This window comes from Camellia sinensis, chromosome 1, assembly GCF_055761805.1.
Source record: "Camellia sinensis isolate YWXY chromosome 1, ASM5576180v1, whole genome shotgun sequence".
In the NCBI taxonomy this organism is placed as follows: domain Eukaryota; kingdom Viridiplantae; phylum Streptophyta; class Magnoliopsida; order Ericales; family Theaceae; genus Camellia; species Camellia sinensis.
In genome coordinates, this window is record NC_138961.1 from 239,968,558 (window position 1) to 240,040,646 (window position 72,089).

The window sequence follows — 72,089 nt, forward strand, 5'->3', positions numbered from 1 at the left end:
AAATGGCTAGAGGCTGAACCCCTTGCAAAGATTCGGGACATTGATGTAAAGAACTTCATATGGAAAAACATCATCACTAGGTTCGGGATCCCAAGGGCAATAATAGCAGATAATGGTATGTAGTTTGATAGTAAGCTAGTCAAAAGCTTCTGTGCAAAGTACAAGATCAAGAACTACTGCTCCACTCCAAGCTTCCCTCAAAGCAATGGTCAAGCAGAAGCATCCAACAAAACTATCTTGCATGGAATTAAGAAGAGGCTGGAAGCAGCAAAAGGGAAGTGGGTGGAAGAGTTGCCAAATGTACTTTAGGCATATCGGACTACACTAAGAAGATCAACTGGGGAATCCCCATTGGCCATGGCTTATGGCACAGAGGCGGTAATCCCATTAAAAGTCGGCATCCCAGGGGCCAAAACCCAGGGAGTGGAGAATGGGACTAATGATGCATTTTTAGCCCGAGATCTAGACCTGTTGGAAGAAAGAATGGAAAAAGCAGGAATCTAGCTGGGGCATACCAGTAGCAACTTGCTAGGGCTTACAATAAGAAGGTCAACCCGTGAGAGTGTCAAGTCGGGGACCTCGTCCTGAGAAAGGTCGTCGGCAACAAGAAAGATCCCAAAGAAGGCAAGCTTGGCCCAAACTGGGAGGGACCATATAGAATCATCTCGGTTCTGGGCTATGGGGCATATCGGCTTGAAGACAGTGAAGGCAAAAAGTTTCCAAGACCATGGAACACTTGCAACCTGAAGTTTTTCTATCATTAGATTTTGCATTTTTTTAAAGTTTTTTGTTATTAGCCAAAATAAATAATAAAATTTTAGCTCGATTTTTAATTTCACACCTGTGTAAAACGATTGTCTAGTCCCTTGGCGATGTTTCTAACTGAAACATGATGAGTAACTTAGACTCATTATATGGCAGAGTTGAATTATACTTGCATATAATAGAGTTGAACTAAGTTAGCGATGTTTCTGATTGAAACATGACAAATAACTTAGACTTATTATATGGCAGAGTTGAATTATACTTGCATATAATAGAGTTGAACTACGTTGGCGATATTTCTGATTGAAACATAATGAATAACTTAGACTTATTATATGGCAGGGTTGAATTATACTTGCATATAATAGAGTTTAACTAAGTTGGCGATGTTTCTAAATGAAACATGATGAGTAACTTAGACTCATTATATGGCAGAGTTGAATTATACTTGTATATAATGGAGTTGAACTAAGTTGAATTAACCTGGACTTGCTATATCGGCAGAGTCAAACACAGATTGAAACAAAGTACACTTGAGTAAGATTAACAAAAGGAACCAAGGTTAAGAACCTCAGCTACTCTCTGTTTGAACATAACTTCGGCAATGAGGTCATAGCCACATGCTTAATGAGAACCTAAGTGAAACTTAAGTTCACATTAGGGGGCAGATAGCTGGGGAATGATGCTTGGGACAACACTTGCGCTTGGGACAACACTTGTTAAAATTTTCAGGAAAATTTACAAGTTGAAGTCAAGCCGAGGTGATGTTGAAAGAAGTATCTACATACTTGCTGAGATTATTAGGTTGCCAAAACTTGGAAAATATGGAAGACTAAAGTCTTGACAGAAGACAATAAGTAAAGTGTCAAGCTTTAGATAAACACTTTTGAAAATATTTTTACAATGTTTGTAAGTGCTAAAGGCAAGGCCGAGATAAACAAGTTGGAAGATACGTCCAAGGTATTTTAAACCGAGGAGGCTGTACAGCTAAAAGAATAAAACTGAAGGCATGCAAAAGATTCTAAGTATGGAATGGCATACAAGACAGTACAAAAAAGACAAGCATTCAACACATAGATAAAAAGAGGGCATACATTCAAGGACTTAGAAGAAATAGTTATACTTGCATTCAAAAGAAGAAAAAGGGCACTTCGGCCTACAGAGGGATAACTAGTTTAGATTACAAAAGTGGCACGTCAGCCAAATATGACAACTAAAAACATTGTTCAGAAAAGTACAAAGTAAAGAAGTAGCAGCTTGTAATCAGACTACTCGGCACCGGTGGCTAGCTGTGTCTCGGCCCCAGAAGACAGCTGGGGAATCTTCTCGGCAGCCTTCTTAGTCTTAAGCTGGGCGTCAATTTCTTGCAGAGTCTGATCGATGCGCTTCTTGGCGATTGGAACCTCGGATGTTGTCTTCATGGGAGAGGCGCCTTTTGAAACCTCGTCATCCTCATCCTGAGTCAAGTCCAAGACTTGCTCATTCAGAGTTGGGGACTTGGCCCCATCAGGAACTTTAGTATCAGCCACCTCGGCATCTTCCTCTTCGATTTCCTCTCCTTCTTCTTCTTCTTCCTCCTCCTTCCCGGCCTTAGCTTCGGATTGGCTTGAAGCAGGAGGGAATGACAGCACGAGTCGGCCTGTATCTCTGATAGAAGAGTCCTCGGGGACAGCCAACTCCTTCAGAGCAGCCATTCAACCAATGGTGTAACCCTTGTTGCATGCTTCTTTGACTTGTTTTTGTAGTCCTTGCAGACGTTGGCTGCCCCCTCAGCATAGGCCTTCTCGTCCGCCGCTTTGATCTCGGCATCCTTTGTGGCCAAGGCAGCGCAGAGCTCGACTTGGGTTTCGGCAGTTTTTTCCTTGGCCTCTTTCTTCTCAGCCTTGAGGACCTCAGCGACAGCCTCTGCAGCCGCCCACCCTTTTTTCGGCCTCATCTTGAGCTTGCTTGGCTGTTTTGGCCGGATCTATTAATGTTTTCATCTTGGCCTCAACTTTATTTATGGACTTGAGCAAACCAGCAGTCTCTTTGGTCTTGTGGACCAGTTCGTTCTTCATTTCCTCTGCTTGCATCGCAAAGGAGTGGGCATGCTAGATCGCCTAGAAGAAATGCGAAGAACAAAGTTAGTATTTTTATTAAGTATGAAAACAGAGAATATAGAGAAACCAAGTGTTAAGGATTTACCAGTACAGAGTGCTACAGCATTAAAGCAAAATTCTCGTATTTGCTGACCTCGGCGTTATGGTTGAGGTCGTTGGGAAGGAGCAAGGCAGTAGAGAGGGCAACGCCGACCTTGATGTTAGTAGTGTTGTCATCGGCTCTAATTGGCTTGTCCTCGATTGTGATGGAGGGGGCCTAGGGGTCATCAGCTCTTTGCGGACCCGAGGTGGTTGCTGAATCAGATCTCACCTTCTTTGACCTAGTACTTCCTGAAGGTTCGGCCTCGGTGGGCCTCTTTTCGGCGACAGAGGAATTTTTTCTGCCTCAGCCATTTTTGAGATCGGCAAGGTATCCTCAGAGTCAATCTGAATCACTGTTGCCTTGACTTGGGCATTCTTCAGCCTCTTTGGCTTCGGTTTGGGTTAAGACTGGGAAGGTGAAGATTGGACTGTGACAACATTGGGAATGTCGGCTAGAAGGTCGTCTGCAACAGCCTTTTTCGACCCATCTCGTCGGCAGCAACGGTGACAGTGACCCTAGTGCCGAAGTGGATCACTAGAAGTGTAGTCGATGGGTTGGCTGGATCGTAAGTCAACGCTTCACTACTTCGGCGTCTTTGGCTACGAGTTCTGCCTACGGGGGCGAGCAGTGGGGCTCGACGTCGCCGTTGGCGCTGAGAGGGTGGAATTAGTTATGGAGCAGAAGTTGATGGTTGCTCTGCTGGGTCAGATGTAGAGGCTTGATTTAGCCAGGGTGACGAGGTTATAGGAGGAGTTGTAGTAGAAGGAGGGGATTTGCTCTTCTTCGGGGCGTCGGGCAAAATGGATTTATAAGTTGGGATATAGTTCAGCAGTAGGGGAGCCTTGCGTTGATTGACTGGCAAGTCCAGCAGCTTCTTGAAGTCCTTACTGGGGAAGAATGTCTTGTGAAAGTCCTTGGGAGGATGGGGAAGGACTGCAAAGTAAAACAAACACATGTTAGAACATACAAAATTAATAAAAGACTTGAAAGCAAGTAAAGTGACACTTGGCTCTTACCATTCCCCTCTCTGAACACTATTCGGCTTAAGGGGTAGAGGTAAAGGTCATTATCTGGAGGGAACTCCCAGTTGCCTGAGACGATGAAATAATCATCTCTAGCACCCTTGTTGGAGTCTGGGAGGTCGGCGATGAGTTTGCATTCTGTGGATCTCAGCTTAAGGTAATAGATGTAGCCCTTTTCTAACTTCAGGCCACACATTGTATAACAGTATTGGATATCGTCTAGGGTTGTCCTAGCGTTTTCTTAGCTAGCTAAGGCAATAATACCGTTGATGACTCTATAAGAATTAATGGCTAATTGTATCAGGTTAAGCTTATAGTAGTGAAGGACTTGGCAGAAGAGGATATCAAGGGAGAACCTAAGCCCACACTCAATGAAGGCTACTACTAGGAAGGTCATGGAGTTGTCTTTGGGCATGATGGAGTCCCCCTCCCCAGCCAACCTAAGATGATCGTCGGCAGGGATGGAGAACTCTTGCCTAAAGTATTCAAGCTTCTCTAGGGTGTCTACCCTCCACCTAAACATTCCCATGATATCGGTAAGGGGGACAAGGTGTTGGATTTCAAAAGGAAGTGTTTTGTCTATGTTTGAGTGGACCATGGCTTAACTCAAAATAGAAACTGTGGCAAGGGTTTTCAAGATCTATGAGGAATTCATTTCAATTTTTCCTAAGGATGGGAGTTCTAAAACAAATCCCAAAACCTAAGACTATGAAAACAAGAATTGAAGGCAGGAATCTGCAAAAACACAACAAGAAAACAGAGAAGAACAGTAATTCAGACTCAAGAAAACCAGAAGGGGTTCAAGAACATTGCATAAAATGTAAACGTGCACAAATTGAAGACAGTGGCAATTTACAAAGAACATCAAGTGTATGAACAGTATGTGAGTGTGTGTGTATACCCAGAAACAAATTCGACAGAAGCAAAATTACGAGCAAAATAAAATTTACAACGCAGATGAAGATTCAAGAACATGAATAAATTCACAATAATAGTGTGCAAAACTAACAAAATTCGAAGTAAGACAAAGAACTGAAAGGAAGGGAACAGCAACTTACTGAGGAAAATGAGGTTGATATGAAGTATGCCGAAGTCAGACAGTGGCAGTAAACGGAGAGGGGCAGCAAATGCTTTGCTGGAGGAGGTGTATGGAGTGGTTGTAGGAAGCTCGAAGAAGGCAACAATGGAGGATTTAGGAGATGGGTGTTAGAGAGAGAAAGCTTGGAAGAAGACGAAGATGTGAAAGTGAAAAGATGAAGAAAGAGGAGTATTTTTGTTCAAACACGAACAGACGACAACGTGGTATTGAATGTGCCTAAGACGACGCGCCTGTCAGGCGGCACACGCAAAAGTGATGCGACTTGATGGCGCGTGTCAGGTACGGTTCAATAGGAAAGAGGCGCGTGGCGAAAACTGTTGAGTTAATGTGCGTGATAGCTCATACGTGTGTAGAAACTCTTGGAGTTCTCGATTTAATGAAGCAAAGACCTCGGCTAGGGCGGTGATCTCGGCTAAAGAACCTAAAAAAAAAACTTGGTTTTTGGTTCTAAGGCATTGATAAAAACAGACTACAGGCCTTGGCAGTATAGAGCCGACGTATGATGACCTTGGTAATAATGGACGGAGCATGTTAGCCGACGTACTATATAGTCAAATAATATAGGTTCCATCACCTCAGGATATTGAGGTAATAGAACCTAGGGGCAGTTGTGGGGACATATTTTGTGAATAGCAAGCACGTGGCCAAGTTGGCACTGAAGTGCCAGCTGAGCTGCCACATGTCTTGGTCATGATGCTGAGATGATCTCATATAGGCCGAGGCTATCTGCGGAGATATCGGAATCCGGGATAAATGGATAAGCTATAAGAGTCCTAGTATGGGGGAAGACCTCAGCCTGGATAAGGATAAAGCTCTTAGGGAGTTTATCTTTATCTATTAGAGAGTCCAGGATGAGCATTGGGCTAGAGTCTAAGAGAAGCTAGGCTTCTGCATGGATCAAGTTAGTGGTGATTATAAAAGTAAGGCACCCTCATGAGTGTAAGGTACGCTTTTTGTATCCTGGCTAGTGAGTTAAAGCACTATTTGTGATCTTTGAGAGATAATTGAGTACTGACTTGATTGTCGAAGTGCCCTCGGGTGGATGAACCACTGCCGGAGTCTTATCTTTCTGTGACAGGTTGTTCGGGCGCCATTTATTCTGCCGGTGTTCTCCAGTTAAGTACCTGTTTGGCAGTGTGGTCGGAAATCAACACACACACAATGATATGTCACATTTACACTCATTCATTGGAAATCAAAAAAATACCATTGTAGTTTATAATTCCAAATATTGTCACTACACATTATGCTATATAAATTTTATGTATAAAAAAAGATCTGTATGGAAAACATGGTCATGCAATACACAGTAAGTGGTTCAAGCTTACTCATTAATCATGTATTAAAATAAACATAAGAAAAGAAAATCCATGATCAAACTCAGCTAATTTTGTCCATGGCATTATTATATATCCCCTAATTCATCAACAGGCTTTGGTAGGGCAGTCTGCGAACAAGAAACACTTGAGACACTTGCAGCATTGTTGGCCACGATCACAGATTGGGACTTAAGCATTTCATTGCCATTGTTGCTAAGAGAACCAAATTTTGAGCAATCAGTTGATTGGTTGAAAAAGACTTGGATAAAAGCAAACCCGGGATCTAATAGGTCCTTCAGCAGACTTATTCGAGCAGATGATGATGACACTAAAGAAAGGACTTCGTTTGGACACCTTCCGATTATTGTTGCTATAACCACCACCCCAAATATATAAACATCACACTTCTTGGTCACCATAGCAATAACTGGCGACGAAGCTTCCACTGACCTTCGATTCTGTGTTATCACCCGCATGTGTGTAAATTAAATGTATAAATTAAAATAAACAATAAAATAAAATAATTTAGAAAATAATTATATAAATTATTTCCCGAATTAAATGCTTATAGAAAATAATGTCGAGGCTTGTGTTAGACACAATCTCGTTAAAGTAGATTTCACCCTCGCTCTAGTGCTTCGAGATATAACCGGCGTCTACTTCCCAGGATGTAATGACTAACACTTGATTTAACAGCACTATAAAATGAAGTCTGGCGAACCAAACAATGATGTAACTCTTTCTCTTTGTTTCCCTAAAAATAAATGCAGAAACAGATGCAGGAGCAACAGAGGACGAACAGAAAAAGAAAATGAAGAAGTCTGAAAATTTTCGGATTGAAAATGAATTGCTGGAGCAGACTTTATATAGGCAGATTAGTGGTTGTTCGAACAGGTAAAAAACCTATTTGGATAGATTGAACAGGCACCAACAAATATGAATATGTTTGGAACATATTTAATCTTGAATTCAACAGATTTGAACATGTATTGAACCCTTTGAACTATTCGGGTGGGTTAAACCTATTAGGGGCCTGTTTGGGTGAAGAAAAAATTCTGGACCAATTTATTTTGAATTTTAAAACCAAAATAAAAAAATACAAAAGTTTTTGGCCCAAAAAGATAAGTATTGGACCAAACAAGCCCAACCCAACCTTACACCACGCACCCACGCCCAAGCCCACCCCGACTGACCGGACGGCGGCAGCGCATGTGTGGTTTTAATTTTGGATCCAATGGGTCTAGCCTACTTCATCCAACCCCACCTCACACCTCACACCACGCACCTGCACCCAATCCCAGCCCGACCGACCGGAAGGACAGCAGCGACCCCTGTGTGGTTTTAATTTTGGATCCAATAATGGGTTTAACCCACTTCACCCACAAACTCACCCTTCCACAAACTTGGGTACCCCTTGGGGCCCATCCCAAGTATCCCAAGCTATATAAACTCATTCAAAACCTCAATCCTTTCCAATGTGGGATAAGCATATTTCACAAATGTGTAGGAAACCTACCAAAAACTAGTTCCATGAACTCAAAAACGCACGTTGAATTCTCATTCATCCGAAAATGGTTTTGAGCAACCAAATACATAAATTTATTCACTGCGCGGCATTAAATATGAATCCAATTAGAAACGTTAAAAATAACGCTTGGGTCCTACCTTAATTAATGCTCAAAGTTAGCAAAAAATAAGGAATTTCTAAAGCCATTTTCCAACAGTCTGACCAATGACTACTTCTTCATCATCATCTTCTCTCTCGACTCTCGAGTGGGGCATGTCTTGTTCTTCGGTTTCGTTTTGGGTTTTTTTATGCTTCGTTTCCATCTCCCTCACTTATCACGTAACACCATGCACGCACCTTATTTTTTATGTTATAATTATAAAATAAAATAAAATAAAAAAATCATAATCAGATAACACATCAGGCAAAACTAAAAATATGATGAGTCATAATTAAAAAAATTGATTATAATTAAAGAAAAAATGACATAAATTAAGGGTGTATAGTAGGAGATGTGTATAATAGAATTTCCCATTTTATTTTGCTTTATATTTTGTAAATATTTTTTATTTTACATTTTTTCCCTCACTTGAAAGTTTTCAATTTTTTGTCTTGGTATGAAAAGAGTTAATTTAGTTTGACCTTTTGATTTTTTAACATAAATTAGTGTCGCTTGGGAGAGAAAAAAAAAAACCTGTTAACCTTTTTTTTTTTTTGTTTGGATGTGATAGTTGTGAGAGAAAAAGTGAAAAAATTATGATTTTAATGTGATATTTTTCTCCCGTTTGGTAGAGCTGTGAAAAAGTGATTATAGATTATAGCTTAATAGATTATGGCTTATAGCTGTGAACATAAGTTGTTAACCTGTTTGGTGCAGCTGTAAGATTATGGATTTAAGCAGCAGAGTAGTGTTTGGTTAATAAGCTGTAAAATAGTTTTTACTATATAATTGTCCTTTCTGCCTTTATATGATATAAAAATGATTATTTTGTCATTTTTTTCAGTTTTAATTTTAAAAAAATTATTTCATTAATAAAAGTTAATATAATTAGTATTAATTAGTATCAATTAATATGAAAATTGATACATTTGATAAAAATGTAATGAAAGTATTATTGTTACAATTTTTTTCCATTATAAATTAATTAGTATCAATTAATTGCTTAATTAGTATCAATTAATACTAAAATTATTAATTAGTATCAATTAATGGCTTAATTAGTCTCAATTAATACTAAAATTGTTAATTAGTATGAATTAATATTAATAATTAATTTTTATTAGTATCAATTAATATTAACAATCAACAATTGTTATTAATTAGCATCCATTAATAATTAATTCATTACAAAAGTATACAATATTAATTTATTAATAATTAATACCAATTAATATTGATTTTTTTCTTTTTCTTCAGAAATATACAATTTTTTATTTTTTAATTAATATAAAAATATACAATATGAATTTATTAATAATTAATACCAATTAATATTTATTTTTTAATTAATATTGATTTTTTTCTTTTTCTTCATAAATATACAATTTTTTATTTTTAATTAATATAAAAATATACAATATGAATTTATTAATAATTAATACCAATTAATATTTATTTTTTAATTAATATTCATTTTTTTCTTTTTTAATTAATATTAGTATTTGGGTATTGACGAGGGCATTTAAGTAATTTTAGCCCCCCACACCAACTGCGTGCTTCAGTCGAAAATTTAAGCACCCCCTGAACAGCTTTTGAGATAAGCCGAGAAATAGCTTAATTTAAGCTATAACACTACAAGAAAAAGCACCTTTGGCGACCAAATTTTAAGTCGCCAAAAGTCTATTTTTAGTCGCCAAAAGTCGACTTTTTAGTTTCCCCGACTAAATTTTTTAGTCGCCGGTTTTGTCGCGAAAACACGGTCGGGGAAGGTATTGGCGACTAAAAAAGTTTTAGTCGGCAAAAAACAGGTCTTTAGCGACCAAAATTTTGGTCGCCAATAGTCAATTACACTTTTTAAAATTATACATTTACTAACTAATCTTTTAGTCGCCAATAGTCAAGGAATCGTCGACCAAACCTTTTAGTCGCCAAAAGCAACACTTTTGGCGACCAATAATTTTAGTCGCCAAAAGTCGTTCCGTGAAAAAAAAAATACGAACTTTTCTTCCGCTAAAATTCAAACCACCAACCTTCCACATTCTAAACCTTAAGCAACACACTATCTCCATTGTGCCTCCACAACACCACATGATTATATATGTAATATATATTATTTATATATTATATTGACCCGTATTATCTATCTATCTATCTATCTATTTATCTATCTATACTATTATTAAAAGCCAACAGGAGCTTTGGTGTCCTGAAGCCTCTCTAGAAATTTTTTTCTATTTTTCCTAAAATGACCCTAACTTCTTAAATACTTATATTATTTTTACACTAATATCAATTTGTAACTAAGGGTAACATGATAAATTCAAACCAACCAATTCTACACCCCACGTTTCCAAACTGCACAGCAGTTTTAAATCAGTTTCAACATCTCTGAATTTTGTTTTGAAACCTGGGGAGAGAGAGAGAGAGAGAGAGAGAGATCAGATTTGATGAAGTAGAGATTGGAGAATGAAAGACTTCATCAACAATGGAACATTCATCAACATTCCTACAGATCTGAGGTCTCATTTTGATATCACTCGCTTTCTTTTACTTGGGCAAGCACTGGTCCAATGTTTCTCACCAACTCATCTTCTTCAACTCTCGCAAAACCCCTCTCCTCTTCCAAACCCCTTCCCCTATCTCTCTCTTCTCCAATTTGAACAAAACCTTCGATCTTAACTCCCTCATCAACAACACTACCCAAACCCAACCCCTCTCTGATCCAACCCTACCTTCAATTCCACCCACATCCCATCCAAAACCACTTCCTCCGTCGCCGCAAGAGAGGTTCGAGATCGTGGATGAGAACGGAACGATGCCAGATGATTTTGGGGTTGGAGACTTTGATCCGGGTGTTGTAGATAATTGGGGCAGTGATTTCCCCCCCTCCCCTTCTTCTTCTTCTTCAGGCATTTGAACACACTTGATGACCCTTTAGTTTGTGCGAAATGGATGAATACAAAGAAAGCTATTACAGAAGAAGCAGAGGTTGTGAAGCAGTTGGATGCAGACTTCAGCTTTTAAAAAGTTGGTTTGCTTATTTGTTTAATTTTGTCAGTGTATTTTTTTTTTTTTTTAAAAAAAATTAGTGTTCTTAATTGGTTTGTTTGGTTGATTAATTTTGTACGGGTGTATTTAATTTTTTTTTTTTTTTGGGTATGTTTTCAATAAAATTTCTTTGTGAGTATATTTTTATTTTATTTGAGATAATACAGAAGTATATGAGAATGTGTGTATATATATTATATTAAATTTAGAAAAAAAAATTATGCAATTTAATATATAAATTAAAAAAAAACAAATTGAACGAGGATGTATTAAAATTTTTATCAATTGAGTTTCCAAATGAGTTTGCACACGCATCGCGTGTGCCCGACGGCTAGTACTATTATAAAGTGAACACGCTTTATGGTGTCTTGAAGCCTTTGTTTCTTATGCTGCCACGTGTCTATTTTTTTATTTAAAAAAAAAATAGATAGATGAGAGAGGAGATTTGAACCTTAGACTTATTCCAAATGAATAAAACTTTTACCATTTAACTAGCACACAATATATGACAAATATTTTATTTTATTTATATTTATTAGAATTTTTGTCTTGTTGATTAAATTAACTTACTTTATGTTTTTTGTATTTATTTAGTCACTTTAACTCTTGCCAAACAAGCTCTACTGTCATTTTAAAAAAGAATAAACATGATATTTTAATAATTATTATTTTTTTTATCTATTACTTGACGTAAATTTTGAACAATTACTTCTAAAAATTGTTCCATATAATTCAAAAATTTGGGGGCTAACCCCTATACTTTAATAAATTAATTACTAATATAATAGCGTTTTTTAAGAAAATAACAAAAGGTTGAATTTATTAAAATAGTTTTTTTTCGATAGTGCTACATACATCAATTCTCCTCGTATAATCCTGTTGACCAAGTCCACGTTCCTCCGTATGACGTCGCTTTGTCACCTGAAAACACAAACGTGAGCTAGTCGGCGAGTGTGTGCCGGAAACCTCTCCGATGCCTAAGTCAGAAAGCTTGACAAATAGACAAAGATTTATGTTCTCAAAAAGTATTGTGTTCAATTACCTCCTCCAAGGTGATGCTTGTGAGCTTTTATAAGTTTCCCGTGGCACAATCCTAGTAGGACTTGTACTTCTCCATGCAGAGTCCTCCTAGGATTCATTCTCCTAAGGATAATGCTTATCCTTTTACACCCTCCCCCACTGCTTAAACCAAGTGGGATGGTTTTCTTTATGGCCGAACTTCCACTTGACCGAAGTAAAATTGGCTATACCGAGCCACAGAGGGCCGAACTATCCTTAGCTCGGTCTTCTCCTCTAACTCCTTACTTCGGCTGCCCAGTTCAACCTTGGTGTGCTTAGATCAAACTTCCAAGTAACAAGTTCTGACCGATCTAACCATTGTAAGTCACGACCGGACTAATTCCGAAACCGGCCTTCACAGAACATACAGCGACCGGACTAACTCTGGGACCGGCCTAACTCCGAGTTGCCTCCGGACCGGAGTAGCTTTACTCTTCCTTGGGCCGACGCAACTATCTCTGCTTGAGCCGGAGCAATCACACCTCCTTGGCCGGAGTAACGTTGCCGGAGTAACCTTGCTCTCCTGGGCCGGAGTATCCTTTACGGCCTTTTTTACTCAGTCCTTCGCGTTTTGGGCCTCAAAGCCCAACTCGCAGCTCGGCCCAATTTTTCCCAAAAATTACCCTCTCAGCTACATACATCAATTTGTATACAAATTACTGTACTAACTAGTGTTATGATATTATTATTGACCACATTTATTATACAAGTTATAAATATCCAAAACCATACAAACGATGTCACATCTATTAGTACATTAGTGTGTATATTAATTAGTACATATAGTATTATTTTTATTTTTTTTACTCCTTTTCCTCTTTACTCGTTCTCTTTTATCCTTTTGCTGTCATTGAAAACCACATCTTTTTCATTCTTCTATGCAAAAATACTTAAAAATTTCACCGAAAACCCACACAAAATTGACCGGGTAATCAACCGGGGAATACTTCGAGTTGATCGTTGTTTTAAAAAAAAAAAATCATGATTCATAAGGTTATTTATCATAACGTTATTTATTTTGTTGAAAGTCTTTTTTTTAAGTTTAAATTATGTAATTTTTTTGAGATTTGAAGAAAATATAATATTTTTTATAATTTTTGCATAATTACACTAACTGCTTTCTAGTAAGATTTACAGGCCAAAATTAATACAAATAGTATAAAAATATAAAGATACACAAGATAAAATGTATATTTCAATCTAAATAAATGATAATATTATTTTTTTTATACGACTAACGGATTTATGATAAAAAAAAATTAATAAACGTTATATGAATTAAAATTTTAAAAAAAATTCAATGTCAAATTTGTGAAATTTATTATATTTTTTAAAAAAATTTAAGAAAAGTGTAATTTACCCTCTTTTTTTTTTAATTATTTGTAATCTTCTGCCCTTTTTTTAACGCGAATCCACGGCTAGTTGCGTAGCTTAAGGTCAAAACTCGTCTTCGATGATAGGTTAGGGGATTTTGAAGGTAAGGTAAGTGCAATGATTTATTTTTATTTTCGTAAACTCTTCACTTAATTGAATTTCTTTTGCTGGTAATTTTATTTTAATGTGTTGAATGTATATATACATACATATATATGCAATTTTACTTCGAATTTGGGGTGAAATCGGTTCGATTCAATCGGTTTTTTCACTAGTTTTGCACCGAACCGATCATTTCGGTTTTTCATATTTGTGAACCGAACCGCCCAGAAAAATGACATAAACGAGTGCGGTTCGGTTTATTACGGTGCGGTGCGATTTTTTTGGTTTTTTGGCCTTTTTTTTTCCTAGTTGGGCCTCACATTTTGGGCCTATATTTCTATCCATTTTGCATAAAATTTGGGCTTAGGCCATGTAATTCCTACATAGGTTTGGGGCCTCACATTTTGGGCCTATTAATATTATATAAGTCGGTTCGGTTTGGTTCGGTTCGGTTCGGTTCGGTTCGGTTCGGTGCGGTGCGGTGCGGTTTGATTCAAAAAACCAAAAATCGTAAACCGAACCGAATGTACAGAAAAACATAAACTGAACCGAACCGAACGATTGAAAACTTAAAACATCGACCGAAAACCGTTCGGTTCGGTCAGTTTGGTTGGTCCTTCCGGTTATTCTTTCACCCCTACTTCGAATGTAGACCTTAACGATAAATTAACGATTCCGAGTGTTGTAACGATCCGTGAGCTGTGAAAATATCTTTTTGCCATTCCAAAAACTAACAAATTGGTCCAAATTTTCTGTATATCCGGAGGTAAGTGATTGGAGAAATCAATTCAAAAATCGACACTTTGTTTGGTTTTATTTTTCAAAAAATTCTACTTTTGTGTTTTTTGTATTTTAATTTTTTTAATGAATTTTTTTTAATATTTTAAGCAATTTTTTAAAAAATTTTAGACACACCTAACATAAATACACTTAAAAAATATAATATTTGTGAAAAAAATCTTTAAAAAATACACTAAATACTAAAAAATACAAAAAAAAAAAAGAAAAGAAAAGGAAAGTTCAGTACATTTTTCATATTTTTTGTGTATTTATTAAATTTTTAAAATATTTTTTCACAAATATTTTACTATTTAGATACATCTAAGTAATGTCCATCTAAAAAAATAAAAAATTGCTTAAAATTAAAAAAATATTCACTGAAAATAAAAAAAAATATGAAAATTAAAAATCTTAATTTTCAGAAAATTGAAGGGAGATTGACCAATAAGTTCCATATTTTGGATTTGTAATTCATATAGTCCCATATTTTTTTTTTTGTGATCCATTTAGTCCTTTTAAATGTGTAATGACTTATTTACCCATCACATTGGAGTGCCATATTTGAAAAAAGTACACTAAAGAGTTTTTTAGTGTCACATTATACATGCCACGTTAGAGTGTCACATTTAAAAAAATACACTCAAGAGTTTTTAATTTTTTTAAAGTGTCACATTATACTCGTCTTGTTGGAGTGTCACATATCATATAGCGATCCCGGGTTTACCCTTGTTGTACAGTGATCCGGACTTGTGTCCGTGGATGTTGGTAGTTGTTTAATCTCTTGTTTGCATCCTCTTTACTTTGTATATTGAGTTATAGGATGTGTTGGGCAGGTTTGTTTCAGGTTGGTTGTGTTTGGGAGCCTAGTGTTGCTGCCTAGATTTTTGGACCTTCGCTCGAGCGAGGAGTTGGTCGCTCGAGCGAGAGTTGAGTTCGTGTCTGGTGGGTCGAGCCAGAGTGGCTTCGCTCGAGCGAGCGCTTGTACCTGGTTCTGGACCTGAGAGTTGCATTTCTTGGCTCAAGCGAGCTTTTCTTGGCTCGAGCGGTCTGGTTTGTTCTTCGCTCGAGCGAGGAGTTGGTCGCTTGAGCGTGCTTCTGGTTGCAGACCTGAAGGTTTGAGTTGTTGGCTCGAGCGAGCATTCTTTCGCTCGAGCGCACTTTTGAGTTTTTGGCTCGAGCGAGAGCTTCTTGGCTCGAGCGAGAGTTTTCTGTGTCTGGTCGCTCGAGCGACCAAGGCTTCGCTCGAGCGAGCGTGTTTTATATCAGCGGACAGTAGCGTTTTGAACATCACTTTTTCACTTTCTTTTTTTGATCAAACCCTAGATCCGAGACCCTCTCTCTCTACACTGATATTCTCTCTAAGAATTGATCTCCCTAGAGTGTGAATCTAGCCTAGGGTCTTTGTTAAAAAGATAGAGGGCGTTGAGGGCTTTGATTTAATCTGAAAAAGTTGGGATTTGGAGCACGTTGATCTTCGAGTCTTCATCTCCTTTTTGGCTCAAACTTCGAGGTAGGGATATCCTACTCCTCTCTATGGATTTTGTCTTTAAATTTTGGCATTTTGAGATGTTGGGGTTGGTTTGGTAATTTTGTGAAAGTTTGGGGGCTTTTGTGTAATTTTACAAAAGTTGGGGTTTTATTCATAATAAGCCTGAATGCATGTTTGGCATAGAGAATGGAATAAATGTTAAGTCATTGATGAAAATGGGACCTAAGGGTTGAAATGTTAATTATGGGAATTGACCTAATTACATTGTTTAATTAATTGGGATAATTAATTGTGAGAAATGAGGAAATGAAATGTTGATTGAATATCCATTGTGCATTTATTTTCTGTTTAGAAATAACTGCTTTGGGCTATCGATGGAGGATAGTCGTGATTGTTGTAGACAATGCGTGATGATTAGGCAAACGGAAACTAATCAATGGAATGTGTCATAGACTTTGACGGTTGATAGAATACATTAATTGTGTGTATTGTGTGAATGTATATAGAACCAATGTGTTTGTATACGTTATGTGTAGAGGAGGAGATGGGGGATGTACTCCGCGGTTTAGGGGAAGATGGGGGATGTACCTCTAAACCGGATAGTGTTGGGAGAAGATAGGGGATGAACTCCGTAGATACAGCTCATATGCTTGTCTAGAGAAGTGAAGATAGAGCTAATATGCTTATCTTTGTGAAGTGTGGATATAGCTTATATGCTTATCTGTGGATATTGTGGTTATACATATCTGTTGTAGAATGTGGATATAGCTTATTTGCTTATCTGAGAATGTGGATATTGTTGTCATACATATCTGTCGAGACTGTGGGTAGTGCTTATATGCCTATCCGTTGAAAAAGGGAAAATGAAAAGTAACTTGGACTCATAAGTCGTATGACATAAATATGTGATTTATGTGAATGTATCAATGTTGACCATCTATCAATTGCTAATCTTTTAGTCATTGTTCATGGTTGGCTTAGTATATTTTTACTGGGCTGTGGCTCACCCTATATGGGAATATCATTTTCAGGTACAGGAAGCATGCCACCTCCAAGGACATAGCTTCGGAGGCATGAGGCGGACAACTTTTGTCGTTTTACTTTTTGATGTATTACATGTAAATTCAAGCCAAGGGCTTAAGGTGTATGAGTTAGTACTCTTTTGTTGTAACCAAGTGTTAACTTGGAAAGCTGTAAGCCCGTAGGGCATTTTGCTTTTGTTGTTAACATGTAATACTTATGTAATGAAACTCTCATGAATGAATGAATGTGGAACTTTTGTATATCAATGCATGTCTTATTTAATGGGTTTAATGTTACTATTTTAGGGCGTTACATATCACGTTTGGGAAAAGTATACTACAGAATTTTTAATTTTTTTTAGAGTATCACATCAAACTTGTCACATTGTCACGTTTGAGAAAAGTACACTAATGAGTTTTTTTTTTTTTGAGTTGTCACATCATACCTGCTACGTTGTCACGTTTGAAAAAAGTATACTAAAGAGTTTTTATTTTTTTTAAAGTGTCACATCATACTTGTCACGTTGTCATGTTTGAAAAAAGTACACTAAGCAGTTATTATTTTTTTTGAAGTAAAAGTTTTGGAGTGTCACACCATATACGCCACGTTGTCACATTTAGAAAAAATACACTAAGGAGTTTTTTTTTAGAGTGTCACATCGTTGGAGTGTCATATTAATACCTGCCACATTGAAGTATTACATCATACCTGTCACATAAATAAAAGCGTATAACTGTCTACCAAAACACTACCCAAATCAAAAATAGGACCACACGAAAACAAACTCTCCACTAATAGGATTTAACAGAAAAATAGAAAAAACTTAAGACTAATTGGAGTACTTTTTTGTGAGATGAGATTTATTGGTAAATATTCCAAAACGGAAATCAAACATAGATATATACATATATATATATATATATTTTTTTGAACCGTTGCTGTGTTTGGTTGGGTTGGAGGATTTGAGAATGGATTTGGAAAGAGAAATGAAAAAAGTAGGTAAAATGTGAATAAAATATACTTACATTTTACACACTTTTTCCCTCTCCCTTTCTAAATCCATTCCTAAATCCCTAACGAAACACGGCGTAAAAGATGTTAAACCATATATGTTGTTTGACGATACATGTGCTTATATATGAAGTGTTTATGAAAAATGTTGCAGATTGTGATGAGTGATGCAATTTGAGGAATTGGGTTGGTTTAGTAAAATCTGAGAATGGTGTTAGTGTTGGCAATTGGGGATCTTCACATCCCACACAGGGCACCAAATTTGCCTCCTAAGTCCAAATCCATGCTTGCTCCTGGCAAGATTCAGCATATCATTTGCACTGGCAATCTTTGTATCAAAGTAATTCTGTTTTCTTATATTTTTCTTTTCTTTTCTTTTCTGGGTTACTAACTGATTTCCTTTATGTTAATTTTATTAATTTAATCTGCTTGGAGTAATGGTGCTTCCTTGTCATATACATAATGACGTTGGAAATTGGTCAACAAATTATATGCGCAACACCTGATGCTTTTGATCAGTCTTGTTTTGATTTCAATATAATCTCTAGGCCTGTATATGAAGTAAAATTTAAGAGATGGAAATGTTTTTGGTTTACTGAAGGGCTGTTTGGTCATTTTCTATATAAATTTATTTTGGACAATATATTTAATTTCTTTTCGAATGAATTTAAATGGTTACAAGTATGTTTTTTGTGAAATTTTGCCTTTGGGATATCATCTACTTTGTTGTCTTGGAATTTTAAGTTAATGGTAATCTAGTCATAGTCGAACAATGCATAGGCTTCCGGTAATATTACATCATAAAGGTTAAATCGCATTATTCACACACCCTAATCTAGTGATTGTAAAATTACTTTTTAAAAAAAATAATAAAATAAAATTGAAGGTTTTTTTTTTTTTTTTTTTGTCAATTTAGACGTAATATTACATATTGGTTATGTTGTTGATCTGATTGGGCACACAATACTACAATATTTCTTCCTGTCTTTCTAAAGAGAAATGTTAGAGATCATGAAAATTTTTTCATGAAAATGATCATGAAAAATTTGTGACTTTTAGATTATCTTGATTACTGTGTAGTGTTTTATTGTAAGTGTAATCCAAAGGTCACAAATCTTTCATGATCATTTTCATGAAAGACTTTTCATAATACCTAGCATTGCTTCTTTCTAAAACCATATGCACCATTCTCTAATCAAATATTGTTATATTTTCATAAGCAGGAAGTTCATGATTACTTGAAGAGCCTTTGCCCTAGCTTGCATGTTATTTGCGGTGAATATGATGAAGATACCCGTTATCCAGAAACCAAAACACTTACAATTAGACAATTCAAGCTTGGGCTGTGCCATGGTCATCAGGTTTACTTTTCTTTCTATCTTTATTTTAAGAGGTTTAGGATGGTGACCAGTTTTGATTCTTTTGATCTAACTGCATGAATGTAATTATTCTTAATTGAACCTTAAAAGTATATTTTTTGAACAGTAAAGAAAAAGGGAAACTTTATTAATGAGATGATCAAAAAACAAGCAACAAAATACAACAATAAAGGAGGGAAGTGCAAAAAATATCATAGCTAACACTCCACAATCCCCACTAGGTTGGCACCAAGGAGGAAGCAAAATCATCTACTAGCACTAAACCCACAGATTAGCAAGAAACCAATCCAAAATAAAGAAACAAAAGGAAACACAGAAAAACCAGCAAACTGCTCCAACAACTTATAACCAATACACCAGCAAAACACCTGCAAACACACACCAGATAAACTGCCCCCTGCTGCCCTAGGCCCTCTAATAGATAAGCAACACAAAAAATACCCCATGCCCTTTCAGCCAAGACACCAGCTCTATTGTAAGTTGGACAAGGAGTAACAAAACCCATTAATAAAGACCTGATCTATTATAGGTTGGACAAAGAAACCTGCACCCTTACAAACAGCAACAAACACTAGCAAACCTCAATCAACAACACTGCAGTCTATATTGACCCAAGATAAACCAAGGGAAGCTTCTGATAGGAACAATGCAGTCTATCTGAAAATCTAAGTGATTCGTGATTAGATCAAGATTAAAATATTCCAAATCCCAAAAATCCAAAACACACAATCTAAATCAACAAGCACTTACGAAAGTGATTTAGATTGTTTGTTTTGTCAGATTAAATAATAAATCGACACAAAAGATTTTTACATGGAAAAAACCACAATTGGACACCTCCAACTGTGATTAAAAAACCACGGGCGAAACGCCATAAATCAATCCACTACTGAAGTAAAAAGATTACAAAGATAGCTTACAAATTACCCAACTTAGTCAATCTGTCTCCGAATCTTCTGTAACTCTTTTTCACGACTTCATCTCGGAACTGATCAATCTTGAAGTTGATTCCACAACCTCACCCACATATAGAATCAAACACCTTTCGAAACTATATGCTAGAATCTTCGGAATCCACCGAAGAGAACTCTCTCTTGAATATAAAGAAACCAACTCCTTGATGTATGTATTTTAGATCCTGAGTGAAGAACTCTTCTCAAGACATCAAGAAAATACTCTCAAAAATCTCCCAAGAAGACTTTAAACTCAACCCTAGTTTGTTTTGATCAGATCTAGGAAAAACGTGTCCAACAAAACAACGTTAGCAGCTTTAAATAAGAATCTGAAACCGCGATCTCCGCTCGAGCTCAACATAGCCCGCTCGAGCGGACTGAACAAAAACTGCATACGAAGAAACAGAGCTGCGCTCGAGCGTAGGAGTTTCCGCTCGAGCGGAAAATCACACCCACCAGTATCTGTGCTTGTCCTGTCAAACTACTGTGACCTGCTATTCTACGCTCGAGCTCAGGAGTCTCCGCTCGAGCGGACAGTACAAAAACAGAAAAACAGAAAAACATAGTTTTTTAAATTAACACAAGATTTTGTCTCCGGATTTGACAACACAGGGACCTAACAATCTCCCCCTTTGTCAATTCCCGGACAAAACTTCTCTAAACAAAAATCCTTAAACACAAGCACTAGACAAGATTCAAAAACTAATACTAACACACTCAAAACAAATCTATGAACAAACAAACTTTCCAATCTTGCCATATATCGATCCATCAAGTCAATTCATCATCCACCAATCACCTGTGAAAAAACGAGCAACATACCAGAAAAACCAAAACTTGTGGAACTATATAAGAATATAACAAAATGTATCCATTCAATAGAACCAACGGAACAAAATATCAAAAAATATCCATGTATCATAACCAAAAGACAAAACGAAACAAAATATATCAACAATATCCAAGAACCATCAACAAAATATACCAATATATCAACAATATCCATGGGTCAGCAAATATCCAGCAGCAGCAGCAGATAGCAGCAGATATGGATCCAAACTCTCCCCCTTTTTGACCGGGAATGAAAAAAGCAACAAATCAAGCACCAGAGGGAGGAGGGGGCGGCTGAAGCGTCAGTAAGGAAATGATGTGATCCAGCTGCGAAGTATTGTGAGCAGCAGTCTGCTCCAGCTGACCAAGACGACCATCAAAGGCGTCAAAGCGAGCATCAAGAAAGTCTAACCGCCGAGTCATGGCCTCCTCAAAATGGCGAAGCTGATCAGGAAACGAGCTAGATGGAACAGGTGGAGTAGGATTCTCCTCACCCCCGGCAGCAGCAGCATCATATTCAGCCTCCTCAGCAAGACCAGCAGCGGTACCTGTAGAAGGACCAGCCCTAGAGGACTCCCCCTTAACATGAGCCCGACTCTGCGAGACAGTTTTCTTAGTGAAAGGGCGAGAGGGAGAGGCAAACTCATCATCATCGAGGGTAGGAGCCCCAAGGTCAGACAAAAGTCGGTTGATCAAGCAACCGTAAGGAAGGCCAAGCTTGGAATGGCCATGAGCACTGATCATTTTGGTGACAAGAAGAGAGGCAAGATCAATAGAGCGATGATTGGCAATACAGGACAGAATGAAGCCTTGGTCTTGTTTGACCTCGGAAGAATGTGTGGTGACAAGGATGTTGGCGCAGACAATCAAATTAAGCAGTCGGAACTCCGGAAGAAGTTCAAACTGTTTAATCAAACCGCCTTTAGGCCAATGACGGGCAACACCACAAAGTTCCAAAGACACCTCATCAAAGTCACAAGTCGGACGATCCGGTACAGGAAATGGATAGTATTGGGGAGAACCCTGCTCAATCTGAAGTAGGTGGCGAATCAAAGCAGGGGTGACAGAAATGGATTTGGACCTAACCCAAGTGGTGAAAGAAGGCTCATAATCCCTAATACCCTCCATATTACAGTAGAATTCTCGAACCCAATCGAGATTCTGACGCCCCGAGAATAATAAAACACGGTCACCTCCTAGAGGGTCGAACAAAGGACGAATTTTGATGGACTCAAAAGTATCGGGCTGAACATTACGTTCTAAATGAACGGTTCGAGTGACAAACGATTTATGGAATGACTTGGATTGAGAGGCTGACTGAAACCTCTCAGGGTTAAAGGTAGGGCGTGAAACGGTGGCCTTTCGGCGTTTTGGGGCAGGAGCAGACATACTGAAGAAGACACTAAGACACCCAACAAAGCAGCAAACCCAAAACCCAACCCAAACCAAAACAAACCAAAACACAACATTAGTGCAAGAATCAAATCAAAAACAGGGCATAACAAAAAAAACAGGGCATGAAAGCATGGTATTGAAGAACTCATAATTAATACACAAAATGTGAGAGAAATTACACAGAATAAGTATGAATCATGAGAAAATCACAGCAATGTATCTAAGCCCAAATTGAGACCCACACAAAGATACCTCAACAGCCCAGTAAAGGAGGAACACAGATATCTTCAAAATCCCACAGACACAACACAAGAACAAAAAACACAAACAAAAAAAAAACAGACAAAGAGACAAAGGAAAAAAAATGAGAGAGAGAACCACAGACACGACACACAACACCCCACAAAGCTATAAACCCAACAATCAATCGAATTAAATAGAACAAGAAAACGGGAAAAAAAGAGAGGATAAAACTTACCAACGAGCAAATCAATGGAAAAGATGATGAATGGGAGGAGAATCGACCACAATGCAGCCACACGACCAACCCTAGATCGAGAGAATGAAACAGGAAGAGAAAAAAAATACCTCGAAGAGTCAAGAGAGGGAGTTAAGTATGAAACAGGTCCGCTCGAGCGTACTTAGTACCGCTCGAGCGTACAATACTGCAAGCAGACGCACGCTCGAGCGTGAAAAAGTCCGCTCGAGCTCAAAATACCATCTCTCAGAACTGTCAAAACACGAACAAACTGCTGCAAGAGTGAAAACCACGCTCGAGCGTAAGACAAGCCGCTCGAGCGTAACAAAACAAAAACAAACCCCTTTTGTTTTTTTTTTTTTTTTTTTTTTTTTTTTTTTTTTTTTTTTTTTTTTTTTCTCTTGTAGGCACTCACTGGTGGCTTTCACTCTCAAGAGTATGGAAACCAAACCAGAGAAGAATGAAATCATAAAGGATGGCCTGGTTGGTGCCTCTGAGGTAGCCTTTTCCTAATGCCCGGACTTCAAGGAACTGAGGGAGAAACCGTGGAAGTGAAAACAGATGGTGGATGGTTAAGAGACTCAACATCACCCATGATATGCTAGTATCGGTCAATTCCACAGTAAAAGTACAAGAAACACTGTTAGTGGTCCATAGAGAACTTTGATCACATGTGCGGAAACCCCTGCAACAATTAATCTCAAGGAAGTGTACAGAATGAGATCATGAGGTTAATGAGCATGGGCATTCAAAATGAGCTATGACCAATGAACAAAGAGATCTTGTAAGCAGCATGAGTAGTATATAAAAATTGGATGCAAGTAAACAGAAATCAATGATAATGAGATTATCACATCCAAGCATTCATAAGGCACAAACAATTACACCTACTCAAGAAACAGGTAACACTCTAGTGATCGAGCATGACACCCAAGGTCTTTCTAAGGAACTCAAACCGAAGAAGATCAAGGGGTTTTGTAAAAATATCAGCTTTTTGATGCTCAGTGGGAATATGCTCAATAACAACAAGGCCCTCTTCCACTAACTCTCGAATAAAATGATGACGAATGTCAATGTGTTTGGTGCGAGAGTGTTGGACAGGATTTTTTGAAATGTTTATGGCACTTGTGTTATCACAGAAAAGAGTAAGAGTGTTCTGTTCTATCCCATAATCGTGAAGCATTTGCTTCATCCACAACATTTGAGCACAACAACTCCCTGCAGCAATGTACTCAGCCTCAGCAGTGGAAAGAGAGATGGCATTCTGCTTTTTACTATGCCAAGAAACCAGATTATTCCCAAGGTAAAAACACCCCCCGGATGTACTTTTCCTATCATCAGCACATCCTGCCCAGTCGGCATCAGAAAAACCAGTAATTTCGGCTGTAGTGTCAGTGGAAAACCAAACCCCATACCCCAAAGTCCCATTAACATACTTGATGATGCGTTTTACCGCAAGAAGGTGAGACTCTTTAGGACTGGCTTGGTAACGAGCACAGACACCGACACTGAAAGAAATATCAGGACGACTGGCTGTAAGATACAAAAGACTCCCTATCATACTCCTATAAAGGGTAGGATCAACATCAATACCAGAGGAATCTTTGGAGAGGTGAAGACTGGTGCTCATGGGAGTGCGTGCATGCTTGGAAGACTCAAGACCAAACTTAGACACAAGATTTCTCGCATACTTAGACTGAGACACAAATATACCTGAAGAAGACTGTTTAATCTGAAGACCCAAAAAATAAGACAACTCTCCCATCATGCTCATCTCAAACTCATGTGTCATACAATCAGAAAAATATTTCACAAGATGTTCAGCAGTGGATCCAAACACAATATCATCAACATAAATCTGAGCAACAAGAATATGAGACTTAGTATGTTTCACAAACAAGGTCTTATCCACACTACCCCTTTGAAAATCATTGTCAAGAAGAAATGTAGTAAGTCTATCATACCAAGCTCGAGGGGCTTGTTTCAACCCATACAAAGCCTTGTCTAACTTGTAGACATGATTGGGACATTTAGGGTCCTCAAACCCTTTTGGTTGCTCAACATATGCCTCTTCTCTCAAGTATCCATTCAAAAAGGCACTTTTCACATCCATTTGAAACAATTTAAAGCCAAGAAAACATGCAACACCAAGCAAAATACGAATAGATTCGAGACGTGCAACTGGGGCAAACGTCTCATCATAGTCAACACCCTCTACTTGTGTGTAGCCTTGAGCAACCAACCTAGCTTTGTTCCTAACAACTGTACCATTCTCATCAGATTTATTTTTAAAGATCCACTTGGTACCTATCACATTCATGTCTCTAGGTCTGGGAACTAGAGTCCAAACTTTGTTACGTTCAAATTGACCTAATTCTTCATGCATAGCATTGACCCAACTATCATCTAGCAAGGCCTCTTTAAAATTTTTAGGTTCAATTAAAGAAACATAACACATATGTGATACCTCATCCCGAATCTGTCTTCGGGTTTTCATTCGATCCGAGACACTTCCAATCACCTGTTGAGCTGGATGATTTAGTTTCACCCTAGCTGATGGTTTAAGCTCAGGACTCGCAGTGACCGGGGCAACAGGAGTTATGTCCCTTGGAGCACTCTTTGGACTTGACCTTACCTGTGAAGATGGTTCTGTAACCATTTCTTGTGATGGGTCCACACCTTCTCCTTGATTTTGTGATTCCGTGTCCATGATTGGAGACTCATCATTATCATCCTCATTTGTTGCTGGAGTAGGTGCACCTGTGTCATCTATAACCACATTTATAGATTCCATTAAAGATGAAGTTCGCAGGTTATAGACTCTAAATGCCCTACTAGTGGTTGAATACCCTAGAAAAATACCTTCATCACTTCGGGAGTCAAATTTGCCCAAAGGCTCTCTATCTTTGAAGATGTAACACTTACTCCCAAAAGTTTTGAAGTATTTTACATTAGGTTTCAACCCCTTCCACAATTCATATGGAGTTTGTAAAGTGCCGGGCCTTAAGTACACGCGATTTATGACATAAACAGCAGTATTTAAGGCTTCAGCCCAAAACTTAGGAGGAAGTTTCTTACTAAGGAGCATGACCCTAGCCATTTCTTGAACAACCCTGTTCTTCCTCTCAACAACTCCATTTTGTTGTGGAGTAATAGGAGCAGAAAATTCATGCTTGATTCCATGCATATCACAAAAATCCGAAAACGAACTATTTTCAAATTCACGACCATGATCAGTTCGGATTCTTATGATACGCCCAATGGAAACACCCTGTTCATTTTGGATTTTAGGGACTAAGGCCTGGAAAGCATCAAACGTATCAGATTTTTCTCTTAAAAAATTTACCCACGAAAATCGAGTAAAATCATCAACAGTTAAAAAAATGTATCTTTTACCTCCGATGCTTTCAGTGCGAGTAGGACCCATTAAATCCATGTGAACTAATTCAAGAGGACGTTTGGTTGTAAAGCTGTTCACTTTTTTATGAGGAGCACGGGTTTGCTTTCCAAGCTGACATGGTCCACACACATGGCTCAAAGTCTTACCTAGTTTAGGTATTCCCCTCACAAGCTCTTTGTTGGCAATCTTAGTTAGGTCATTGAAATTCATGTGACCTAATCTTTGATGCCACAAATCAATGTTACTAATGATGGCAGAGTGACAAGTGAGATCATTAGTTGTAACAATCCCATAGCAGTTATCAGATGTGCGAACCCCATGTAAGACAGTATTTCCTTTTTTATCCAAAATTTCACATTTATTTTTAGAAAACAATACTTCATGATGGGAATCACACATTTGACTAATGCTTAAAAGATTTGCTTTAAGACCATCAACTAATAAAACATTATCTAGCTTGGGAAGACCAGCAACACTTATAGAGCCCTTACCAATGACTCTCGAAGTGCCACCGTCTCCAAAGGTAACAATTCCTCCTTCATATTTGTCAAGGGAGGTGAAGTAGGATTTGTTACCGGACATATGGCGAGAACACCCACTATCAAGATACCACATGTGTGAATCACGTGCTTTTAGAGCAGTGTGAGCAACAAAACAAGTCAAATCCTCTTTTCTAATCCAAACCTTTTTAGTCTTGGTGTTCAGCCTAGACATGTAAGGTTGTCTCCTAACCCAAAAAGTATTAGAATTTCTACCCTTTTGAGACACCTTACCAAAGAGTTCAAAACAGTAAGGACGAATGTGGCCATACCTACCACAGTGATGACAAATAAAAACTGGTTTTACCTCCTTTTTGTTGATTTTACCAGCTTTCGGTAGACGGAGAGAGAGATCAGCCTGGTCTACCTTCAATTTTCCCTTTGCTTGAGTCTTCTTGTCATGTGAAGTAGAGGCCTGTCCCTTGTGTGCTGTTGCATCATAGCCTAACCCGCTTTTGTCGCAACCCATTTGTTGAGACCCGAGGATGTCTTCTAAGGATTTTGAACCTTTGTTCCACATGGCAATAGTGGTTCTAGCAACCCGAAGCTCTTCATCCTTTTGACAGATTATCTCTTCCAATCTGGCTTGTGACAGCTCAAGACTTTCAAGCTTTTCTTCAAATGTGGAATACACCTTCAGAAGTTCATTCCTTTCAGTTTCAGAGGATAGTAATTTTCCACATAAGTCTTGCCTGTCACTCGAGATCTTGACAATATTCTGCTTTGCTGCTACAAGTTCTTCTTTCAGCCTGACATTCTCACTCTCACATGTCTTGAGCTTGAGAGAGAGTCTGTCGTTGAGTTTGGATAAATTCAAAGATTCCTCGTACAGCTTTTCGTAGGCTTGTTGTAGTTCATCGCCATTGATCTCCTCATTATCCTCAGATGTCTCATCATCCTCTTTTTGCTCTTCATTCTCCTTTGCCTCCTCCAATCTTGCAACTAAGACTGAAAAGTCGCTGGATGGTGGTGAATGTGAGTTTCCTCTTTCATGGAATTGGCTCAAAATTTCCCATGCCTCTTTAGCCTTTGTGCAACGAACAACCCGTTGCTGTTCTTCAGCAGAAATTGCTCTACGAATAGTGCTAAGGGCTCTCAGATTGCTCGGACTGTCAACACTTTCTGTATCTTCTTCAATGGCCTGCCAGCCTTCTGGATCAAAGGCTCTCAGAAAAGCCCTCATTCTGATTTTCCAAAACAGGTAGTTACTCCCATCAAAAGTAGGAGCATGATGCAAGTTCTGACCACGAGCTAACTCCGCTGGCTTTGGAAGAGTTTGAGTGAAAGTGGACCAAAAAGCCATAAAAGCACTATCCCCGTCTTCTCCAGATTCAGGTTCTTCGGGTTCTTGCTCCGACCCGCTTTCATCATCCCAAGTTACAGTGTAGACTTTCTTTCGATTCTTTTTCGAAGGGCATTCAAGGGCAATGTGACCAAAGCCTTGACACTCATAACACTTGACCCCTGGTCCCCTAACAATCTTTTTTTCAGTAGTTTGAGCAAATTTTGGTGGAACATTTTTGGTTTTGTCATTACTCTTATCTTTTGAAATAGGGGCTCTGAAATTCGGCTTCTTTTTCAAAAATTTTTTAAACTGTTTTGTAAGCATAGCCGTCATCTCAGACTCTAAATCAAATTCAGTCTCCGGAGGTTTTGCAGTCTCATGGGCACTCGTGAAGGCCATATTTTCTTTTTGCTTTTTCTTAGAAATTTGGTGGGCTTCATAAGTCTGCAAATTTCCAACCAATTGATCGAGCTTGAGGGTATCAACATTCTGAGCCTCCTCAATGGCTGTCACCTTTGGTTGGAACCTCTCGGGAAGGGACCTCAAAATTTTTCCAACAACTTTTGCTTCCGGGATTTTCTCACCGAGAGTGAAACAGGAATTCACGATATCACTGAGTTTTGCATAAGATTCATCGAACGTCTCATCGTCGCGCATAAAAAGGGTTTCAAAGGCGGACGTGAGACGTTGAAGTTTTGCCCTTTTAACAGAGGTGGTACCTTCGTGAATCGTTTCAAGAATATCCCACGCCTCTTTTGCTATTTCACACGTGCAAATTCGACGGAATTCTTCAGGTGTGACAGAGCAGAAGAGGGAGTTGAGAGCTTTGCTGTTCCAACTCGAATTCTGGTAATCAATTGCGTCCCATTTATCCAGGGGTTTAGGAATATCACTCCCATCAATGGTGATTGTAGGTTCACTCCATCCAAAGATTACGGAGTGCCAAACTTTCTCATCGATGGATTTTAAAAATGCTCTCATACGAGCTTTCCAATAAGAATAGTTTGTACCGTCTAGTAAAGGGGGTCTATGAGTGGAGTTACCTTCACGAATAGAATCCATGATACTAATCACACAAAATCACACTCCTATAGTTTTGAAAAAACAAAGAGTGACCCGCTCTGATACCAATTGAAAATCTAAGTGATTCGTGATTAGATCAAGATTAAAATATTCCAAATCCCAAAAATCCAAAACACACAATCTAAATCAACAAGCACTTACGAAAGTGATTTAGATTGTTTGTTTTGTCAGATTAAATAATAAATCGACACAAAAGATTTTTACGTGGAAAAAACCACAATTGGACACCTCCAACTGTGATTAAAAAACCACGGGCGAAACGCCATAAATCAATCCACTACTGAAGTAAAAAGATTACAAAGATAGCTTACAAATTACCCAACTTAGTCAATCTGTCTCCGAATCTTCTGTAACTCTTTTTCACGACTTCATCTCGGAACTGATCAATCTTGAAGTTGATTCCACAACCTCACCCACATATAGAATCAAACACCTTTCGAAACTATATGCTAGAATCTTCGGAATCCACCGAAGAGAACTCTCTCTTGAATATAAAGAAACCAACTCCTTGATGTATGTATTTTAGATCCTGAGTGAAGAACTCTTCTCAAGACATCAAGAAAATACTCTCAAAAATCTCCCAAGAAGACTTTAAACTCAACCCTAGTTTGTTTTGATCAGATCTAGGAAAAACGTGTCCAACAAAACAACGTTAGCAGCTTTAAATAAGAATCTGAAACCGCGATCTCCGCTCGAGCTCAACATAGCCCGCTCGAGCGGACTGAACAAAAACTGCATACGAAGAAACAGAGCTGCGCTCGAGCGTAGGAGTTTCCGCTCGAGCGGAAAATCACACCCACCAGTATCTGTGCTTGTCCTGTCAAACTACTGTGACCTGCTATTCTACGCTCGAGCTCAGGAGTCTCCGCTCGAGCGGACAGTACAAAAACAGAAAAACAGAAAAACATAGTTTTTTAAATTAACACAAGATTTTGTCTCCGGATTTGACAACACAGGGACCTAACACTATCAACTAACTGGGTCGAAATACCCACACCACATACAACACTTTTGTGAAAATTGATTTTCAATCCTGAAATGATTTTAAAGTGTAAGAAGAATAGCTTCTGCGGGGAAAAGAAGAAAGACAATGGCCAGACAACTTTTGAAGGATGAAGACCTAATGTGCACTACAAAATTTACAGAAGGAAAAAAAAGAAGCTGCTGGAAAATTGCTAGAAACAAAAAAATTCTACTGGGAGAACAAAGTTGCAGGAGGAAAAATATCTATTATCCACATGCATAGATAGGTGTTATATAAGCAAAACATTTTGCTTAAGAAAGGAGGTAGTGATCTCCTAAAATACTTCAAAGAAGCAAGAGTTTAGGTAGGATTTGAAATACTCCATAGAAATAATAGTTTGTGAAGGATTAGAAATCCTACCAATGCCAATCCATCATATTCCATTTAGACAAACTCTTAATATATATATATATATATATATCTGCTGTAAAAACAAATCCTAAAAAAAAAAAATAAATTAAAAGTGGCAAGTTAGTGGCCCACAAAAGAAAAGACCCAATTAAAAAAATGGTGGCCTAGAAAAGAAAAGGTCCATGATGGCCTAGAAGAAAAAAAAAATTAACTGTAAATAAAAATGGTAGCAAGTTGGAGCCTCACAAAAGAAAAGGCCCAATTAAAAAAATGGTGGCCTAGAAAAGGAAAGGTCCATGATCGTCTAGAAAAATCCATGATGGCCCAGAAAAAAATCTACTGTAAAAAAAAATGGTGGCAAGTTGGAGGCCCACAAAAGGAAATGTCGAATTAAATCTTTGGACCTTACCCATGACCCTTACGAAAAAAAAAAGTCCCTGAAAAGAGACCCATGCAAAAAAAATAAAAAAAAAAGGCTCATGAAAAGGCCGAAGTCCATAAAAAGGGGCCCGTGCAAAAAAAAAAATAATAATAAAAGGCCCATGGACTATAAGGAGCAATGAACCCATTAAAAAAAAATACAAAGCTTGAAAAGTAGCAGAAAGGGACCAAGGTCAAGAAATAATTCCATCCAAGACCTAAAGAGGATCTAGATAAAAGTGTCAATTTGTCATGACTCGTACAGTTAAGAAAATTCACTTGTGCAAGTCACGAGGGGACATTTGTTGGCACATAAATTTCAACCAAATTTATGTTTAAATTTCAAATACAATCAATAACACACATAGAGCCTATGATAAGATTGTTGTAGACAATCACTTCCCAAAATGATCAACTTGCTTCGCTGAAGTGTATAAATAAAACGTCGTATCTCAGCGACGTTATTCAAGATACTCAAGTGACATGTGGAGCCTATAAAAGATGACACCTGTAGAGCCTACAGCAAGGATACCACACAGGATGAAACCCCAAAGATCATTCCGGTTAATCAGATATACGATTAATCATATAGCGCTATCATTCAAAATTCAAATGGCACTATCATTCAATTTGAAATTCAAATTAAAGATGAGGCATTCTTATCACTTGATGGCCCTATATAAATATGAGGACCATCACACAAGACCAAGGAGGAGAAAATCAGAAGTGAGAATATCAGAGAGAGAGAGAGAGAGAAATCAAGAGCTATAAGAAAAGAAGCTTAAAGAACTCAAGAAACTACGCTACAAATGCAGAATGGCGATGAATAGGTAAAGGGTTCCAAACCCAAGAATTGTACTTTGTATTCGAGGGTTTAAAACCCATAACAATTTCAATAAAATATTTATTTTTCTTAAATTGTCTTCTGTTATTTATTTTGTTCTTCATTAATCGGAGGTTTCATTTATATAAAATGTGTAATTAACGATCTGGAATACAGATCGAAAATAGGAACATGCTATTCAAATAATCAACACTGTTTAGTCCAAAAAACTAAACAGTGGACATTTGTAACATAAAATTTTAAAATGTGTTGAAACACTTCATGTTTTAAAATTTGTGTCTATAGTAGCACCTCTAATTAGGCCAAGCTCCTTTGCTCTAGACAACAAAACATTCAAACCCTCTGCTACAACATTAAAGAGAAAAGGTGAAAGTGGATCTCCTTTCCTTAACCTTTTTTGGGGATTGAACTTAGCAGTAGGAGATCCATTTACCAAAATGGAGATACTATGGGAAGTCATACAAGCTTTAATCCACCCAATCCATCTAGCTCCAAAACCAAACTTACGAAGCATATCAAGCAAATACTCCCAGTTCACAGTATCATAGGCCTTCTCAAAGTCCAACTTGAGAATTACACCTTTAGTTTTTGTCTTTTTCCACCAATCCACAATCTCATTAGCAATTAGCACCCCATCCATTATATTTCTTCCCCCTAAAAACGCAGATTGTTTATCACTAATCACCTCAGGTAACACCTTCTTCATTCTTAAAGACAACACCTTAGACAATATTTTGTAAACTACACCAATAAGACAAATAGGTCAATAATTCGAAAGACTTGATGGATTGAGCTTCTTGGGAACAAGAGTAAAGAAGGAGCACTTTAAGCATCTGACCAACCTATCATTCTCATAAAACTCCATGAAATTCAAAAAATCATGTTTCAATATACTCTAACATTTATGTATGCAATATAAATTAAATCCATCCGGACCCGGGGCCTTGTTACCATCACAACTTTTAATAGCCGCCCACACTTCAGCTTCAAAAAATTCCACCTCCAGAGCAGCTGCTGTATCAGTGTTGAGAGATTTTAGTGTACCAACAATCTTGGGCCTCTGCACCCAATTCTCAGAAAATAAACACTTAAAATACCAAACTACCTCCTGTTTCACCTCAGTAGGTTGCATAACATTTCTTTCATTAACCTGAATAAAAACCAACATGTTCTCACTTTGCCTGCTTTTAGTCATAACATGAAAAAACCTGGTGTTCTTGTCACCCTTAAGTGCCCAGTTCAACTTAGATTTTTGAAGCCATACCCACTCTCTTATTTTTCTCAACCTCCAAACTTCACCAAGAAGATTCCTTCTTTTACTAACTTCCTGATCATTCAGACCTCTATCCTCAGCCTCTAAGTCTAAAGCATGCAACTCTGTTTCAACAACTTTTATTTTGGAATCAACATTACCAAAAACCTCATAATTCCACTCATTCAACTTTGATTTGAGTATTTGAAGTTTGCCCTTAACAACAAAACCTGCCCATCCAAATACCTGTGCCTCCACCCAAGTCTTTTTAACCAAAGGTAGGAAACCAGGATGCAAAGTCCAGTAGTTGAAAATTTTGAATGGCTTAGGCCCCCAATCTCTTTGGTCCTCCATAAGTAATAGAGGACAGTGATCAGATAAGGTTTTAGGCAAGCCCCACAACTTAAAGTCAAATAGCTCAAGCCATTTAGGATTGAGGAGGAATCAATCAATCCTACTCCACCTATCTCCTTCCATGGAATTACTCCACGTATACTTCCTACCCAACATCGGAATATCCGTAACTTCCATTGTTTCAATAAACTTCCCAAAATCTTTCATACCCCTATCTCTCCTTAAACACCATTTTCTCTCACCAATAGATCTGATCTCATTAAAATCCCTCACCCCCCCCCCCAAGCACCATGGATAATGGAAAGAATCCCTAAGGTTACCTAACACCTCCCACAGAAGCCTCCTCATAGCAACATCATTCGGCCCATAAACATTAACCACCACATAATGAAAGAAACTGCCATAAATACTTGATAATAGAATAAAGCTTCTGTTGCAGCAACAATCAACCATGGCAAACACTTCAGGTTTCCAAATGCAAAGAAGACCCCCAGCACTCCTTACTGCATCCACCAACAAAAAATTAAAATAATCCCATGACCACAGTGATTTAACAAATTGTTTTGACATCTCAGATCTCTTAGTTTCTTGTAGCATTACCATATCCACACCCCTTTCTCTAACTAACTCTTTTATCTTCTTCCTCTTGCAAGACCTACCCAGCTCCCTAACATTTCAAGATAAGATCTTCATTACAAAACCAATGCACTACACCAAATCACCTATGCACACAACTTAGACCTCCTTCGCAGACCCCTTCATAGCCCATGCTCTCTCCATATCCTTCGCCTCAAGTTCCAGTAATTTATCAAGAACCTCATTATCCTTTTCTTTGAAATCAAGCCCCAATAATTTCCCAATTTGCATGGTTGTTTGAGCTTCATCCAGGAGATACCCATCCCTATTTGAACAGCCCGCTTGCGATTTAGAGTAAGAAATGGCAGCAATTGCTACTTGAAATACTGCATCTTTATCAAACTTGCTTCCCGATGCTACACCTTTTCTGACTCTTTTCTTTGATATCTTAGCTTTACACTTAGCTGTGTGCTGAACCACCACTCCTTTATCTTCACCTATGTCCACCTGAGATTTCCCAATTGAAACCTCAGTCGGCCTGCTTGATTATCCTTTGAGATAATACCATCCTCCTCTAGGCCCAACCCATTAGATTCTAAATGGTTAACTTGATCCCCACACACTTTAGTCAATAACTCATTACCATGGGCTGGCTCAATCACAACTTCAAGATTAATATTGAACCGCTATAACTCAGACCCACTCAGACTTCTCAAACAACCCATGTTGGCAACATATAATATTCCCAACTTTTCATCTAGAGCCAAACACACTCCTATGTTAAACTCCATTTAGGATATCTAAACCCAACTCCAAACTTGATGGTAGGTGTAACCAAACACCCCATTTCAACACAAAAAAAAAATTAGAAGTGCAGATTTTTTTTCTTCATTCTTCATTCTCTAACTTCTCTCTACTTTCTCTCTCATTTTCCTTTACTTTCTTGGAGGCCAAACACCACACCTTTGCTCCACCCTTACACCACCACCTTGACCCACCATCTCCACCACCTCCGGCCACCTTATCTCGCCGGAAAATGGGTCCGGTCGGCACTCCTTGAATCCATCCGAAAATAACACAATAGAAGCACAAACTCTAGATTTTTCTTAATCTTTTGAAGAATCAAAGCATGGGATTTATTTTCTTGATGGATTAGAGGCTTGTACTTGGTAAGAATCTTTCTCTAAAAGTTTAGTTGAAGGTTTTACATATTTTGAGTTAGAGATGATGAAATTTTTGTGTTTTAGATCTATTATGATTTGGGGTTTGCTTGTTGAATTTTATACTCTCAATTAGTTTCCATGAATGTTTTACATGTTTAAAAAAAAAAAATGGTCAATTTGATGGTTGATTTGGAGATTTAGATTTTTGGGTTAATCTAGGGTTTGAATGTGATGTAAAAATTGGGGATTTTGGTGTTAGGGAATTTATATGTTGAAATTGAGTTGATAAATGATGGATTGGGTATCTCTATGTTCTATGGAGGAATTTTATAAGTGATTGAAGAGATTTTACTTAAGTTGTTGAGTTTATACAAAAATGTTGATTTTTGACTTTTGTAGTAAATTGATGGTGGTATTGTGCATATAAATTGATTGGATATTTAAAAAGTTACTAACTCAAAGATGTTCAAAGGATGGGTGTTATGGAGATTGGATAAGTTATTTGTTTGGGTGATTTAAAGTTGGAGGAGTTCTTTAGCTTGCCATTCCTTAGCATAATTTTATTTAGGATCATTTTTGTAGATGTTGTAATTTTCATTGAAAGCTTTTCCTAATTTGAGATCCTATTTACTAATTGTTAGGATTGGAGGAAGGCATCTCTCCACCTCTTGGAAATTAATTTGTAGAGTTTCAAATCTACACTTTTGCTATTTTTGGAGGTGAGTATACTTACCATGGAAATTACCTTACCTCTATCTTTATTACAAAGTTTGAAAATAATTTTTGAATTAAAGGAAGTGAATGATACATTTCATCATGATATATGTATAAAAAGAAAATCTATAAATTTATTGAGGCCAAGGGTTGAGTTTTAATAAAGATACGATTTCATTTGTATAATGAAGCATTAATTTTTTTTATGAGAATTTATTTAAGTTGAGTCTTTCAAATTTTATGATGATGATGATTGAATGACAGTGAAATGTTATGTGAGGGTATTTATTTTATTGATCATATAACCGAATATAGCCTTTGGGGCCACAAGGGCCAAAATGCTTTGGGGTCCTGGGGACCGAAATGTTTTAAGGACCATAAGGGTCGTTGTATGTATAAGGGGTCCTGGGGACCGAAACATTGAAACAAGAATTGAAGTGCTACGATGACATGAGCTATGCTCCTATGGTTATGTTCTGGGTAACGGTACCGTCACCACCTAAGTCGCGAGGTAACGCGACCCTAAGGCTATGTAGTGGATTGTATGATGGACAGGAAATCTTAATGTATTGAAAAGTTATATTTTTGTTTACTTTCATTATCCAAATGTATGTTTTTTTTTCTGCCTTATGAGATTCCTTGGAAAAATCCTGATAACGTTTTATGAAAATTGTATTGCATCATTTTTATTTTTATTTTGTATAAATTGAAGTCCAATTAAGCTCTTATGTTTAGTATCTTTATTTTGAACCCTATTGGTAGGAGCAAGTTTTATAACTCCATGGTATTGGTATACTCATTGGGCTTTAGCTCATTCTTTTAAATAATTTTTTTTCAGATTCATAGACTTTTGTGTGGCTCGCCTCAACTTGGAAGACTAGAATTTTTTTTGAAGGATCACAGGTGGGCATCTTGTGGTTGAGGTTTTGCTTAGGGTCATTCTAGGATGTAAGCTTACCCTTTTTTTATGAAGGAGGTTGATTGTAAAAATTGCTTATGAAGTTGGATGTATTGATGGATTCGTGATTAGTATGTATTATATTTTTTTTGGGAGGAAATGCTTGGGAACTATCTTGTAGCATGATAATATTTTTTTGTCTTTGAATAGATCATCTCATATATGTTAGGCAATTGAAAGGTGCTATAGCGTTTGAGGTGCACCCTCTTGGCAGGGTTTTGCCTTGCCAAGATTGGGTCGTTACATTTTTGGTATCAGAGCATTTGGTTATGAATCTGTAGACTAGTTATTTTAGAATTAAAGTTGATAGGGTATTGTAGTTAGTAATTCGATTAGTGATGATGTTTAATAGCGATCTAGTATTCTAAGTTTTAATTGTCTTGTTATACAGGCGCGTATGGCAAGGCGAAGAGTTCATAAGAGTCGCCCCCTTATGGAAGTACTTGAGGCTGAGCGAGAGCCACATCTTAGTGTTGGAAATGAAGTTCCACCTCGGGTTCAGGAAGAAGAGATTGAACATGAATCGCATAATGAGCAAACTCAAGAGTCAAGTGCCAATCCAGAAGTGGGACATTCAGATAGAGTCGTACCACCAAGGGTTGACACAGCTCCAGCATTTTTAGACCCTAGTGTGCAGCGCCTTTTAGAGTCAATGGCTAGCCTAGCGGAGAGGCAGACTCACATCCTTGAACAACAGAATGCAGCACAGTCAAGGCCATTTGTGCAACCTACAGAGAACCGCCTCACCGCAATTGAGAGGTTCAAGAAGTTGGGGGCTCCATCATTTTCTGGATCGCCCAATCCTATGGAGGCAGAGGCCTGGTTAAGGAGGGTAGAGCAGATATTTTCTGTGATGGAAGTATCAGACGAGCAGCGAGTTGCACTTGCTAGTTTTATGCTGGTGGAGGAGGCTGAATATTGGTGGGAGGCCACGCAACGCCTACTTACGGCAAGTGGCACCGGAGGATTGACCTGGAACCAATTCACTAAGGTTTTCAATGACAAGTACTTTCCAGCTACCTATCGGTATGAAAAAGAAAGAGAGTTCCTTCGGCTAGAGCAAGGGGATTTGACTGTAGCTCAATATGAAGCTAAGTTCATTTCTTTATCTCGTTTTGCCCCTTCGTTTGTGGATGATGAGGAGGTCAAATGTCGTCGTTTTACAGATGGGTTGGATTTGGACATCAAATCTCGTATCCGAGTATTGGGAATAACTAACTATTCAACCTTGGTTGATAAAGCCTTAACAGTTGAGGAAGATGTCATAGAAATGAAGTTAACGGAACAACAGAAGAAGCGCCACCTTAGTTCATCCCATCATGAGAACACATTTAATAGACCGTCAAAAAGAGGTGGTCATGGTTATGGTTCAGTCAAGAGCTCTAGTGCATATCAAAAAAATAGAGAGCATCCTACCCCAACCCAAAGCATTTCTAATCAGCGTCATGGACAGTCTAGTGGGACATCATCTCAGTTTACTCGAAGTGTTTGCAAGCAATGTGGGCGGGCACATACAGGTGTTTGTCATGCTGGTACCGACTTGTGTTTTCGTTGTGGCCAGAAGGGTCATTTGGTGAAAGATTGCACAGTTCCTAAAATGACTAATTTGGGAGATACACGAGCTTGCTTCAATTGCGGACAACCCGGACATTTGGCTAGAGATTGCACACGAACTGCTTTATCTGCTAGTACTGGAGTTGGTAGTAATAAAATTTCAGGTGCCGGCCGAGGGGGAAGCCGAGGAGGAGGTCAGGTTGGGACTCGATTTGGCAAGCAGAATAAAGGAGGTGTTCAATCCGATAGACAAACCTCGCAGGGGAGAGTTTTTGCTTTGACTCAGCGGGATGCTCAGGCTAATCCGGAGGTGGTAACAGGTATTATTTATGTGTTCAGTAGGGAGGCACATGTACTTATTGATCCGGGTTCTACACATTCTTTTGTATCTCTATCATTTTCTTTGCATGCTGATAAACCTATTGAACCTCTAGGCTATTGCTTATCCATTACTACTCCTATTGGGGATTGTGTTATAATTGAGGAGGTATATCGAGGTTGTGTATTACAGTTGGGAGATAGGGAGATGGTAGCGGATTTATTGCCTTTAGAGATGCTTGATTTTGATTTGATTTTGGGAATGGATTGGTTGGCTTCTTACCATGCTTCGGTGGATTGTTATAGGAAAGAGGTAGTATTTTCCAATTTTGGGGAACCTGAATTTAGATTTTGTGGAGATCGATGTGCGTCCCCATCTTATGTTATTTCTGCTATTACCGCTAGAAAAATGCTTAAGAAGGGGTGCCAAGGATACTTAGCCTATGTGATTGACTCCGAATTGAGTGGTCCAAGATTGGAGGATATACCAATTGCGTGTGACTTCATAGATGTTTTTCCTGATGAACTACCTGGATTACCCCCAGATCGAGAAATTGAGTTTGCTATTGACTTAATTCCTGGAACTGCCCCAATTTCTAGTGCACCTTACCGTATGGCCCCAATGGAACTTAAGGAGCTTAAGATACAATTTCAAGAGTTATTGGATAAAGGCTTCATTAGGCCAAGTGTCTCGCCTTGGGGATCACCTGTGTTATTTGTGAAGAAAAAAGATGGCACCATGAGATTGTGCATTGACTATCGGCAGTTGAATAAGGTCACGGTGCGTAATAAGTATCCTTTGCCACGTATAGATGATTTGTTTGATCAACTTCAGGGAGCATGTGTGTTCTCCAAAATCGATCTCAGATCAGGGTATCACCAACTTAAGATTAAGGAAGAAGACATAGCGAAAACTGCTTTTCGAACTCGCTACGGCCATTATGAATTTCTTGTTATGTCTTTTGGTCTAACTAATGCCCCCGCCGCATTTATGGACCTTATGAATAGAGTGTTCCAACCATACCTTGACCAATTTGTGATTGTATTTATTGATGACATACTTGTTTATTCCAGGAGTCAAAAGGATCATCAACAACACTTGCGGGTGGTATTGCAGACCTTACGAGAAAAGAAGTTGTATGCGAAGTTTAGCAAGTGTGAGTTTTGGTTAGATCGTGTCGTATTTTTGGGGCATGTGATTTCGGGTGAAGGTATTTTTGTGGATCCGAAGAAAATAGAGGCTGTGGTGAATTGGGATCGTCCTACTAACGTGACCGAGGTGAGGAGCTTTTTAGGGTTGGCAGGCTACTACCGTAGATTTGTAGAGGGGTTTTCATTGATTGCGGCACCATTAACACATTTGACCCGTAAGAATACCAAATTTGAGTGGACGGAGAATTGTGAAAAGAGTTTTCAAGAATTAAAGAAGCGATTAACTTCTGCCCCAGTGCTTACTATTCCGTTAAGTGGTGAAGGATTTATTGTTTATAGTGATGCCTCTCATCAAGGGCTCGGTTGTGTGTTGATGCAACATGGAAAGGTAGTGGCCTATGCATCTAGACAATTGAAGAACCATGAACGCAATTATCCCACCCATGATTTAGAGCTCGCAGCGGTTGTTTTTGCTTTAAAGTTGTGGAGACATTATTTATACGGGGAAAAATGTGAGATATATACTGATCATAAGAGTTTGAAATATTTATTCACACAGAGGGATTTAAATTTGAGGCAAAGGAGATGGGTTGAACTGATTAAGGACTATGACTGCACCATTAATTATCACCCAGGAAAAGCTAATTTGGTGGCCGATGCTCTTAGCCGAAAATCTACAGGGAAATTAACTCACATTCAGGGCATTCAATTTAGTCTCTTACATGAAATAAAATCTATTGGAGTTAATCTAGCAGTTGGGAAGTCGGGATCCTTGTTAGCTACAATTAAAGTGAGACCTTTGTTAGTGGATCGCATTCGAGAAGCCCAAGGGAAAGACTCAATTTTGGAGAAGACCCGAGCTCGAGTGAAAGATGGTACTCTGTTAGACTTTATTATTAAAGAAGATGGTGTGTTGATGTTTAAAAATCGGTTATGTGTTCCAAATGAGCCCGAGATAAAAAGGGAGATATTAGATGAGGCCCATAATTCACCTTATGCAATGCATCCGGGGAGTACAAAGATGTATCGAAATTTAAGAGAAAGTTATTGGTGGCCAAATATGAAGAGAGAAATAGCAGAATTCGTGTCAAGGTGTTTGGTATGTCAGCAGATTAAAACAGAGCATCAACGCCCAGCTGGTTTACTTCAACCTCTTCCTATACCTGAATGGAAATGGGAGCATATTGCCATGGATTTTGTTTCGGGCCTGCCTCGCACACAGAAGGGGCATGACTCTATTTGGGTTGTTGTGGATAGGTTGACCAAATCTGCACACTTTTTGGCTACTAAGAAAAACTTTTCACTTGATCGATTAGCAAAAATTTATGTGGATGAAATTGTGAGATTGCATGGTGTGCCGGTATCTATTGTTTCAGACAGAGACTCGCGCTTCACATCCCACTTTTGGCCTAGTCTTCAAAATGCCTTGGGTACTAAACTGAGATTCAGTACAGCTTTTCACCCCCAAACCGACGGGCAATCCGAGAGGACAATTCAAACTTTAGAAGACATGTTGAGAGCTTGTGTCCTAGATTTTCGAGGTAGTTGGGATGAACACTTGACCTTAATAGAATTTGCATATAATAATAGTTATCAATCAAGTATTGGGATGGCTCCCTATGAAGCTTTATATGGGCGAAGATGTAGAACTCCAGTATGTTGGGATGAGGTTGGAGAGAGAAAATTGTTAGGGCCAGAGATTGTTCAAATTACTACCAATAAAGTGCATATTATTCGAGAAAGGTTGAAGGCGGCTCAAAGTAGACAAAAGAGCTATGCAGATAATCGAAGGAGAGATTTGGAATTTCAAGTGGGAGATCATGTATTTTTACGAATCTCGCCATGGAAGGGAGTGATGCGATTTGGTAAGAAAGGCAAACTAAGTCCAAGGTATATTGGGCCATTTGAGATATTAGAGCGCATTGGCAAGACTGCTTATCGTTTGGCCTTACCACCTAGTCTATCTCGCATTCACAATGTGTTTCATGTATCCACATTGAAGAAGTACATGCCTGACCCATCACACGTGTTAGATTTCCAACCAATCCAACTCAAGGATGATTTGTCTTATGAAGAGGAAGCCATAGAGATTGTGGACATGAAGGATCAAGTACTACGTTCCAAGACCATACCACTAGTAAAGGTATTGTGGAAAAATCATGCTTTGGAGGAAGCTACTTGGGAGCGGGAGGATAATATGAAAATTCGATATCCACATCTTTTTCAAGGTATGAACTAGACTAAACAAACGAATAAATTTCGTGGACGAAATTTTCCTTTAGGGGGGTAGAATTATAATATTCCCAACTTTTCATCTAGAGCCAAACACACTCCTATGTTAAACTCCATTTAGGATATCTAAACCCAACTCCAAACTTGATGGTAGGTGTAACCAAACACCCCATTTCAACACAAAAAAAAAATTAGAAGTGCAGATTTTTTTTCTTCATTCTTCATTCTCTAACTTCTCTCTACTTTCTCTCTCATTTTCCTTTACTTTCTTGGAGGCCAAACACCACACCTTTGCTCCACCCTTACACCACCACCTTGACCCACCATCTCCACCACCTCCGGCCACCTTATCTCGCCGGAAAATGGGTCCGGTCGGCACTCCTTGAATCCATCCGAAAATAACACAATAGAAGCACAAACTCTAGATTTTTCTTAATCTTTTGAAGAATCAAAGCATGGGATTTATTTTCTTGATGGATTAGAGGCTTGTACTTGGTAAGAATCTTTCTCTAAAAGTTTAGTTGAAGGTTTTACATATTTTGAGTTAGAGATGATGAAATTTTTGTGTTTTAGATCTATTATGATTTGGGGTTTGCTTGTTGAATTTTATACTCTCAATTAGTTTCCATGAATGTTTTACATGTTTAAAAAAAAAAAATGGTCAATTTGATGGTTGATTTGGAGATTTAGATTTTTGGGTTAATCTAGGGTTTGAATGTGATGTAAAAATTGGGGATTTTGGTGTTAGGGAATTTATATGTTGAAATTGAGTTGATAAATGATGGATTGGGTATCTCTATGTTCTATGGAGGAATTTTATAAGTGATTGAAGAGATTTTACTTAAGTTGTTGAGTTTATACAAAAATGTTGATTTTTGACTTTTGTAGTAAATTGATGGTGGTATTGTGCATATAAATTGATTGGATATTTAAAAAGTTACTAACTCAAAGATGTTCAAAGGATGGGTGTTATGGAGATTGGATAAGTTATTTGTTTGGGTGATTTAAAGTTGGAGGAGTTCTTTAGCTTGCCATTCCTTAGCATAATTTTATTTAGGATCATTTTTGTAGATGTTGTAATTTTCATTGAAAGCTTTTCCTAATTTGAGATCCTATTTACTAATTGTTAGGATTGGAGGAAGGCATCTCTCCACCTCTTGGAAATTAATTTGTAGAGTTTCAAATCTACACTTTTGCTATTTTTGGAGGTGAGTATACTTACCATGGAAATTACCTTACCTCTATCTTTATTACAAAGTTTGAAAATAATTTTTGAATTAAAGGAAGTGAATGATACATTTCATCATGATATATGTATAAAAAGAAAATCTATAAATTTATTGAGGCCAAGGGTTGAGTTTTAATAAAGATACGATTTCATTTGTATAATGAAGCATTAATTTTTTTTATGAGAATTTATTTAAGTTGAGTCTTTCAAATTTTATGATGATGATGATTGAATGACAGTGAAATGTTATGTGAGGGTATTTATTTTATTGATCATATAACCGAATATAGCCTTTGGGGCCACAAGGGCCAAAATGCTTTGGGGTCCTGGGGACCGAAATGTTTTAAGGACCATAAGGGTCGTTGTATGTATAAGGGGTCCTGGGGACCGAAACATTGAAACAAGAATTGAAGTGCTACGATGACATGAGCTATGCTCCTATGGTTATGTTCTGGGTAACGGTACCGTCACCACCTAAGTCGCGAGGTAACGCGACCCTAAGGCTATGTAGTGGATTGTATGATGGACAGGAAATCTTAATGTATTGAAAAGTTATATTTTTGTTTACTTTCATTATCCAAATGTATGTTTTTTTTTCTGCCTTATGAGATTCCTTGGAAAAATCCTGATAACGTTTTATGAAAATTGTATTGCATCATTTTTATTTTTATTTTGTATAAATTGAAGTCCAATTAAGCTCTTATGTTTAGTATCTTTATTTTGAACCCTATTGGTAGGAGCAAGTTTTATAACTCCATGGTATTGGTATACTCATTGGGCTTTAGCTCATTCTTTTAAATAATTTTTTTTCAGATTCATAGACTTTTGTGTGGCTCGCCTCAACTTGGAAGACTAGAATTTTTTTTGAAGGATCACAGGTGGGCATCTTGTGGTTGAGGTTTTGCTTAGGGTCATTCTAGGATGTAAGCTTACCCTTTTTTTATGAAGGAGGTTGATTGTAAAAATTGCTTATGAAGTTGGATGTATTGATGGATTCGTGATTAGTATGTATTATATTTTTTTTGGGAGGAAATGCTTGGGAACTATCTTGTAGCATGATAATATTTTTTTGTCTTTGAATAGATCATCTCATATATGTTAGGCAATTGAAAGGTGCTATAGCGTTTGAGGTGCACCCTCTTGGCAGGGTTTTGCCTTGCCAAGATTGGGTCGTTACACAACATGACCACCAACGCTTTGACTTCCTTTGTTATCAACTTGAATATTAATATCAGACAGGCGCCTTTCCATTTCCAGGCATGCTCCACCCACACCTCCTATCCCCAGGCCATTATCTGTTTCAATAACTCTAGAAACAGTTGTGTCTTCAATACCACTTGCATTCCCTTCCACCTCATTACTGTTACTCCTCCTGTCAACTGGTGCCAACTCAACTTTATTTCCCACCTCACCTGCCAGCTCAACCTCCACCTCCGCATCATCCTCCTTGCCATCCTCATAGTTTTTGCAACACTTTCCACCATTTTCATCACAAGAAGTTCGCACTCCATTGCAATATGATGACCCTTCTCCCATTTGTGGATCTATTCGACTATCAGAATTAACTATGATAACTTGTTCCTCACAGATTCTAATAGGATAAAACTTATCCTTACATGCCAACATGATTACCCTGTTAATGGACTCCATCACCTTTGTGGCTATTTTTACTTTACCACACTGTAACAATGTCATTTGCAGAGTATCGTTGTCAATCCCAATCACCTGTCCCCATAATTTTCCAATGTTTCTGAATGTAATTGAACTCCACAAATTGAACAGTACGATGTAGCAACTTAATCACACTGCTATTTCCTGTTCAATAACCATATCCTTCTTCCACTCCGAGACAAATTCATACCATGCATAAATCCACTCCTTTATCCTACACTCTTCATTCTTCATCGCCTCTTTTGAATTAAACGTAATTACCACCAATTTCCCTCCACCTTCACGGAAAATAGGATCTTTCACTCCTCTTTTCTCACATTCCTGTTTGAACTCTGACAATAAATAATATGGTTTCAACTTAGCGATTAAACTCTCACATAACCAACCATTGCCAGCCTCCTCTGTTCTTGCAATGAGATCCTTACCTCCCCAATTTTCATTTCCTTTAACAATGTCTACATAAGAGCGTGACTCTATCCTTGCCGTACTAGTGAACCTGACCTTAGGCACAGCCCTATCACCCCTCCCTTGAAGTGCAGGTTGACCCCCTCGTGGATGATCCAACCTGCCAAACTCTACCATTTTCACTCTTGGTTGATCCAACCTACCAAACTCTAACATTTTCACTTTCAATTCTCAATTATCAACCCATAACCCATTAGCCTTTTGGATCACCATATCAGCCGCCACCGAGCAATCATACCGCACAAATCCAAACCTAGAACGAGTTGCTTTCCTTCTCTTCGTTGGAATAAAAGAATCTTTTACCACCCCAAATTTGGAGAATAAGACGAACAATGCTTTTGGGTCTATAGAATCCGGTATATTGTCCACAAACACTGTGAGAATTCCTTGAGCTTTTCCATTCCTTTATGGCCTCCGTTGAAGAACTGGTATCCAACCTCCCCTCACACCCTTCACGCCTCCTCTTTCCATTCCTAACCTATTTCTTTTACCTTAAAAGCATATTTGCTTTAGCATATAGTGAAGAATATAATTCTATTATGCATCTAGTTTGAGATATCGATGATTTTATACCAGTAAAAATCGTTTCGTAATATTATCATTGTGTTTTGTAGTTCTATCAAGTGCTACTTCTTTTACAGGGGTTTTAAATGATGCAATTCTTCAATGCATAATGTTTTTAATTGTAGCTTCAATTACATCATTTTTGTTCTGTTTATGAGCCTTCTGTGTTAAGGTTGTGCTTGGTTTTCCAGAGAGTAGATTTGGTAGTGCTATTGGTAATCCTTCTGATAAATGAGAATGAAGGACAAACAGGTACTTCACTTTGAACAAAGCTCTGTTGATTCATTGTAATGGGGGGTAGCTTTCTTTCCTGTACTGGAATGTCACTTTCTAGGAAATTGTTAGCCATGTCATCTTTGATTTCACAAAATCTCATATGATCATCTGCATAATTCTGCCAAATACTTTATGTATTCATCCATGGAAGTTGGACAACTTATCATAATTTTTATGTTGACAAATGCTTAATATGAATAATGAAGCTCAACAAATGTCATCAGTTATACAATAAGTGCTAACAGCACTGTTCTAATTATATTCTTTGCGACTACATTCTTTTCATCTACTAGAAGGTTCCTTTGCATGTTTGAGTTTTGTTGTCCATTTCATTCTTTAGTGCATGCCCATCGGATCAGATTTCCAAGAATGTCAGACATTCCTCTATGAGAGGTATTTGCAACAGATAGATCATTGGAAGAGTGTTGGAGAAGCGCCATCAAGGTGTCCGTAATTGTTGCAAATACATTTTCAAATTATGAAGTAGTCAAGAAACATCAAACTCATTTTCAAGCAAATGCAAGGAAGTGTTGGTATAATATATGCCTTCTCACTAGAATTGCCCTTTTTTTTCTTAGCAGTGTCCATGCTTGCTCAGTTATTAGGCTGCTACATGATACATACAGGGCAAATTTTGAAAGTGGTTGGGTAGCTTAACTTCAAGAAAGCCGTTAAAGGAGAACTTCCTCATCTTTTTTGCGTTTTTTCACGGAATACGTAGTTGTTACCTAATTATCGCTCTTCTTGTGATTGAAGCATAGTAGTAGCAGCGTGGGTTTTCCATGCCAGTTACCAGGTCTGCTGGTTTATCATTTTTCCTGAATTCCAAGTGGAGTATACTGTTATTGAATATTTATTTTTCTGAATTTGTACTTGTTTATCTTGTTCATTTTGTATCTTTGTAACCAATAAATTCTAACCCATTCTTATTATCTCTTTATATTTTGAAGGTTGTACCACGAGGAGACCTTGATTCTCTAGCCATCCTCCAGTGATAGTTAGATGTTAATATTCTTGTTAGTGGTCACACCCATCAGTTTAAGGCCTACAAACACAAGGGTGGGGTTGTCATAAGCCCCGGGTCTGCGATTGGTGCATACAGCAGCATCACATATGAGGTGAACCCATGTTTCGTGCTCATGGACATTGACAGCCTGCGTGTTGTTGTCTATGTTTATGAACTCATTGACGGAGAGGTGAAGGTTGACAAGATAGATTTTAAGAAGACAACCACAGCTGCAACAGAATGACCTAAGCTTCTGTCGGTATTTCAAGGCTTTTGTTCTGCACCTGAATGTTATTTTATTTCATCTTTGTTTGCCTTCATTGCTTGCCCATTTCTTGTTCAAATTGTCTCAATCTCTTTCTGGTAACTGGATTTTTGTGCTTGATTAATGGTGAGAGTTTAATTTTATACTGAACTTTAGCTCAGAAGTTTTTTGACTTTAATATAACATCTATCATATTCAAAGCCCGTATGAAACAGTCATCCTACAGATCCCAACAAATTCGGGGTCTGTAGCATTATTTATGATGCTGATCATTGACTTTGGGATAACTTAGCTAGCATATTTTGTTGAGAAATTATAGTCGCACCTAATTATAATTAGATTATTCTACTTACACCACTACTTTACCTCTTTACACTCTCTATATGAGTGGTTTTTTTTCCCCCCTCTAATTTTATCCATGTGTGAAATTACCTTTAAGAACAAAATACTAAAATTAAATATATTTTGTTATCTCCTTACATCCCTTGGTCTTCAAGCCCTACTCCTCTCTTTCCTTTCTTAATTTTTCTTTTCTCTTACACATCTCTTTTCAAAAAGTGAGAATATAGTATTTTGATCAGTAAAGAAAGCAATGGATGAAGAAATGGTGGTGAAGAACCATCAAAAAGTGAAATGGTGATTTTTTTTTATTTATTTGGTAGGTTTTTATTTTATTTTTTTGGACTGGTGTTTGACTTTCATTCGGTGGTTCGAAATCAAACAAAATAAAATAGTCCGGCATCACATTGTCGAACAAAAAATATATGTCTAGTAACTAACTACCGAATAAAAGATACATTTATGGTAATCCCAAACCAAATTTTTTTAATTTGTTCGGCTTCTCATTACCATGTATTTTCAGATTCATTTTTTTTATATTTTATATTTTTTTCCCTGGAATGATTATACTTATACTCATTACAACAACGCAAGTACTACAACATTAGTGAACTCTAGTCATGAATTTATTACAGACGAGATTTGTTAAGTTTTTTTATTAATATGATTTTTTCTTATTTTTAATTTGTATTAAGTTTTATTAATAATTTGAATATAAATGTATTTATTATCTTTAGTTTTTAGTAGTTGTGAAGCATTAGTTAAATAGACTTCTGACATTGGAAAGAAGACTGGATTTGTCATTGCTATAACGACATCAGATGCGGGAGGTAATAGTAGAAAACCAAGATTGATACTGGCTTGTAAAAGAAATGATTACAATAGAGACAACAGGAAGATCAAGGAGGAACGATTCAGGTTGACAGGTTCTAAAAAGTGTGGATGTCTATATCTATTAAAGGGGGAAAAATTACCTATAAATTACCAAGACAAATTGTGATAACATGTTTGATTGATGGATGCAAACAATAACAGATTTTGTGGATACTTTATGGATATTCGTACACTTGATATTTTTATGAATAATTTTATAGATACTTTTTATGTATGATTTTATGGATGCGTGTTTGATTTATGAATTTTTTTAAGGATGCCTAAAGGAAAAAGTAAATATTTCAATGTATAGCGACGAGGGCCTAGACAACTCTATTGTAGTTTGGTAACATAATACTAGAGTAATCTCATTTGTATAACAATGTATCACTGAACATGCACTTCACAAGTGGCCCAAATTAATTTCTTGTTATCATCTAATTGGACGGCGACATAATGCTGAGAAAAAAAAATATTTTCTGATAACATGGCACTGGAATAATTCAACTTAATTAGCGTTGTATTACCGAACAGGCTCACCACAGATTACAAAATCATTGTTTAGAAAAAGTGTCTTTGTAAATGTATAACAACAAAATACTGGAGTGATCTATTTTTTTCGGCAGCATAACACCGAAATAATATAAATTGTCTAGTACCGTGTTATCAAAATTAGTGGTGTAAAGAGATGAAATAATTAATTTAGGGTTAGTTTTGGTAATATATTGGGAGTGTAATGAGAATTACATTTTTTTTAGTGGTGTAAAGAGATGGAGGGTGTAAAAAAGTTAAATAGTGGTGTAAGTAGAATCACCCTTATAATTATTAGGTAAATTACACTGACACCCCTTTAGGTTTTACCCCCTCCGCCCCTGTCACGACCCCAAACCGCCCCTAGTAGTTTGGTGCCGTGATGGCCAGTAATCCGAGATTACCGAAGGCCAACTTTCAAAATTCACACACAATCAGAGTATTACGTATGGGGCTAACATGAGCGGAAGCAATATATACAAATGTAATTAGTCCATAAGAGCAGTGCATAAGTTTAAATGGAATGGCATACATCTTTACATGGCTTTAATACAACAAATGAAGTACAAAAATACATCTTGACCAAAAGGCTTCTCAGCCATCAAATACAAAATACAATGAAATACAACTAAGAAGCATAATCTTCAAGATGCGGCAATAGTGCAAGATCCAAAACAAGTAGCAAGTACATCTAGGCGTCACCGCTGTCCTGCTCGTCACCTACATATATATAGAGAGGGGTGAGCTTGGATACTCAGTGAATGGTACAAATAATAAAGGGGTTTACATGAATGATATCCGAAATCCTTATCAAATCAAAGCATAACACATCTTGTACAAAATCCAAGGGCAAATCAAGTTGATCTAACAAATCTTTCAAGTCTCAACAATTAAAGTCTTTCCAGGCTTTCAAGTTCCAAGGGATGACATTAACAAAGGTTGTGCTACAAATGCTTATAGTCCCCTAGCACGTACAGACTTTCAAGATTGTGCTACAAATGCTTATAGTCCCCTAGCACGTATGAACTTTCAAGATTGTGCTACAAATGCTTATAGTCCCCTAGCACGTACGGACTTTCAAGATTGTCATTCAAAACAAGGCTAATACTTGATATACAAAATAGGGATCATCATTCATGCTTCACAAAATACTTTTCCAAAACAAGTCAGGGCAAAACTTTATCAAAACTTAATGACATAACTTTATTAAAAATACCACTCACATAGCTCTTCAGACGTCGGGGTCGAGGCAAGTCCAAGTCCTACAAACACATGGCAAAGTCTGTTGAATGCACTTTCAACAAATTCACATGCATACAGATGATCTCGGCATCTTTCAAAACCAAGCTAAGTCAAAACAAGACACTGTTTCTCATCTCGGGAAAACATGCTGGGCGACTACCAGGTCTAGACCGAGGTCCCACACCTCCTTGCCGAGGTGTTGCCTCGATGGCCACATCCAAGGAAATGAAGTCGGGAAAACTGGGTTCCCTTTTCTTAAAGAATATGAACATGAAGAACATGAACATGAGGGATATGAATACAAAGATCAAAGCTTGTTATTACAAAGCTGAGATTTCATGCTATGAATTCAAAAACATGGACCTGGGTACCCACACTTAAGGATCTTATCAAAACAAACACAGAAACATGAGCCTTAATGCAAACTTTCGGATCAAACGAGGCTTTTCTTCAAGAACACGTGAAAACCATTTTCTTTTTCTAAAACCAAACTTTAAACCAATGCATAACATGCAGAACAAGTTCGATCGTGCAATGCAGCTGGATGATCAATGAGAACGACAAGAGTGAATCAAGAGTCTAACCTCAATACATGAATCTAACGGTTTGATCTCTAGAAATCAAGCTCGAAAGTCTACTCTCTCACTCTAAGACTTCTTCTTCTTCTTCTAGAGCTTCTCTCTCCTCACAAAAAAAGACATATAGCAAATGATACATTTCTAGGTCTGCTGACTGACTTAACACTCAGCTGGGACACGTGGCACTACTGGGTTGGTTCTCCCCAAAAAGGTGGCTGAGTGAAAAGACAAGACTATGACAAAGTGTGTTCAACAAGCAAGAGGGCATGGGCACTCCGGCGGGTAATGATCTCGGCTAAGAACAAGACATCGGCAAGTAGGGGAACAATGATCTCGGCTAGGAAGGACAACACTTGACTAAGCTGTGCCACACCTTGGCCTAGATGTGCCACACCTTGGTCTAGGTCACACCACTCCAAGACAAGATCACTTAGGTGCAAAGGTGACATCTCGGCCCAGATAATACACATCTCGGCCTTGGTGATGAACACCTCGGCCTAGATAATGACATCTCGGCCAATATGTCAGGGCGAAGGTGGAGGCCAAACAAAGTGGTTCCAAGGAAGTTCTAGACCAAAGATGACCTCGGCTAAACTCACACCAAGCAGGGTACAAAACATGCAAGAAACTCTTAAGCAAATCAAATCAAGGTTTGCAAAAATGCAACATATCAAGACAAGATCATGTAATATATGCAAGCATGACTAGAGTAGAGTGAGGGTCGTTACATCCTACCCTCCTTAAAGAAGTTTGGTCCCCAAACTTAAATTACCTTGCTCTACAAATAACCCCGGATAACGGATTTCTATTTCTTCTTCTATTTCCCATGTAGCATCCTTGCCGTAATGCTCTTTCCATACGATTTTCACCATTGGTATAGATTTGTTCCTCAACTGCTTCACTTGTCTGTCAATAATTTTCATCGGCTTTGCCTCGTAGCCTAAATCGTCACTAACCGCAATCCCAGTATAATCAATTACATGCAGGGGATTCCGAATATACTTCCTCAACATCGAAATATGGAACACATTGTGAACTCGACTTAGTTCTGGTGGCAGAGCTAGTCTATAGGCAGCTAGGTTAACTTTCTCAAGAACTTCAAAAGGCCCGACGTAACGGGGTGCCAATTTACCCTTCTTCCCAAATCTTGAAACTCCTTTCATCGGCGAGATATTCAGGAATACATGATTCCCAACTTCAAACTCTAACTATTTTCTTCTCTGGTCGGCGTAACTCTTTTGTCGACTCTGAGCAGTTCTAATTCTCTGTTGGATAAGCTTGATCTTTTCGATTGTAATTTGTACTAGATCGGGGCCGATCAAAGCTTTATCTCCTACTTCGGTCCAACATATCGGCGATCTGCACTTTCTTCCATACAAGGCTTCATACGGCGCCATGCCAATGCTAGCTTGATAACTGTTGTTGTAAGCGAATTCTACTAATGGCAAATGCACTTCCCAACTTCCCTTGAAGTCTAATACACATAGTCTAAGCATATCTTCAAGTGTTTGAATCGTTCTCTCTGTTTGGCCATCGGTCTGGGGATGATAAGCCGTACTAAACCTCAATTTGGTCCCCAAAGCCCTTTGTAAACTCTGCCAAAATCTAGAAACAAACTTTAAATCTCGGTCTGACACAATGGACATCGGCACACCATGACGTCTAACAATCTCATTCATATACAACTCAGCAAGTCGATCAGCATTAAACGAAGTTTTAACAGGCAAGAAGTGTGCTGACTTAGTTAATCTGTCGATTATAACCCAGATCGAATCCATTCCTTTCTGTGTCTTTGGCAAACCAGTCACAAAGTCCATGGAGATGTGTTCCCATTTCCACTCAGGAATCGGCAAGGGTTGGAGAAGTCCTGCTGGCCTCTGATGTTCCGCTTTCACTTGTTGACAATACAAACACTGGGATACGAACTCGGCTATCTCTCTTTTCATATTCGGCCACCAAAAAGTCCGTTTTATATCTTGATACATCTTGGTGTTCCCTGGGTGAACTGTAAATCTGGATCCATGAGAGTCTTGCAAAATCTTCCCTTTCAACTCTGGGACGTCAGCCACACACAATCTTCCTTCAAACTTAAGCACTCCATTCTCAAGGGTGTAACCTGACCTCGGCCTAGTGATAATCTCGTCGGCTACCTTCTTCAGGAATTCATCCTCCATTTGCCTTGCCTTTACTTCCCCAATAGTAGTCGGCTCCACTAAAATCATGGCTAGGCATGCCAAACTTCCCACTGACTTTATACTCAATGCGTCGGCTACCGAGTTTGCTTTACCTGGGTGATACTGAATTTACAGGTCGTAGTCCTTCAATAATTCAAGCCATCTTCTCTGCCTCAAATTTAGTTCCTTTTGAGTGAACAAGTACTTCAAACTCTTGTGATCTGTAAAAACTTGGCAAGAGGCTCCATACAAGTAGTGACGCCAAATCTTCAAAGCAAACACCACGGCTGCTAGCTCTAGATCATGGGTTGGATAGTTCTTTTCATGAAGTTTCAACTGACGAGATGCATATGCTATGACCTTGCCCCCTTGCATTAATACACAACCCAAACCCTTATGTGATGCATCACTGAAAATCTGAAATTCCTCATTACCTGATGGGAGTACAAGAACTGGTGCCGTAACTAACCTCGTCTTCAACTCTTGGAAGGCTGATTCTCTGTCATCGGTCCATTCATATGATGTTCCCTTCTTGGTTAGTTGTGTCAATGGTACCGCAATCCTTGAGAAGTCCTCCACAAACTTTCTGTAATAACCTGCCAAGCCCAAAAAACTATGAACCTCGGACACGTTGGTCGGCATCGGCCAATTCACAATGGCTTCAATCTTACTGGGATCAACTGATATACCCTCTTCATTAATCACATGCCCTAAAAATGAAATGCTGAAAAGCCAGAACTCGCACTTGCTCAGCTTGGCGTACAACTTCTTGTCTCTCAAGATCTACAGGGCAAGTCTCAGATGATTCTCGTGTTCAATTGTGCTCTTGGAATAGATCAGTATGTTGTCAATAAAAACAACCACGAACTCATCTAGATACGGCTTAAAGACTCTATTCATCAAGTCCATGAACGCTACAGGGGCATTGGTCACTCCGAAAGGCATTACCAAAAATTCGTAGTTGCCATACCTTGTCCGAAAAGCAGTCTTCTCAATATCCTCGGCTTTAACTTTCAGCTGATGGTAGCCCGACCTAAGGTCAATCTTGGAAAAGACTCGTGCTCCTTGTAGTTGATCAAGCAAATCGTCAATCCTAGGCAATGGGTACTTGTTCTTAATGGTTACTTTATTAAGTTCCTGGTAATCAATGCAAAGGTGAAGTGTGCCATCCTTTTTCTTAACAAATAGAACCGAAGCTCCCCATAGTGAAGTGCTCGGCCTAATGAATCCCTTATCCAACAATTCTTGTAGTTGTAGTTTTAGTTCCTTAAGTTCACTAGGGCCATTCTATAGGGTGTTTTGGAGATAGGTTGCGTTCCCGACATGATGTCCACAGTAAACTCTACTTCTCTATCGATCAAGTGGCCAGGCAACTCATTTGGGAAGACGTCGGGGAATTCCTTAACAACTGGTATGTCGGCTAACTCAACACTTCCATTCGAATCACTTAGTATACTGCACAAATAACCCTGACACCCTTTTTGGATCAACTTATAGGCTTTCATGGATGAGATTAAGTAAGGTGGCGGCACTACTCCCTTACCCTGGAAAACAACCTCGGCTTGGCTTGGGGGTTTCAGTGTGACATTCTTCGAAACACAATTAATGGATGCATGATTTGCTACTAACCAATCCATTCCCAATATGACATCGAAGTGAGCCATGGTTAACGGCATTAAATCGACTAATAATTCTACACCCTCAATCACAACAACACACGCCCTAAAAATGGATGCAACAATCATAGTTCTCCCAGATGGAGTAGACACATATAACACATAGTCAAGGGGTTCTTGTTCCCTATTTAACTTCTCGGCAAACTTAGCAGATACAAATGAATGCGTAGATCCCGAATCAATTAATATGTATGCATCTTGAGAGCAAATTGGGAGTATACCTGACACTACTGTCTTAGCATTTTGAGTGTCTCCTGGTACCAATGCAAAAACTCTGCCCTGTCTCGTCTGTGCCCTCCCGATGTTATTTCTCTGTGCATAGCCCGAGGTACTCCCATCCTTCTTACCATCATCAGCCCTTGCCTTCGGACAGTCCTTCACATGATGACCCATTTCACCACATTCAAAATAGGCTCTCGATGCCCAACTGCAAACTCCAGAATGTGGCTTCCCACAGCTTGCACACATCGGCCTAGTATTACCTTCTTGGTTCGAGTTGCTGGAGCTGTCCACATTCGCTTTCTTCTTGGCGTTAAGCGGAGCTCGGCGATTATCATAGTTCTGCCTCTTCTTCTAATTTTCTCTTGAGTTCTGATATCGGTTCAAGTTAGCCTCTGCCAAGATAGCCTTGTCCAACACTCCGGCGTAGGTTGGCATATTGAGCATGTTAACTCAATCCTGAATTGGTCCATGCAATCCACTTTCGAACTTCCTGGCCTTTCTGTATTCATCATCGACCATGTGAGGCGCATATCTCGCCAACTCGGTAAAAGCACGGTCATATTCTGCCACTGTCTTGTTGCCTTGTGTCAAAGTCTGAAACTCTGTGGTCTTACGGTCTCGAACACTAAGGGGGAAATGCTTGCTGTAAAACAATTCCAAAAATCTGGCCCAAGTCAGACCTGGGTTGCTTTCTCGGGTCATCATCCACCATCTTCGTCCATCGTCGTCTAGTGTGAATGTTGCCAATGACACCTTCTGGGGCATCGATACTGGGAAAGATCTCAAACAGCTTCTCCATTTCCAAGACCCACGCTTCGGCCTTCATCGGTACAATACCCCCAGAGAACCTCGGCGGTTTCATCTTTTTGAACTCTCTAATCAAGGCTATGGTGCCATCCCTATATAAGGCTTGCTGTGGAGGCACTTGCGGCACTGGAGGAGGCGGAGGTGGAACTGCATGTCGGCCGTTTGTCTGCTCCGCCTGGGTAGAAGTGATACTAGTGTCTTGTGGTCTAGGTTGTCTTAACTCACGGACCAAACCTTCGACCAATCTCTCTAATCTGTCCAATCTGTCTTCGGGATGATCTCGGCCAACCGGTGGTCTACCTCTTCTCATGATGCTAAGAGTATGCAAAACGTGACTTTAAAACTGAACAATCAAATAGACATGTATGCAAGTAACAAACAGTCAAGCCGAGATGATGCACACCTTATCAAATAGCAAGCAATATGATGCGATCCTAACATTTTTTTTAAGGAAATCCTATGCTCCTTAGGACTCAAGTGTGTGAATAACGTACTATAAGAAACTTGTGCTCTGATACCAATCTGTCACGACCCCAAACCACCTCTAGTAGTTTGGTGCCGTGATGGCCAGTAATCCGAGATTACTGAAGGCCAACTTTCAAAATTCACACACAATCAGAGTATTACGTATAGGGCTAACATGAGCGGAAGTAATATATACAAATGTAATTAGTCCATAAGAGCAGTGCATAAGTTTAAATGGAATGGCATACATCTTTACATGGCTTTAATACAACAAATGAAGTACAAAAATACATCTTGACCAAAAGGCTTCTCAGCCATCAAATACAAAATACAATGAAATACAACGAAGAAGCATAATCTTCAAGATGCTACAATAGTGCAAGATCCAAAACAAGTAGCAAGTACATCTAGGCGTCACCGCCGTCCTGCTCGTCACCTACATATATATAGAGAGGGGTGAGCTTGGATACTCAGTGAATGGTACAAATAATAAAGGGGTTTACATGAATGATATCCGAAATCTTTATCAAATCAAAGCATAACACATCTTATACAAAATCCAAAGGCAAATCAAGTTGATCTAACAAATCTTTCAAGTCTCAACAATTAAAGTCTTTCCAGGCTTTCAAGTTCCAAGGGATGACATTAACAAAGGTTGTGATACAAATGCTTATAGTCCCCTAGCACGTACGGACTTTCAAGATTGTGCTACAAATGCTTATAGTCCCCTAGCACGTACGGACTTTCAAGATTGTACTACAAATGCTTATAGTCCCCTAGCACGTACGGACTTTCAAGATTGTGCTACAAATGCTTATAGTCCCCTAGCACGTACAGACTTTCAAGATTGTCATTCAAAACAAGGCTAATGCTTGATATACAAAATAGGGATCATCATTCATGCTTCACAAAATACTATTCCAAAACAAGTCAAGGAAAAACTTTATCAAAACTTAATGACATAACTTTATTAAAAATACCACTCACATAGCTCTTCAGACGTCGGGGTCGAGGCAAGTCCAAGTCCTACAAACACATGGCAAAGTCTGTTGAACGCACTTTCAACAAATTCACATGCATACAGATGATCTCGGCATCTTTCAAAACCAAGCTAAGTCAAAACAAGACACTGTTTCTCATCTCGGAAAAACATGCTGGGCGACTACCAGGTCTAGGCCGAGGTCCCACACCTCCTTGCCAAGGTGTTGCCTCGATGGCCACATCCAAGGAAATGAAGTCGGGAAAACTGGGTTCCCTTTTCTTGAAGAATATGAACATGAAGAACATGAACATGAGGGAGATGAATGCAAAGATCAAAGCTTGTTATTACAAAAGCTGAGATTTCATGCTATGAATTCAAAAACATGGACATGGGTACCCACACTCAAGGATCTTATCAAAACAAACACAGAAACATGAGCCTTAATGCAAACTTTCGGATCAAACGAGGCTTTTCTTCAAGCACACATGAAAACCATTTTCTTTTTCTAAAACCAAACTTTAAACCAATGCATAACATGCAGAACAGGTTCGATCGTGCAATGCAGCTGGATGATCAATAAGAACGACAAGAGTGAATCAAGAGTCTAACCTCAATACACGAATCTAACGGTTTGATCTCTAGAAATCAAGCTCGAAAGTCTACTCTCTCACTCTAAGACTTCTTCTTCTTCTTCTAGAGCTTCTCTCTCCTCATAAACAAAGACATATAGCAAATGATACATTTCTAGGTCTGCTGGCTGACTTAACACTCAGCTGGGACACGTGGCACTACCGGGTTGGTTCTCCCCAAAAAGGTGGCTGAGTGAAAAGACAAGACTATGACAAAGTGTGTTCAACAAGTTAGAGGGCATGGCCACTCCGGCGGGTAATGATCTCGGCTAAGAACAAGACATCGGCAAGTAGGGGAACAATGATCTCGGCTAGGAAGGACAACACTTGACTAAGCTGTGCCACACCTTGGCCTAGATGTGCCACACCTTGGTCTAGGTCACACCACTCCAAGACAAGATCACTTAGGTACAAAGGTGACATCTCGGCCCAGATAATACACATCTCGGCCTTGGTGATGAACACCTCGGCCTAGATAATGACATCTCGGCCAATATGTCAGGGCGAAGGTGGAGGCCAAACAAAGTGGTTCCAAGGAAGTTCTAGACCAAAGATGACCTCGGCTAAACTCACACCAAGCAGGGTACAAAACATGCAAGAAACTCTTAAGCAAATCAAATCAAGGTTTGCAAAAATGCAACATATCAAGACAAGATCATGTAATATATGCAAGCATGACTAGAGTAGAGTGAGGGTTGTTACACCCCCTCACGTTTTGAAAATTACATCTCCCTCCCTATGGTTTAAACTTCAATTACAATTTAATTCTTTTGTTAGTCAACCGTTAAGTCAACTAATGGAAAAAATTAATATAAGAAATTAATTTTTAAAATGCCCTATTTTGCCCTTATTTGCATATATAAAATTGACAAACAATTTACCGTTTAGGAAAATTTTATATGGCCTAGTCATGTATTTGGTTATGACCTATTATGATATTATTATAACTATTGATTGTAACATTTTTTTGGTTATGATTTAAAAGATATTTGGTTATATTTTATGCGGTGTTTGGTGATAACTATTTTTTTTTAGTTATGATTGAAAATGATCTAATTATAATATTTGTGATAATTAACACCACAAAAGCTTGTGGACCATAATATTACCTAAACGTTTAATAGTACAATAATATATGTATGGAATAAATTTTTGTAATTCTCTACATATTTTCTTCACTCATTTAGTATTTATTTTTTAAATTTTTTTAATAAGAGTAAAATAGGCATTTAAAATAAAATAATTTTCTATATTAGTTTTTTATGTTAATTGACATAATGGTTGACTAACGGAAGGATTATATTGTAATGAAAGTTTAAACCTTAGGGAGGGAATATAATTTCCAGAACATGAGGGGGGTTTTTGTATTAAAGACAAAGCTCAAGGGGTGTCAGTAATTTTCCCATAATTATAATGCAAAAAATATAGAGTAAATTTCAATGCACCTTTTGAGGCTTAATAAAAATATAATTTTTTTTTATGATTTAAAAAATTACAAATATCTCATTTGTCTATTAATGGAAAATATAAAATTACCTAACTACTCTTCAACATCAAAAACAATTACTCTATAGGTTACAGCTGTCATCTCCTTCATCCCTTAACCGAAAGGTTATCTCCATTATTATTCCTTCCCCCCTCCCCCCAAAAAAAAATCCCCCAACCATGACGCCCACCCCTCTTCCACACTCCTTCTCCACTGCCCACCCCATCTCACACCTTCCACCACTCCACCCTCCTTCAAATTTTTACAAAACCCAAAATAAACACAAAAATCAAAACATGTGGGCTCTGCACCCAAAATAAATACTCAAAATAAATATTAGTGTGTTTAACCCATTATAATTTGTAGTCATGTGAGTCACACTAAAAATAAATATGTGATCAGTGCATTTTAAATTTTGAGTATTTGCTGAGATATTTTGTGAGGAGAAAAGATAGGGATCATGAAAAGACTTTCATGAAACTGATCATGAAAAATTTATGACTCTTGGATTACCTTGATTAGTGTGTGGTGTTTTATTTTAAGTGTAATGCAAAGGTCATAAATCTTTCATGATCATTTTCATGAAAGTTTTTTCATGACACGTAGCATTGCTCTTTTGTGAGTATGCAACATTTACTATTATTGACTCCAGATCATTATTATATAAGTGATACTATCAATACGTCTACCAATATAGGACCAACCACTGAATTAGCCAAAAAAAAACACAATTCTGGCCATACTTCCACCACCCCCACCCTCCTTCAAATTTTTATTTTGGTGGTTGTGTGGCTTGTTTTGTCAATTACGTCTCCGTAGACTTGTTGACAATATATAGACAACATAAAGGGTGTATTTCAATATCAGGGCTTCCACTCCCATGGCACCAACCGAAACTTACAACAATCTTTTGGTGCTGTTCCTATGCGTCTTTTGTCTATTGTGTCACTACTTGTGCAAATTCACATGTTAGTCTCTTTCTCTGTCTTTTTTTGTTTTTCGTGTTTTTTGTTCTCTCTCAAACTAACATGTTTTGTCTTTGCAGTGGCATAAAAGGAGAGACCATGCGGGTTCAAGAGGCTAGTTGAATCATGGTGGTATATATGCCCATCAAGAAACTCAGATCAGCCCATCAACTGTTTCAAACCCTAGTCTTGAGTCGAAATTCAAATCAGGGAGGAAAGACATATATGCAAGACCTTCAGTTTTTAACGGCACTATGTATTATGCTAGATCGGGTGGGTTCATCTATGCCATTAAAATCACCAACAGTTCAGTCTTGTGGAAAAGGACCGCCAAAAGCTAACTGGCCTTAATGCAACTCTGCTCCTTGGCAATGGCACCACCATGGTGTCAGCTCTGACTGTGGCCTGTGATCTCTTCATTGTCGGGATATATGGGCCAGCTTTGGTTGTTGCCCTTGAACGTGCCACTGGGAAGCTTGTCTGGTCAACCCTGCTCGATAGCCATCCTGCCGCTGTTGTTACCATGTCCGGAACATTTTACAAGAGGTTAGTCATATATAAATAATAGATAGCAAGTTTGATTTTGAAAATATATTTATATTTTTTTGAATGTGCACAATTTTATATGAATAATTTGTTTGAAGAAACGCACTGTTTGAATTTACAATGTAAACAGTACCTTATCGTTTATTTTCTTGGATTGGAAATAATCCTTGCTAAATTAATTAGGGGCTTTTATCCATCAAAATGCCTTCTAATATGCAAAAATTTCATTATGATGAGTTAATTTATATAATTTATTTTTTGGAAGATTCTGTTAAGCATGTGTATTAAGGGTAGTTTAGTCATTGGTAACAATTAGGGTTAGCATAGTTGTCTTATATATATATATATATATATTTCTTGTAATTCTTTTCCATTTAATTGAATAATACGGTACTTAGTTCCTAACTAAGTTTTCATGGTATCAGAGCAAGGTTTTGATAGCTGAACTCTCGTTGGTGTTGGTATGAACTGAAGGCAAGCTTATGGTTGTTTCTCTTTATTTGCCGCTATATACCCTTGCATCGAAGTCGAGTGGGCTTGTCTGTGCCTCACGAAGTCGCAATTCACAGTCGCGTTGGTGCCTTGCGAAGTTGAAGACAAAGTCAAGTGGGCTTGTCTGTGCCTCACGAAGTCGCGATTCACAGTCGAAGTCGTTTCTTCCTCATGACTCCCCCTCTCATCTCACATTCGCATTTGGTTCTTCTAATCACGATTGATATTGGCTCGTTTGGTTTGAAGGTGTGATACTTAAGTAATCTGCTTCAGCTTCTCTTCTTCTTTGTGTTACTGTTTCCTTGTGACTTCTTTGTGGTCTTGTGACTTCTCTGTGGTCTTCTCTGTAAAGTTCTTTATATTTTGATATCATGTCTAGTGAAATGTCAGATTCACTTCAAGCCATTAGCGTGAAGTTAGTGGGAGATAATTATGTTTATTGGGCCTATGTCATGAAAAATTTTCTTCTGGGTAAAAATGTTTAGGATGTTGTTACTGGTGATTCTCCTATCTCCATTGATGCCAATGTTGAAAAGTTTCAAGATTTGCTCTCTACTTGGCAAGTTACTAACACCAAGATTATTACTTGGATTAATCATTCTGTAGATCAGTCTATTGGGATTCATTTTGCCAAGTTCACTACTGCGAAACAAATTTGGGATCATCTATCTCGGATGTATGTTCAATCAAATTTTGCTAAACGGTATCAGTTAGAACATGAGATTTGTGCTACTCAACAAGGCAATAAGAGTATCTAGGAATTTTATTCTACCATGGCTAGGCTGTGGGATCAATTAGCTTTTACTGAGCCTAAGTCATTGAGCACTCATGTGGCATATTGTACTTATCGGGAGGAACAGTGGTTGGTTCAATTCTTAATGGCCCTTAGGGTTGATTTTGAGGGGCTTCGTGACACTATTTTGCATCGAAGTTCTCTCCCTTCTGTTGATTCTGTGGTTAATGAGTTATTGGCTGAAGAACTTCGCTTCAAAACAGCTCCTAGCAAAGGATTGCTTCCTTTGCCAACTCAGACATTTCTAGCTGTTCCTACTAGTCATTCTTCTACTACTCCTAGCAAATCCTATTCTCATGCTCTTTTGGATGAATGCAGCTTTTGTCATCAAAAAGGTCACTGGAAGGCTCAGTGTCCTCAGCTTTTGGACCGTCCACCATTTGGGTAATCACCGACTTGGAGAAAGAATTTTGATAGGCATTCTGGCCAGTCATCCTCTTGGAAAAAGAGACATACAGCTGCCACGACTTCTTCAGGGGATGATTCCTCTCCATCTTTGATTGTTATTGTTGAACAACTGTAGAAACTCCTTTTGGTTTGTCTTCCTCCCCCTCATCTCCTCCACGTATATCTTATTCCATATGGGTTTTTGATTCTAGTGCTACACATCATATGACTCATGATTCCTTCCTCTTATTGTCTATCTTTTCTCCTCCTTCTACTACTACTGTTATGGCCGCCAATGGTACTCCTATGTCTTTGGTCGGGGTTAGGTCCATTTTGACTGATACTCTCTCTCTCTCTCTTTCAGATGTTTATTGTATTCCTCAGTTAACTTTGAATCTTATTTTTATTAGTCAACTTTGTGCCATTGGTTATTGTGTTTATTTCTTTAAATTTGGTTGTATTATGCAGGATCCTCATTCCAAGTAGTTGATTGGGACCGGCCGTAGGTTGGGAGGTTTATATGTTTTGGAGACGCTATACGTTCCTCCCCTTGCTGCATCTTCAGTTGATTTGTCTTCTTTTTGGTTAAATCTTAAGTCGTCTATTTTTTATTTGTGGCATTCTTGCCTTGGTCATGTGTCTAGTTCTCGTTTATAGTATTTAGTTCTACTGGTGTCTTAGGTTCTTTAAGTAGTCATAATATTTCCGATTGTAGTGGATGCAAACTAGCAAAGTTTATTGCTTTACCATTTAATAAAAGTTTCACTACTTTGTCTAAACCTTTTGATCTTATGCATTCTGATGTGTAGGGTCCTGCACCCATTCCCACTAAAGGGGCTTCTCGATATTATGTTTCTTTTATTGATGATTATACTCGTCACTGTTGGATTTATTTGATGAAGCACCAGTCTAAATTTTACTCTATCTATATTGTTTTTTGTGCCATGATTCAAACCCAATACTCTTCTATTATTAAATGTTTTCAATGTGATTTAGGTGGGGAACATCGTGATAGTGATTTTCTTCACTTATTACAATCAGATGGTACTCGTCAATAATCTTTCTGTGCTGAAACTCCTGAGCAAAATGGTGTGGCTGAACGCAAGCATCATCACATCATGGAAACAGCTCGCTCTTTATTGATTTCTTCTTCTACTCCTAGCTCATTTTGGGGGGAGGCTCTTCTTACTGCTGTTTATATTATTAACCGCATACCCTCCCAAGTGACTCGTGGCATTTCCCCTGTTGAATGTTTACATGGTATTTCTCCTGACTATTTCTCTCTTCATGTTTTTGGTTGTTCTTGCTTTGTCCTTCTTCATCGTGCAACCCGTACTAAGTTGTCTACTCGTTCTGCCATGTGTGTTTTTCTTGGGTATGGTGACAGTCAAAAGGGTTATCGTTGTTATGACCCCACAACTCAACGTCTTTATGTTTCTCACCATGTTGTTTTTCTTTAACATATCCCCTTCTTTTCTATTCCTTCTACGTCTGCTCGTTTCACTAAATCTAATCTTATTTATCTTGATCCTTTTCCTGATGCTATCCCTTTTGATTCTTATGTTCACAATTTGTCTCATTCTGATATTCCCTCATCTTCTTCCTCGTCTCTCACTCCTACTGTCACCCCTCCTATTATTCATACTTATGCTTGTAAGAAACAACATGTTTTGCCTGTAGGTACACCTCACCTTCTTCCTTCGGCTGTCTCTCCATTACCTGCTGCTAATGAGGCTCCTGTTTCTCGGTCTCCTCAACGGGTACGTATGTGTCCTACTCGTTATGAGTCTTCTAACTCTTGTTATTCTTCTGAATTTTGTACTTTCTTATCCTCCATTCACTCTCTTTCTAAGCCCACCTCCTTGGCAACATGCTATGAATGAGGAACTTTCTGCTTTACATAAGACTGGTACTTGGAATCTTATTGCTTTGCCTTCTGGTAAACATACTGTTGGTTGTTGGTGGGTGTATAAGATTAAAACCAAAGCTGATGGTTCTATGAAACGCTATAAAGCCCGTTTGGTGGCTAAAGGTTTTGCTCAAGAATATGTCTTGATTATGAGGAGACCTTTGCTTCGGTTGCCAAGATGACCACTGTTCGTACCTTGATTGCCGTTGCTGCTGTGTGTCACCGGCATCTCTCTCAAATGGATGTCAACAATGCCTTTCTCAACGATGACTTAGTTGAGGAAGTCTTTATGGTCCCTCCTCCTGGGCTCCCTCGTGCACCTGGTGAAGTTTGTCGCCTTCGCAAAGCTTTATATGGTCTCAAATAAGCTCCTCGGGCTTGGTTTGAGAAATTTTTTATTGTTGTTTGTGACTTGGGTTTTCGTACCAGTGATCATGACTCGGCTCTCATTCTGCGCTCCACTTCTGCAGTGCTTATTATTCTTTTGTTATATGTTGACGACATGGTGATCTCTGGCGACAATCTTGATGGTATCTCTGCTCTCAAGGCTCACTTCCATCATCATTTTGAGATAAAAAAATATTAGTTCACTTCGTTATTTTTTGGGCATTGAGGTGGCCTCTTTGCCTCGGGGTTATCTTCTATATCAGTCCAAGTATGCAGCTGATGTTATTCAGCAAGACAAGTTAACCGATTCCCGCACTATTGACACTTCTCTCAAACTTAATGTGCACTATACTTCCTGTCACGACCCAAACCCGCTCCTATAGGTTTAGCGTCATGACTAGCCAGTAATCCTTGGATTACCAAAGACATCTCAGCGGAATAACATATAATTAGGCGCTGCGAAAGCAAATATACGAAACATATATAGTCCATAGAGCTGTGCAGACATATATGGGAAATAAATTTTAAACCTTTTACAAATACACGTGACATCATTATGCAGGTCTTACGTCACATCCAATATAAAGGTAGCCAAAAGGGACTTAGCCCAATATACACAACAAAAAACTTGTTCATACTTCAAAGAAGATAAGGTCTTAAACATATGCCATTTAGGCTTGACTTGCACACAAAAGAGAACCTCCCTGGAGGCACAATGGCTGGCTGACAAAACAGAATCTTAGGCCATCAACTCTGGGCCTGGTCACGTGCCTGCTCACCTATATACATAATAACAAATAGTGAGTTGGTGCCCAGTGAATGATAACAGAGTAAAGGGGTTTAATGAATGATGTCCATTACAGAGTCAGAAATCAGAGTTTATATCATAGATAGATTTTCATCAGAAACAGAGTCTTGTGCATATTCAAATTTCAAATACAAACGGATTGATATACATGTTTAGTAGTCAAAGCAAAAACAGATTCATATACGTAGTTGCATTCGTATTCAAAGTTCGTATATTTCTCATCATAGTACGTGGCACATCCATTAGCGTTAACAAATCTGATGACCCATAAAGGGACGGTCGTAAAGGGCATTCTGATGACTCATGTGCACAGAGACGTTCTGATGACCCACAAAGGGACTACCATTAAGGCATTCTGATGACCCATAAAGGGACGGCCATAAGGTATTCTGATGACTCATTTGCACAGAGACATTTCTGATGACCCGCAAAGGGACTGCCATGAAGGCATTTCGATGACCCATAAAAGGGACGCATATCATATGATGCTAAGGATGCCATGTATACATTTCAGAAACTTGGACAATCATTCATTCATGTAAAACATAGCATTTCAAAAAACTAATCATTTTCATATCATCAAAAAATAATTAAAGTCAAACATAACTTTTCAGAGTTATTATTCACAGTGGTTTGTGTTGCCATTAAGCCTCGGATGTCCACCTAAACAAAACACATAACAAAAGCACAATTGAAGCACCATTTTATTTTAATTCAATTCTTTTTATGTGTTTCTAGCTTATTTCATGACTATGTGAGTCCAATTGGTGCCTAAGAACATTTGGAGTAGCATGAAGATGTAAATATGCACTTAAAAGAGTTAGTTAAAAGTTGCTGAAAACAGGGTATCCGCTCGAGCACAACTTCCTTTGCGGGTGGTCGCTCAAGCGGTCTGCAAACTTGGCAAAAGTACTGGTTGCGTGAAATTCTCGCTTGACGATCACTCGAGTAGAAGACTAACTAAAAAGGTCCTCGCTTGAGCGCCACTTTTTGCTCAAGTAACCTGTAAAATTTTGTAAAGCTTCTGGGAGCGCGATTTTTACGCTCGAGCGGCATTTTCCTTGCCCAAGCGGACAGTGCGAATTCTGGAATTTTCAAAACTGCCTTTAAGCTTCAAAACTCAAATTCAAAAACACAAATCATGTTCTTTGGGCCAAAACTCAAGAAAACTTGTCTAAACTTGAAAAACATTGAGAATCAAAGATCATTTCATGAAATCAAGGCCCATAAGCTTGACAATTGAGCAAATTCAAATTTGAATTGTGAAAACATAACATGAATATGACATGCATGGAGTGATTTGAGCCCCAAGTTTCCAAATCATGAGCAAATGAGATGTTTAGGTCAAAAACATGTTGGGTTCCTTGAACAAGACTCAAGTATGGACATGCATGTGGAAATTCTTGAAAATCAACTTACCAAATTATGAGAATTATGCATGCATGCATGTTACACCCCCAAAGTCACCTATTTAAGCTCAATAATTGCCTTCCTATAGGATTTCTTTTGAATTCAAGAGTTGGCTAACTTAATTACATTATCAAAAGCTTGAGTTCTCACCTAAACTTCTCAATTGAGCTTCAAGTTGACCAATTCTTGAGTGTTCTTAGTTCTCTTCAATTCTCCAATTATCCTTAACAATTCTCCCTTTCTCCTAGCTTTGATCTTAATTTCCTTCCTTCCTTCTCTCTCTCTCTCTCTCTCTCTCTCTCTCTCTCATTTTTGACATCAAAGATGAGGATATAAGAGTGTGAAGGTGTAACTAAGGGTCACTTATGCCTTATATAGGCTTAAGTTAATGAGGTTTAATTACAATTAATCAAATGGACATCAATTATTCTAATTTAATTGTTCCGGATCGAATTTTAATTAAACCTACCATAAAATTCTAAAAATTCCAACGAACACATAAATGAAGTAAATTTTGTGGTCAGATACTGATAAGGCCTTCAATTCGCAGAACGAAACAGAAATGGAAACATATATTTCTACGTTAAACAGATATAAGCACAACAATGCAACACACACATGCAATAAATTCAGAATTTCACTTTAATTACTGATTAGGCTTATTTAACCATGAATTAACATAAATGAAAGGTTGGGGTTGTTACACTTCCTTTGGCGATGTCCCTTTGCCTGATCTTACCTTATATCGGATTCTAGTGGGCATCCTTGTCTATCTTACCATTACTCGGCTCGACATTGCCTATGCTATTTAGATTGTCAGTTAGTTTGTTTCTTCCCAGATTACTATTCATTGGGCTATTGTCCTTCGTATTTTGCGCTACCTTCGTAGGTCCTTACATCAGAGTTTATTGTTTTTTACTATTTCTTCTTTGGATCTTCGTGCTTTTTCTGATGCTGATTGGGCTGGTGATGTTATGGACTATAAGTCTACTAGGGGCTTTTGTGTTTTTCTGGGTAGTTCTCTTATTTCTTGAAAGAGCAAAAAGTAAACTGTTGTTGCTCGATCTTCTACTGAGGCTGAGTGTCATGCTATGGCTACTACCACTGCTGAAATTGTCTGGTTACATTGGTTGCTTTTCGAATTTGGTGCCTCCGTCCCTAGTCCTACTCCTATGTATTATGATAATACTAGTGCCATTCAAATTGCTAATAATTATGTTTTCCATGAGCGAACTAAACATATTGAGATTGACTGCCACTTTGTATGCCATCACTTATAGCTTCGAAGGTTGTCCTTGCCCTTTGTCTCCTCTACTATACAACTCGCTGATTTCTTCACCAAGTCTCATACTATCATGCGTTTCCGTTTTCTGCTTGACAAACTCTCGATGCTTCCTGCTGTTACATCATGAGTTTGCATAGGGGTGTTAAGCATATGTGTATTAAGGGTAGTTTAGTCATTGGTAGCAATTAGGGTTAGCATAGTTGTCTTATATATATATATATATATATATTTCTTGTAATTCTTTTCCATTCAATTGAATAATACGGTACTTAGTTCCTAACTAAGTTTTTAGATTCAAATTTTCCTTGAAGCCCAAACTAATGCGTTTTATCCATCCGTTAGTTTAATATATACGATGTATTTTTCCCCATCTCCCTTTCTTTTTCATACACTATAACATATAAGAGTTGTAGAAACCAAATTTTTTGGTCTCTAAAAGTGAAAATTTTGTTGCAAAAGATATTCAGAGATCAATTTCTATCATCGTGAGAATAGTTGCTAAAAGGTCATCCCGAAAACTCAAAAATAAGGCTTTTAGTGACAAATTTTGAAAATGTCACTAATAAATGCACTTTTAGGGACAAAATAATTAGGTCTCAAAATGGTTTATTTTTTGAAACAAAAAATTTGGTCCCAAAAAGATAATAATTCATCATTAATATCCAATTTCCGTTGCTAAAAATATAATAACAACACTTTTCGCAATAAAAATATTTCGTTCCCAAAAAATAATTTTGTCCTTAAATTTTGGTCTCCAAAACTTTGATTTTTTCTAGTGATATGTCATGAATGGAATCAGTTTGAGCAACGGATAATTGAAGAATTGGGTCTTGATAGAGTGATGATACATGTCCTTTGCAAAAGTGGAAATTTGAAACAAAAATTTTCATGCAGTAGCGAAGTATGGTCAAATGATGATAATGTTCTAAAGATGGATTTCCCAAGGGATCCTTTGTGTTTATTCTATGTGAAAGAGATGTTAAGAAATCCCTGAGATAATGCACCTCTTGAATTGACACAAGTTTAGATACATAATATGAATATCTGAACTTCAAAATCTACGGGGAAACATTCTTTTCATTGTGGTACGAGTTTGCTGTGGGGAAATATAAGAAATTTTATGCATGTTTAGATTTTTTATTTGAGTATGGATTTGTGGAAGACCAAAAAAAAGGGGGAAAAAAAAGGGACCATTTTTTTTTACCACTAGTTAAAGTCCAGATTCAGTAGCTAGAGGTTTTAACACTGGCAACTTGGAAAAAAGTAGGGAAAAAATTCATATGTAAATAACAGATATAACACCCAAGACCCATAAAAAAATGATAATCAACATTCCAAAAAGGGTATTTTTATTCCGATGGGAAACTCATGCATTAACCTTAGTCCTTTATTTGTGTAATATCCATTTTTGGAACCAATAGCTGTCATAGTGAAATTGCACGAAAAGGTGTAGCTAAAGTCTTCTTGCAAACAATCAACTCTTGAGATACGCGTAGCATTGTTGGACGAGATCTCAGCTTAGAACGCACACATGCAAGTGCCACAATAGCAACTAGAACAATGTTCCTTACAACCACTGGATTAGTTGGATGCAGAATGCGCGAGTCTAATACATCAGTTAACATTAAGTTTTGTGTAGACGACGATGCCAATGATGAGAGGAGTTCTCCTGGATGCCTTCCCATGATTGTTTCCAGTGCTACTACCCCAAAGCTATAAACATCACACTTTTCAGTCACAACCATTGTGTAGGCAAGTTCTGCACAAACAAAAAGATTAATAAAAGAAACTCTATATTTTCACCTCCTATTTTAAAGCAAGTTAATGACAAACAATGAGAAATATTTATCTATCATTGAATTAGGATAAAAAATTGTTAGCCACTATATATTTATGGCACTAATATTATTTTTAAAAAAATTAGGCCATTTTTTTCCCGCTTTTTATTGAAAAAATCAATACGAATAAAGGAAAAACACTGTTGTTACCTGGGGCAATATATCTAGAGGTGCCTGCAATTATGGTTTGATTCGATGAATCGGGATATAACAATCTAGCAGTGCCAAAGTCGCCAATGAAAGCCTCCATTTCAGAGTTCAATAGAATGTTGTTGGGCGATATGTCTCAATGGACAATAGGTGGGTTGCAATCAGATGCAGGTAAGATAGATCATGAGCTATTGATTTAACGATGTTTACCCTCTGAGTCCATCCTAATTCAACAGCTTTGACATTAATTCTCAGAGCACAAAACAAGCTTCCCCTTTTCATGTGCTCAAACACCAAGAACATGCATCTATTGTGCAAATAGAATCCATAAAGCTTCACTATGTTTTGGTGCCGTATGTTAGTTAACATTTGGACCTCATTTCTAAAACTCTCATCAAAAGCAGGCTCCTCTGCTTCGAAACGATGGAGTTTCTTTAAGGCAACTACTTTGCCACTTGGTAACTGAGCTCTATACATGCTGCCATAACCGCCGGTTCCAATGCAATATCTGATGTCAAAGTCATTTGTTGCTTTGATGATGCCTTCATATGCAATTCTTCCATCATAATTCCTTATCGAGCAAATATCCCCATTTTTCATTGCTCTTTCCTTAGCTTTTTTTTTTTGTGGGTCTTGCGATAACGAAAACATGCATATGCAAGTAAACTAAGGAAAACTGTGATAAGGAGAGAAATGAGGAGAGTAAGCATCACTATTCTTTTCTTGCAAGAATTTATGGCTTTACATCAGGTAACCTTGTTAATTGCTTGTGATGGGGTAGACAATCATAGAGTAGACAATCATATCCATATTGTGGGATTTGACGGTTGAGAGGATTGTATGACAAGTCAAGACCTTTTATGGAGTAAACACTGCATGGGACTTCGCCCGAGAGATTGTTGTGGGAGAGATTTAAGTACTGTAATCGTGACAAACATGCAAGTGTGGTTGGTATTGTTCCATTCAAATCATTGTCATTCAATCTCAAGTACTCCAAATTTTCAGACTGTTCTAGCTCTCTTGGGATAGGCCCGTTAAGAAAATTATGAGAGGGGTCCAAATACTGAAAGCTGTTGGGAACTTCAATTGGTGGTAGTTTCCCTGAAAGTTGGTTTGATGACAAATCGAGATGTTTAATGTGGGATGAAAGCCCAAGTTCAGCGGGTATGGTGTTATTAACTTGATTTGAAGATACATCAAAAAATTTCAAGTTAATCAACTTACCTATTGAAGATGGGATCTTACCTGTAAAGAGGTTATGGCTAAGGTTCAAGTATGCCAATTGCATCAAATCTTTTATTTCTACGGGGATGGAACCGTTGATTCGATTTGAAAAAAGATGCAGATAGGTCAGATTAGTCAATTGACCAATAGATGAAAGGATTGGGTCACTGAGGATGTTTTTCTTCAATAACATATAAACCAAGTTCTTTAGCATTCCTATTT

At 38.1% G+C, this 72,089-nt stretch overlaps 1 protein-coding gene and 1 pseudogene across 1 annotated transcript; one reads left to right on the top strand and one right to left on the bottom strand.

Annotated features, from left to right (window-relative positions):
- Window positions 1-18,104: 18,104 nt before the first annotated feature.
- Window positions 18,105-47,694, top strand: LOC145790725 (vacuolar protein sorting-associated protein 29-like). Its single transcript, XM_082869227.1, is given in 3 exon segments — window positions 18,105-18,279; window positions 19,163-19,300; window positions 47,349-47,694. Coding segments are annotated over 3 exon segments (570 nt in total). The 5' UTR covers window positions 18,105-18,147; the 3' UTR covers window positions 47,649-47,694.
- Window positions 47,695-70,079: 22,385 nt separating this feature from the next.
- Window positions 70,080-71,243, bottom strand: LOC114310903 (MDIS1-interacting receptor like kinase 2 pseudogene; annotated as a pseudogene).
- Between the last annotated feature and the right edge of the window lie 846 nt (window positions 71,244-72,089).